General features: G+C 39.5%; 6 protein-coding genes across 15 annotated transcripts in view; 4 read left to right on the top strand and 2 right to left on the bottom strand.

Annotated features, from left to right (window-relative positions):
• LOC116252504 (uncharacterized) overlaps positions 1–680 on the top strand; it is a 6,628-nt gene extending 5,948 nt beyond the window's left edge. For 7 of the 8 annotated variants that reach the window (XR_004172222.2, XR_004172223.2, XR_004172224.2 and 4 more), the window contains 2 exons: positions 215–284; positions 351–680. Coding sequence is in view for 2 of the 8 variants with exons in the window: in XM_031626814.2 (XP_031482674.1) it covers positions 215–284; positions 351–427 (147 nt within the window). In the remaining 6 variants the exon portion in view is untranslated. Of the gene's footprint in view, positions 1–179; positions 285–350 lie in introns of all 8 variants that reach the window. The other variant, XR_004172225.2, reaches the window with a different exon arrangement.
• A 2,689-nt stretch (positions 681–3,369) lies between these two features.
• On the bottom strand, positions 3,370–11,905 carry LOC116252880 (protein TIC110, chloroplastic). Its single transcript, XM_031627488.2, has 15 exons — positions 11,268–11,905; positions 11,079–11,138; positions 10,437–10,560; positions 10,280–10,348; positions 10,073–10,171; positions 8,852–8,918; positions 8,437–8,501; positions 8,243–8,337; positions 7,482–7,603; positions 7,284–7,384; positions 5,992–6,208; positions 5,510–5,664; positions 5,105–5,230; positions 4,054–5,025; positions 3,370–3,750 (listed from the first exon to the last, which is right to left on the bottom strand). Exons 1-15 carry the CDS (start codon positions 11,786–11,788, stop codon positions 3,517–3,519), a joined length of 3,027 nt encoding a protein of 1,008 aa, XP_031483348.1. The 5' UTR covers positions 11,789–11,905; the 3' UTR covers positions 3,370–3,516.
• Positions 11,906–13,041: 1,136 nt separating this feature from the next.
• LOC116252071 (uncharacterized) lies at positions 13,042–17,251 on the bottom strand. Its single transcript, XM_031626116.2, has 4 exons — positions 16,830–17,251; positions 14,924–15,079; positions 13,654–13,762; positions 13,042–13,544 (listed from the first exon to the last, which is right to left on the bottom strand). Exons 1-4 carry the CDS (start codon positions 17,169–17,171, stop codon positions 13,357–13,359), a joined length of 795 nt encoding a protein of 264 aa, XP_031481976.1. The 5' UTR covers positions 17,172–17,251; the 3' UTR covers positions 13,042–13,356.
• Positions 17,252–21,335: 4,084 nt separating this feature from the next.
• On the top strand, positions 21,336–34,435 carry LOC116252729 (peroxisomal acyl-coenzyme A oxidase 1-like). Its single transcript, XM_031627206.2, has 14 exons — positions 21,336–21,916; positions 22,990–23,098; positions 23,678–23,739; positions 25,314–25,523; positions 25,719–25,806; positions 25,900–26,062; positions 26,818–27,016; positions 27,679–27,876; positions 29,302–29,433; positions 29,907–30,027; positions 30,894–31,004; positions 31,711–31,780; positions 33,698–33,881; positions 34,077–34,435. The coding sequence occupies exons 1-14, from the start codon at positions 21,779–21,781 to the stop codon at positions 34,284–34,286; spliced, it is 1,995 nt and encodes a 664-aa protein (XP_031483066.1). The 5' UTR covers positions 21,336–21,778; the 3' UTR covers positions 34,287–34,435.
• Positions 34,436–36,562: 2,127 nt separating this feature from the next.
• On the top strand, positions 36,563–39,401 carry LOC116253339 (expansin-B15-like). The gene is made up of 4 exons (XM_031628115.2): positions 36,563–36,839; positions 37,191–37,303; positions 37,771–37,958; positions 39,056–39,401. The coding sequence occupies exons 1-4, from the start codon at positions 36,563–36,565 to the stop codon at positions 39,399–39,401; spliced, it is 924 nt and encodes a 307-aa protein (XP_031483975.2).
• Positions 39,402–41,011: 1,610 nt separating this feature from the next.
• On the top strand, positions 41,012–44,193 carry LOC116253622 (O-fucosyltransferase 30). Of its 3 annotated transcripts, XM_031628546.2 has the most exons (5): positions 41,024–41,106; positions 41,212–41,283; positions 41,418–41,502; positions 41,589–42,243; positions 42,554–44,193. In XM_031628546.2, the coding sequence occupies exons 4-5, from the start codon at positions 41,789–41,791 to the stop codon at positions 43,638–43,640; spliced, it is 1,542 nt and encodes a 513-aa protein (XP_031484406.1). In that variant the 5' UTR covers positions 41,024–41,106; positions 41,212–41,283; positions 41,418–41,502; positions 41,589–41,788; the 3' UTR covers positions 43,641–44,193. The 3 variants fall into 3 exon arrangements, with proteins under 3 accessions (XP_031484404.1, XP_031484405.1, XP_031484406.1); XM_031628544.2 differs by having other exon boundaries at positions 41,012–41,283; XM_031628545.2 differs by having other exon boundaries at positions 41,016–41,224.
• The last annotated feature ends 7,050 nt before the right edge of the window (positions 44,194–51,243 follow it).

The following is a 51,243-nucleotide window of genomic DNA, read 5'->3' as shown; positions in this document are numbered from 1 at the left end:
CTTACTTGCCCTAGACCACTGGATATGATGCTTTCTGCTAGTCTGTTTGTCGTAGATGGTTAGACATGGGCTCTTTATTTTATCCAGTGTGGCTTCATCAAAAATTACTTCCTCCTACTAAACTGGGCTTGGGCATATTTCTTTCATCTACATTGAATTATTGCTGTTTTGTGTGTTAGCAAGCAACTGAAGCCCATCGTTTTACAATGAACAGATACGCAGCGGCAGTTTTGGATCAGTATCATCAAATCCTGAAGCGATTTTGAATGGGCGCCTCCTTATCAGTAAGTTTCTGTGATGATTGTATGTTTGGTCTCATATCATTGGATGACCTGTTTTTCTTTCTCCAGGTGTTGTTCTGCAGTTATACACCATAATGACCACCTTGACACTAATTGGTAACATGTCAGTGAAAAGAGCTTCTTGATGAACTTTCTGATGGTTCAGATGGCAGTCACCTTGCTTCCATCCTCAAATGATCTGGGTGCCATCAATCTTTCAAGCAAGCACATGACACAAACTTTTAGCAGTTCATCATTCACATTTTGTATCTCATTTTGCGATTGGCGAAATATTTGGCTTTTAAAAGGAGGACTTATGTGGTAATTGTCACTTGACCGACCAAATTTGGGACAGTGGTTCATTGTCAAATCAATTAGTGTATGATGCCTTTGTTTCAACTCGTTTAGATGTCTGAGGATCTACACCTCCTTGATCCCACATCTCTCTCTCTCTCTTGTGGAAAGTTCGTGATTTCAGTAATGTGTTTGGTTTGTGTAATAAATAATACGCTATGTCACACGGGTACGTCACACGGGTACGAGAGTATGGTTATGCGGACACGGCAATGGCAATTTTCAAAATTTCAGGATATGACGACATGATGAATTTTATATTTTAAAAAATTAAAAAGGATAATAAAATAAAAAATATTAAATTAATAATTCACTCTTACAATCTCATAAAGAAAGTCTCAACTCTCAAACAAAACATTGTCTACATAGATAATACGAATATCAACTTTTTATTCAATTACTTATTATGTACCATCAATTATGTTGATCCTTCCTATTCACTGCCATTCTAGGATTCGACGAGCGTGAAGTAACGGCTTTACTGTCTCATGAACTAGCATGATCTGTTGGAGGGAGGTAGACGCTCAGATTCTGGTTGCATTCACGCTCTACCAGGATAGAGCGTAAGCAGCAGATTCAGATTTTGGACTCGGATTAGAGCCCTATTTTTAAAAACTGAATTTGGACCTAACCAGCATAAGCTCTGATGTTTATGTCTTCTTGGTTCGGACTTGTCTAACCAATAAAATTGTCTTTATGAACTTATTATTTTAACATCTAAAAGATTGAGAAATTACCTATGCATTTGAAGGGAAAAAAAATTAAGGGTCTAAAATTTTAGCCACGATGCCTTAGTCTGTCAGCCAAAAATGTCTGGCTCCGGCATCCACATCCAATGAAAAGGTTCCTAAATGGTTTACCACGATAGCATCCATATTCATAAATGGTTTACCAAGATAGCATCCATATTCATAAATGGTTTACCAAGATAGCATCCATATTCGATGAAGAAGTTTCCAAATGGTTTAGTATATCCTTAGTGTGGCTGGTGGTGGATTAGAGCCTTCTTTGGATTCTTATGCCGGTGGCGACTATCATATATTCTGTAATTATTGTTTGCTAGCTTAGTTTGTATCATCAGTGCTCGTTATCATGCATTTTGATCTATATCACATATAAACTTGAACCAACGTCATGTGAACTTCAATTTTCCTTGGATAAGAAAGCCATGGTTCGACGCCCACCCATCATATTATGGCAGCTCGGTGTTGAACTCTTGACCTTTTTCAATTCGAAAATCTTAAATCTAAACTCATAGCTAGGTGAATGAAGGAGCTCTTGTTGGCCATCAGGGAACAAGTACACACAGGAAGGTGCTTCCCGCTACTTCTTTGGGTAGCGTGGATATGACCGACGTTTTGATACTTCATTATAGCTTACAAGAATCTTTTTGCTAAACCTTGGCCAATCATGCTTAGTGAAAGTGGCGAGCAGCATCTGTTGCCAAGGCGCTGCTGACAAAGGATTCTGCTATGACAAGACCTGATGAAGTTCATTATTTTATACAGGCCTCTCTTATGTTCCTGTTAAGATGGCATCAGCCAGGTACGCTACTCTCATTGGGGCCTCGTCGGCAAGATTGCTACCCATTTTTTAGCAAGCGTATTGAAGAAACCACCTCCCTGCAGATGCATTTCGAAGAACTAGGAATCATTCGGTGCTACATCGAAGACATAAATAAAGAGAATACCAACTAATAGGTGATAAGGACAGGCCATCGGCAGTCTACAGAGTGGGCAGGGCCTACCATCTCATTGATGTCAGCAAACTGATCAGACCAACCCAAGGTTGGTCGTCACTTGCCACCAAGTTGAATGTGCTCCTTAATGCATCGACGATATGACAGGAAAGAGACGAAATCAACCCAATGTTCTGGGTACAGGTGTCCAAATTTACAAACATCTTTGTAGCACTTGTATTTTGGGAAACCAGCTTAAGCATAAAACCCTCAAAGTTTATGCTTCTAAGATTAAAAGCGCCTTCAACATACCCTTTTGCTTTAAGATTGCTTGGGTGGACCTACAGTCAATTCAATTGTTGCGCTTTTGCCACCATTTACAATTTGGAAAATAATACATCGAACCATGACAGCCCTCCCTCAAGATTCCAACCTGGAACCCCTTCAATATGAATCGCCTTTACACCCGATACACCCCTTGAGACACAAGTGTTAAATGCATTCCTTTAAAATCTGCACTCTCTTTCCCAACTTTCGATGTCATGAATTGGATTTTACCTTTCTGCTGCAGCGCCAATACCCTGCTTATACTTCAATTAGGTGAATCATCGTCTCCATGTACTTTTCAAAAAAAGGTCCTTCATCCAACAAAATTGCCATTCTAATCCAGCAGAGATCCAGGTTGAGAGAGCGAACAAACCTGTGCTGGTCAGACGTGCTAGATCAAGCCTTTAAACGACAACCTCGTGCGGACAAATAGAATGGAAATATATTACTCAAACTGTGCTTTTATATATATATATATATATATATATATATATTAAAAAAGACCACCATAGTGCTCACTTTTCAGTCATGATGGCGGACCTGTACGTCAATTATAAGTACCGCGACTTAAAATTGAATATGCCACCCCTTTCGTGACCTCTAAATTCTCAAAAATAATTTTTCAACTTCATAAGAAGCGAAACGTGCGTGGGAGAAATCAGCACCTTCACTTCTCCACTAGCCTTGAAGAATCACCACCTTTGCACCCCCATTTTCTGAGATGCGAGGGAATGCATTACTTATTTTTTGAAATTCAATTGACCACATATTCAAATCCCCACAAAGACAGAAATCTGGAAAATCTGTTCTATGGAGTTTTATACAAAAAATTACAACCCACAAAAGAGAGCATAACAAAGCCTTCAAAATTTTGTTTTAGAACACAAACTCTTCTTCTGCTCCCATTGATGGTAGTCCCCTTTCCCGCAAAGCTGCAGCAGTCGTATCACTGATCCCCAGGAGATACTGCAAACGTGAGACTTTATCCTCAGGTGCCTCACTATGCAGGTAGATACAGAAAAGATCAGCGAGCTCCTCAGGCACAGACCATGGCAGTGGTTCAGAAGGAACAGCCTTATCACATGCTAGCATGTCATTAAGTGACGAGACCTGAGAGGTAAGAAGACATGGTTAAGGCCAGCGATACATCTGAACAGCAAACATTTACCTTCATCATGAAGAATAGAGCATTTTTCACATGATATCCATGACCTTGACATGATTATAAGCTCTCATATAAGTAAGCAAATCTAGCACAGCTAGAGAAAGTAGCTAAGATACTGCCCTTACATAAGCATGTCAGAAGAGAGAAAAAGGGGGAAGAGCTAGTGCACTTGCAAGCTTCTCTAAAAAATAAGTGTGTTCTTGAAAATCCAAACCAAAAAAGTGACTTGAGAGTGTCGGTAATCTTACCACTCCTGCCTGGTTTTTCTGGCGCAGCAAGGCCACAGCTTGAAGCAGTGAATTAGATAGCCGGTTCTTTGCTAATTCATGAACCACTCCTCTCGACTTGTCAACATCAATACCAAGATCGGCTGGAATTTTTTCATACACCTCCTCATCGTCAAACTCTCCTGTTCCTGAAGAGAATATCTCGTCCACTGTTTTCTTGAAGAGATTCTCACGCAAGTGTAATGAGATCATGCTGTCCAAATCCACATTTGCTTCTTTCAGTTCTCTGACCTGCTTAATTGTGATTCTTCCTCGGCTAACAGCTGTTTCTATTGCAGCCGCCATTTTTGTTGTGGTAATACCCTTGATGACTTTTTGAGCCAACTCAGAGGGCAACCCAACCTGCTTCTGCACCTCATTCAGTTGCTCAATTCGTTCCTTGGTCAGCTGCCCATCAGCAAGGATTACACGAGCCTTTTCACTGAAAGCCTGCTCTGCTAAGTTTCTATGAACATCAACCACTTCTTTCCCGCTCATCCCTAGAATTTGCCCAAGCTGATTCAACAGAAAATACTCTGAATCATCCTTCTTTGTGATGATCTGACCCCCAAAAGGTACAACAGTGACCTCTCCCGAGATGCAGTACAACAAGTATGTTCGGTACAAATCAGCTCTCTCCCTTTCTGATAGATCATCCTTCAATGTAATTTCTGTCTGTCCTGGTTTTCCAAGTTTTGCTTGAAGCTCCTTGTCAGGTCTTGTCTTTCTCAGTGTCTCTATAGATTCCCATTCAGGCTCTTCTTCCTCAATCGGTTTGTGTTCTACCTCAATCGGCTCTGATTCAGAAGCAGGAGATTCTCCCTTGATGTCAGCTATCATTTCTGTTACAACCACCGTGTTAAAGGCAACCATCTTCTTCAGCTCTTTTGCTGCCTCAATTCCATTGCCAACAGCCTTAGATCTCTTCACAAAGTTCACAAATGCCTTTCGAACCTGCAGAATAAGAAAGGAAAAAAGATGAATCATACTCCCTGACTATGAAGCTTCAGTAGCTAAGGGAAAGAGAACCAACCGCCTTGCTGACTATAGCCATGGAAGCATCCCTTGTCAACCTTAAACCCTGAGAAGCCTTCCTTACTCTTGCCTTGAGATCATCATCATATCCATCAACACCGGCATTGATGACATCTCTCACAACCTGCATAAAGACAATAAATAAGCATCAATATGAAAATTGGATCAGGATTAATAGTCTAGTTAGATCAAATATTTGAACACCAATGTACCCTAGCCAAGCAATCAAATCACTCAAAGTGACTAATGAAAAGCAATAATAAAAATGTCTCAGTAAACATGCATACATGCAGGAAACTGTAAGTTCCAAAAACATCCATTGGTCTTCGCCTTTTCTCTCTGGAAGTTGATGGTAATAATAAAGAAACACATCTAATAAAATTCGATGAGAAGTTGGCTTCACCTTCTCAAACAAGCTACCACAGATATCTGCATGTGCTGCATCAATGGTTTGCTGTGGAATGCATAGAAGAACTCGAAGCCGAAGCAAAGAAGCAACGTCATCATCACTGAGTGCACCATCACTTACAGCAAGCTGTAGCTTCTGTCGATATATATCTAACCAAAAAAATTGCATCAGTCAAACTTACAACTTAAACCAACAAAAATATGTTGAAAAGCTTGCCAGTACTCTCAAAGGTTCAAACTAGAAGCTGCATACATTCTTAAACTAAAAGTTTTTGATGATTCCAGAAACCATTTAAACAAACAGTGTCATTTGAAAATCACAAAAATAAAATTTTGCAAACGATAGGCCTAGGGGTGTTAGCCAGTATGTCCCAAGCAACCAAACACAAACAGGATAAAGCCCGAAGGAAGAAATTCAATAAATAAATAAAGATTGTAAACTCCCACGTTGAGAAAGATTGCAAATAATCATTCTACCTTCATGGATTTCACTAGCCTTTTGTGGATCAAAACGTAATTCATCACACAAATTCTGAAGGAATGCTGCTTTGCTAGTTGCAATCTCTAAATCGCCCCGAGTGACTGCCTGTGAAAGCCGTTTACGGTAGGCCTTTGATGTAACTTCAAGCATAATGGCCTCTGTCTCACGTTTTCCTAAGCCAAATATATTTCTCAGATGGTTCAATGCAGAAAGCTGCAGATGCAAAATGAGAAACAAGATCAAGGTTGGAAGATTAAAGAAAGAAAGCACATATAAAAGCATCTGGCCAGTCAAATAACTAAAACATCAAACTCTAAAATGATTAACAGGCTCCAATGGGACCAAGTTCCATGGTATTCAATAGAAACAAATTATTGCAGTTCGGCACATGAAGAATCTAGTAGCTAATACCATAACCAAGATCGAGCTACACAGAACCACCAGCTAGAAAATGGACAAGCTGGCAGGAGAAGCTCATGATAAAAAATTCAGATTCCAACAAACTGTTACACAGAGGGAAAAGCAAAAAGGAGCACTAGGAACTAAGTACACTTTATTCAATCCAAAAGAAAACAATAAAAAGGAGAAAAACACTCTACCAAAAACAACTAATCCAGGCTTACGCAGTTTTATCAGATAGCAAAACACCTCAAATTTACCCAAAAAAATCATATATAATACATAAAAGGGAGAAGTAGTAACAAGTTTTCACATAAAGAATATTCAGTTGAGTGAAGCTACATCAGCTTTCTTTCATAGACACGATGAGAACCAAAAGCAGGTAATTACAGCATACATAATTTTTCAGCATTCGCATCCCAACAGCCAGCAGTCTTTTTTTTTCTACAAACATCACCATTTTATGACAACCATATGAGTGAATGAAGACAGATTAAACAGACCAGAACTCTCAACTTTTTGCTCCTCTTTCTTCCTCAAGTCTTATCCTTGGTTGTGTCAAACAAGTCTACAGTTTCCACATTCTGTTGGTGCTCCACTCAGCTGAATGCAAATGCTCCATGTAGCAAAGTTTCATATCTTAAATTGGTGATGAAATACGGATTAATTATAATGATGGCATTTCATCCATCCAAAGGCTGATGAAGAACATAGCCATTGGAATTACGAGCTCAATTATTCATATCCACAAAGCTTCTTTTTGTGACTACTCATATGGTACTGAACATTTTCTAATACAAAAATAACCACAAACGAAAATTGCTGTCAAGAAGCTTAAGGGGGGCAAATATTCCAGAAATTTAGAGTGTTGTGGAATGTAGTTGCATACCTCTTTCTCTTCAATGTGCCCATCAGATAAAGCTTCTGTTAGAAATGCCCGGTACAACAGCTTTAGGTCATCTATCTTTCTGTCACCATCATATTCACCACCTAAGACACAAAGAAGATATACACTAGCATGTGAAAAACTTCCACTCTGCAATCTCAAGTGCAGTTGGAAAAATCCATATTGAATAGAAAAAGTTACCCAATAAAGAAACAGGCCCAATTCCAGGAGGGAAAAGATTGAACTGAGGATGGTTCTTCAATGAGATAAGCAGATTATTGAATGATAAAATCTTCTCAAGTTCACTGACAACAGCCGACTCTCTGGGGGATTAAAAAATTCATTTATAAGAATGCAATCTAATGAGAAAATAACTCCTATATGGTACAAGCATCATGGTTTTAGTATCTTATGCAATGCATAGGATATCATTAAGAAATTTTCTAGACAGAACCTCACTATGAAAAGATGAATGCCATTGACCAGCCACAAACATTTTAATACAACCATGAATTTGTCAAGGGAGAACATACAAATTAAGAATCTTAGAGCTCCAACAACAGTGAGGCCCTTCATGCAACATCTATACTACCCATAACTCATGAGAAGAAAAAGTAAAAAAGACCACACAAAAGCATTTTTTCATTACCAATCTGCTTTTCTGTTCTGTATCACACAGGAAAAATAACATGGATACTATTCATTTGAGTTTTAGAGGCTGCATTTGAAATTTGGCAGGTGAAAAGTACACAGACATACATGCATATGGCCACACATAGACACGAATGCACAGACACACACACACACTATATATATATATATATATATATATATATATATATATATATATATATATATATATATATATATATTGATTCAATAAAAGATGGGCTTGACCCTAATTTAAATTAGTTGAAAACTTAAAATCATGTATCCTACAAAGCAAAGGAACAGGGACATACTTGATTCTTGATCTAGACTTCACCATATCAAGTGCAGCTGATATATTTTCTTCAACAAGCTTCCTATTGTGCTCCATAAGCAAGTCAGCAGCAATCTGCATGAAATTAGTTAGAAGGTGAAGAATATAAAGAAAAAAATAAAGCAAGAAAATTACTCATTGAGTATGACTATGAGATTGAAAGCAAAAATTCACCTCATTGGAAAGTTTATATCGAAGCTGTGCTGCTCTTAGATCAATCAGCTGTTGCTCGTTGACATCTGGAGTAGAAGTTTCAAAATGCTATTAAATGGAAAAAAAGAGAAAGCTAATGGCTTTACGCAAGAAAGTTGACCATTGCAGTGACCTTGAATGTTGTTCCTTCAGATTGAGGTTCATAAGCCTCACATACAAGCTTCAATAATAGATACTTCAGGTAACATTAACAGCTATATTGCATCATATGGGATCAAGATGGGAAAAATCTCTTGTCACTATTTACTAGATTAGATTGAAAAGAAAAAGGAATCTGCAAGTAGAACCAAGGTTTTGCTGAAGCTTGGAAGGACACAATTCACAAACCCAAATATATGACACATGAAGACAAACATGAACAGATTCAAAAACTGACCTCGCCCAATCGAGCGTAGGTTCACCGAATACAACCTCTGAGCATTATCCCGAATGGCAACTTCAACCTGGCAAAAGAACACTTAATAAGAGAACCACTGTTACAAAAGCCACTAACTATGTACACGCACAAGCACTGTTTTGTCCAAGTACAACCCCCTCCTCTTTTGAGCACCACTTTTGGAGATCGGTTTTCAATCACTCTTCACATGACAGTGTACCAATTCATTCCCCTGTTTGGCACTATCCCCAAAAACTATATTGTCATTCTCTAGAGACATTACCAATTTCAGTTTCGGCATCATTCTCCTAGTTACTCCTAACACTATTTTGACATTTGCATTAATACACTCTTTTTCTATTTTCTTTACAGTAGGGACCAAATTAATGACATAACTGATCCATTTATCAAAATTATGCACCATTCCACATTTTGACCATTTTCTTTTAGCTGTAGTATCAAGACTAATTCAAGATAAGGAAGGTAGAAAATAGAAATAGTTTCATACCAAGATCTGATAAAAATAGACAAATCAAGTAAGTTTACAATATGGCACTCACTGCCACAATGTTTTTTCTATGCAATGAAATTATGAAAGTAATTGACAGAACCTTGTATGAAGAAAGTTATGCACTAAAAAAACCTGGCAAGCCATACCATCCCATGTTCCATAAGAATTCAGTTGTAGTCTCAGACACAGGCATGAAGTTTGCATTCATTTGCACGGATGCACACAATCAGAGACAGAAAAAAATCTAATAGATGCTTGAATCTTTGAATTGCAAACAAACAATATGTCACATTACCAGTTAATGCATAATTTTCGTTGCCTAAACAATTAGCCATGGACCTTACTTGAATTCCCAGTAAAGAGCCAAAACTAGACTTGACTCAACCATAAAAATCTAATTCAACTTGTGCATTTCAAAAAAAACAATTAACCAAGCCAGACTTAACTCAAACACAAAAAGCTAATTTAACTTGTGGGTCAACCACCAAAAACTAATTCAATTTAACTTCTGCATTCCAAACAAAGGAATTAGTCAGCCATAAAAATCTAATTTAGCTTGTGCATTTCAAGAAAAAGAATTAGAGGAAAGAGATAGACAGAGAGATAGTTAATAACAATTCTTCAGAAAAAAAAAAAGCTTCGGCATCGGACCTCTTTAGTTAGCTAATGATAAAGCATTGCCAAATAAGTGGAAGGAAAATTCCATTTACCTGAGCATCAGTGACCTTGAAAACACGCTTCCAAGGCAACAGGAATGTTGAAGCTTCTCCAAATACTAGATTTGAAACATAAACCAATTTCTGGAATGCCTGCACTGGAAAATGGATGATGGTTAAAACCCTAATATGGACTTTTCTGCAAAATTAAAGTCACCTCAACTATCACCACAGCAACACCGTAGGGAGCAAAAAACCTACCCGCCGTTGTTCAACATCTGCATCACGGTCCCCGGTTTCCAGTCTCTGTCGATAGATGCGCCTTCCTATCTATAAGCATCAAAAGCAATACATACAGAACATCAAATCTAAGGCAATTCCAAAGTCATTAAGGGGAATGACACTAAACAAAACCTACTTCCATATGCACATTAGCTGCGTCTGGGTCATCGATGCCTAAAGCATTTTTGAATTTGACAATCTTGTCAGCTTCATCACCCTGGAGGCTTTCACTGCCAGGTGGAATGACAGACGACACAAACCTGAACAAAGTATTCAACAAGAGAGTAATAGAAGACAATCAGCTAAATGGATAAACAAGCAGAAGATTGTTAGACAAAATCACCCGAACATTGTTATGGAAAATCTAGCGAGCAGAACGAGACAGATATAGCAAAAAACTACATTATCTGCATTCACATTCACCAGCACAACTTAAACCAGGTTTCCTCTTAACGATTAGAGGAGCATATCACTACAAATTTTTGTATGCACGGGAAGTGAGTGACCAAGACGCAAAGCTCGAAGTTCATGCACAGAAAAAGACCAATAATTTCAAAGCACAGTTACCAAAAAAAATGGAAAAAAAATAAGCACGAAAAGATTTGCAACAACGACTCAAGACATATTGAGAGAATTGGTTCCATAGACAAATCGCCAGCTTCTTCCTACAACCCCCTTGGGGACTGGGACTGAATAAAAATCAACCCACTTTCTGTAACGAAGGTTTTGATATATTACCAATATATGAAGAAGAAAAATAAGCAAGCATTAGATTAACCTGTTGTATAAATCGCAAAGCTCGGCATTGAACTCCTCATTCTGTTTGCTCACTCCATATCTGAAATTTTAGAAAACAACATTAGCAACCGTAAGCAGCAGCTGTGACCACGAACCACAGCAAAATATCAGGGGAATAGATAGAATTAAAATGAAAACAAGCATTTCCACACACAAAAAAGAAACGAACCTCCTCGCTAGTTCCTCGATTTCCTCCTTGTTCAGCAACTCCGGATCATCGCAAGCCGCCACCTTATTATGCAAATTCACTGCCGCCACCCCCGGTGCCGCCGAGTTCACCACGAAGGCTGCCGCTCCACCAACAGCCCCGAGAGCAACAGCACCACCCACAGCGGCAACCTGTGTCCCCTTAATGCGAAACCCTAACGCATAGCCAGCCGCAAGGGCTCCAGCCACCACGACAGCCGACCCCGCGTATCGCGCTGTGAGGGGGACAGCATCGACAAGTTTCTGAAATCCAGAGAGCTGCAGCTCGGGGCCGAAGATTTCGGAACTCGACCTCGTTTTCGTGTCTGGCGGAGATTCCGACGTCGCGGATGACGAATTGCGGGCGACGGATAGTTTGAAACGCCGGGTTCTGGAGAAAACCGGGAGGGAGTTAGGGTTTTTCTTGAGAATAGAGTTCTTAGTGAACGGAGAGAAGAGAAGAGGAGTCGAAGAAGAAGGAATCGAAAAGCGAGACACGTCCATTTTTTGCTCTTCTCCTTCTACTACTCTTTCTTCTTCCTTTTTCCTCACTCAAAGAGAGAACAGAGAGTGAAGAGGCAGAAGTGTGAGAAACGTCATCCGAATGGAGAGTTGCTGTCTCGACCTTTATATATCCCGCCTCTTTTCTCCGGCGTCGGAAAAATTCGTTCCGACCAACTATCAATGCGACTGGCTGTTACGTTTACATCAAGCCAAGAGTCTCGTGGCACCTTCTCTACTTTTTTAAATGAGAGTTTCGTGTAAGCGGGTGCAGGTGATTGGCGGTCTTTATTTACGAATTCGTCATTCGACCATTGGAGCCACCAGCTAATGCCGTTCCAATAAGACCAAAAATGTCTCTTGAGGGTCGGATATACACTTCCGATTCGGAAGGAGCACCGATCCGGTTTAAGCGTTTCGGTTAGTATCGGGATAATCCGTGCCCTACTTGTATAACGGATTCATTCGTGCGAGGGAGTTCGCTCTCTTTTTTTAATGCTTTGGTATAAAATTTTTAAAGGTTCTGGTTGTGGTACATTTGTATTTTCTACCATTTGTAGCTCAAAAAATAATATAGCAGAACATGACATGATTCACCATTGATGGGATTCGATGTACTGCTCAGTTGCACTATGCCCCTTAAAATACCTGGAAAGTCCAGAAACCTGTTCACTTCATTTTAAAGTGAAATGGCTTTACAAAAGGCACCATTTTGATGGCCTTTTTTATTGAGGCCCCTCTAGCGATTATTTGTTCAAGTAAAGACTTCTGCGTGCTTTGGGACATTGTACTTGCGATTTGGCGAAAGGAGAATCAAGTCTGGATGGCTCGAAGTCTCGACTGAAGTGTCCTCTCTTTTCCACGTTAGCTTTCCTCTGTTTCTGCCAATGACTTTGGATATGTTATTGAAGCTTCTTGATTTGAATTTTGCTTAAAACTTTTAATTGGTAAGCAAGCACCGACTGAATTATCAACGGCTCTTGGCCTTGTTTGAGTGTCGCTCCCATCGCATTGCCGCCAGGTGATCGGAGTTCTCATTGGCAATCTAGGCTGCTGTACTTTATCAGAATAGGTGGTTTCATTGCAAGTTTGGCACTTCGACAATTAACAACTTTCGTAATTCTTGAAATTTGTTTCACGTAATTTTCAAGGACTTCGCATTTTCTTGTCCAAGAAACTATGCAGAATTTTAGATTAATTGAGACGTTCGATCAACCACACAGGTCTCCACGCGCGCTGATTAGAACATGACCTACTTAGAGGAGAAAAAGGAAACTGTAAATCACTTTAAACAAAAGAAAATGTGCAACCATTACATCGGATGAACACTTTCTAGACAAATTCCAGGAATGTGACGCAATTCTCAAGCTCATTCGAACAACGACTCCCATGCACTATCATGTTTCCCCAAGAAACCCGGCAAAGATGCGGATCAACCTGTTGCTGATGAAGCATAAACAACCCGTAATAATCTGTTATGGCGCTGCAGTTACAGATCATACAAATTAGCGAGGTTATAACTCCTGAAAAGAGGGAATCGCAATAGGCGACAGTGTTCAGAAGGGAACGAGTCACTCCTGGCTCATAAATTGGACGCCCGTCCGACCGTTCTTGGTAACAACTTGGAACTCCTCAACAGTAGCCTGCTGCCCAGGAACACGTGTAATGCTCCTCTGCAGATGCGAGTAGGCACAGTATTCTACTTCATATACAAGTGTGCCTCTCTTGAATGAAGAAACAGAAACCCCAACTCCTTCACCTGAGCGTATATGGGCCACAAATATGTCTGAGAAGAGAGAGAAAAAGAAGGAGGCATGCAGGCAGGAAAGACCAAGGCCAAACACAAGCAAAAAACCGAGATCGCTCACCATGTGAGACAAGCAATAGATTTTCTCCAGGGTACTTATTCGCCAGAGCAATAACCACATCCTTGTAACGTTGCCTTGCAGCGTTCACATCTTCCTCCCACTTCGGTGGCTGCAAAAATTGCATAACAAAGGGTGGAGTCAAGCCCCTCAACAGCATCAAAGCGTTTACGTGTTAAATAGCAAAGTCAGCCTAAAATTCATATTTGCAGAAAGAAGAGGTTGGTTTCTCAAGCACCTATAGCTAGGGCCAGCAAATTAGCTAAAAGAAGTAACAATGGAATTGGTATCATTTTATAATCAGCCAATTTGAGCTTCAGTCATCAAGAACCCGGAGCAACATAGACTAAGCTCCATCACGGCCTGTTTACAAAAGAATGCATTGTCTCAAGGTAAATGCTAAAAGTAATTAAATTTGCACTCTCAACCTACTATCCCAAGCTGGAGCTAGCTTGTTTTACAAAATAATGCAAACGCATAGTGTCAAAGCTGTAGGCTAGGAAAGCGACGATGAATATACACCCATGAAACTACTCCCAAGAGTGTATCTAGCCATCTGATTCATCATATAATACACAGTGGATACGACGTTACACAATCACTGAACTGCGTAGTATAAGATGCTACCACATGTACTTCCAGGAAATAAAACAATTCTTATAAATATCATACTGGAATGGTGGCAATACAAGCCATTATATGTATTTTTATCAAAACCGATTTCAGAACACACTGGCCCAAGAGATGCACATCTACCACGTCCTCCATAGGTACAAAACTGGTACATCCTACCTTGTTCACCAGCAGTCTGGTGACTCTGGTCAACATCAAACCTGAGGCCCCCTTTAAGTGGAAGGCCTTCAACAATATGAACCTAATTCAGTTATGTGGAAAGGCCAATTAATTTAGTTAGTAATTGTCTTAAAAGACTACTGCTCATTAACTATGAGGCTGATCCGAATCACGTAAGCTCTACAGTTTAGACTAATCAAGCCTAGTATTATGAAAATATTCAACAGTTAAATGAACAGGTAAAGCTACAAGTAGAAGCCTCAAGGGGGTTTGGAGTAGTGGAGTAGGGCCTCGGTTGTTAGAGAGGCAGTCTCTTTATGCAAACCGAAGCATGTATATGCCAGGCGGTGGGGGTACTAGCCATGGGGTTTTCTACCACCCTACCTGAGGGACTAAACGTCTCGATCCAGGTGCATTTCTAATCTAATAAATAAATTAAAAAAAATTACTAGTAGAAAATAAACATGAGGAAAAAGCAAACCTCATGATAAATGGGCTCTACTGAGCGATCCATTGTCCCAGCCGGTATGATGGCTTCAATCTCAGAAATGTCAATAAACCACTTTCCATCTTTTGGTGGAGCTTCAATTCTCGCTTCCCTGCTCATTATCTCACAGAGTCCATACTCTATTGAGACCTGTAAACAAGGAAAGAAGACCACACAAAATTCATATCCAAACTATAGGCAATAATATGTTCTGAAAAGATGCAGTTTTCAATCTGTCCGTAAGTAGAAAACGTTTTAGCCCAAGCATATTTCATTACACGAAATACTGATCTCAAAGCATTTAAAAAGACTTGCTTTGGCTTTAAGGAATATCACGATTCTGTCAGCTTCAGTCTGAAAACAATAATCTAATCCTTAACAATGTGGAAATAATTGATTCGTCAAAGCTTTAGACCTTCGGTAGCATCACCATAGTCTACATAATCCCCATGGCAGTGGAAAATGAAACAAGATACAAGCCTAACGGATCTAGATTTAAGGAATTGAGCAGAAGGATAAAGAGCACGTTCCAAATTCCAATAAATTCTTCAAATGTCATTGTCGCACTTCGCTTGGAATAAAGTTGCATGCAGGGTTTCTATTTCTGAATGAAAGAGTAAATGGAATAAATAGTTAAATATTTATTTGATCAGTAAACTCCTCTGAAAAAGACACAAGCATCAGTAACCACCATGGGGACTGATATCCAATCACAAGCAGCTACTATGGTAGATCTAGGTATAGCTATAAGACATTGTCGAATACCAAAACTACATCAAACAATCGGAAATGGAAACACCACCATGTAATAGTACTTGCAGAGCCTACTCAGAGTAGTATCACAATCTCAAAAAGAAAAATTAAATACTTCTAGATTGAAAATTCATATTTTTAGTGGTTGAATGAATAAAACTGATCCAGGTCGACAAATGGTCCTCAAAAGGTTCAGTTCAGCAGGCTGCTGGCCATGAATTCCATGGCTGGGTGTGCCACATGTCTGTTCGCATCCCTCTCTAAGGGATTCGAGAAAAATTGTCCATTGTGAGCCGCAAGGAGGAGAAACATGCTGACTCTTGAATGAGGCTGTAAAACACCTCTTTTGGGTAGACAAGATAAATTGTTTTTGTCCCGCGGATGTGCAATGATATGGGTAGCTAACCGCTAATGTCACAGATATAAGGATCAATAATCAATAGAAAAATCTCCGAATTTGAATAAGTTATTATCTACCTTTTGATCCATAACGGTAGCTCAGACTGATCCCTTCTTATTGGAAAAGAAAAAGAGAAGAAGAGGTCCGGGTTCCGGTTGATCGGCAGTGAACAAGAATGATCGTAGTTTACATCACTTTCCACCTAATCTTCATCAGCCTGTCAGTTGGATACGAATGCCCTGAACGTCAAAGAAATATACTTATGGCCTGAACTTGTCCAAAACTGTATTTTTTTTGCCCAGTGCAAGGGAGAGTATGGTTTATTCAATCTCCGATAAAATTAATAACACTTGTCCCCAAAACATAGAGAAATGTTCGCCGTGATATTATACATTCGATTCATTAGACTATGAAAGCATTGTCTTGTATTCCTATCTTTTTTCGCTCTTAGGATCATAGCCTTTAATTTTGGGGGGACCAGCAACATCAACGTACTTCCCTGATCCTGAAATCCAGTTCCACTCTGATCAAGTAAGGGCTCCGCCGGCTTTCACAGCTATTAGTCAGGCACCACAACAGCAAAAGAACTATCACTTAACACCAAGATTTACGGGAACAAATACCTCAAACGGCAAACCGATATGTTGGATTCAATTAAAAGAAAAACTAACAGAGTGCGCTTAAAAGGAGAAAACTGCAACGAATTTCATCAAAGACCGAACTTAACCACCTTTCCGCGTCGCTTACCTTGACTCTGGACGGATCGATGACGGCCTTCTCGCTGGTGATCTCTGCAGGGTCGTCGTTAATGGCGCAGAACGCCGCTACAGCCTCGGCCGCCGTTTGCACGCATCGGAGAAAAGGGGACACGAAGACACGGTGGATGGGGAACCCTTCCCTCCTGATCCGCTTTCCGGTACACCACGCCCTGATCTTGCCGGCGTCGGTGAGTGGAGGATCCCACGGCCGGGCAGCATTCGGCAGCCACAGCGGCTCGAAGTTGTCGATCCGATCGCCGTGCCTCATGAACACAACGTTCTGAACGAACCTGGATCCCGCCCCACCTTCTAGGGTTTCAGACAGAGCCATAGTTTCTCCGGCTTCTTCTTCGCTGTCTGGCGTCTGCTAGAGAAGACGGAATCCTACGGCACTCTCCTTACCGGGAAGAGCGAAGCCCTGTATATAGGGCGGGGCTCCAGATGCCTCCCGTTGTTGTGGGACCCATCGGAAGGCGCAATATGAACCAATAAGAAGGCGAGCCGCTGGCTAGGGAGTTATTTCAGAAGGCGAGGACTCACATACTTCGGGTAGGAAGCTGTCTCCACCCACGATTTGTGAAGATGGACGATCAAGATGATGACTACGAGTCCCACTGTAGTCGGTGGGTCACGCGATAAGCTAATGCGTTTGACCGTGCTGGGGCCCACAGACGCGGACCCACAGCGTCGTTGGGTTACATCGGGTGCAATACCCGGCCCACATCCAGCCCGACTGAAATGCAGTACGGATCTGATTCGTTTAGGCCCCAGGATCTGGATCTTATGTGTACCTCTTCCCTTTTTTGGATTTTACCTTGCATAAAAGTTCACGTTTAGATCATATGCGGATGCTTTAGCTGATAAAGTAAAGCTCAACGAAGTTGGTTAATTGTCAAATTAGACATGTTATGGTTAGATTAAAGAAATATACTTAATGGTCATTTAATCACGTAAAGTTTGATCCAATTTGAGATTGGCAACTGTGTGGTGTGTTCGACTAATTTGCAAATTTATATGGTATTGATTCTAAACGATGATGGTTGAAAAGTGCAAAGATTACGTTAGAAATCAATAAACCTTGTACATCTAAATCTATGGAATTCAACAGAAACACGTTCCAAACCTTTTTTTCTTTTTTTGGGTAAGTGAGAGGCTAATCCTACCATTTAAGTGAAAGCCGAAGCTCTTTCTTCTTCCTTAAGATCCAGGGTTGCTTTACGGTGTCTCAAAATAAGTGTCTGTACACTATTTGCATATTGAAGGGTTGACGCCACAAAAGTTTGAAATGATGACTCACTGTATATCAGCCCTTCCATCAACCCCTTTGGGCATCATTCCAAAACCTTATTGCCATTCAAAACTCCTTACCTTGACAACCTCTTGACTAGCGGATTTGGATTTGAATACCACCAAACAATCATTGAGACAAATTTGGACCTATTAAATTGTCAAATTAACACCAACACAAAATTGGGCACTCGATTTTTAGATTATTTAGACAATTTGGAAGTGGAAACGATCTTGACAGAACAATTTCGAAAACAAAAAAGGTGAAAAATAAAATAAAACAATATCCTTCTTCATACTTGTGCATTAACCATGGATTATTCCTACATTTTTCAGTCTCTAAGTCTACGTAAGCAATGATATAATAAACATAATCATTTCACATATGTCTTTGAATTTCATATAAAGGCGGCTAAGCGTGTTATTTTTTGCAATAAAAAAAAATCATGTACGAACTAAAATAATTGTTAGAGCGGCCTTGTGGACGATGAAATCAGAGCCATGTCCTAATTGCTTTGTTGCATACTCATCTAAAGCCAACTTGATGCATTATTGGCAGTTTTACTCACTAGTGGAGTGGACCTTTTTATCCAAAATGTGGGGCCATAACGACTCGGCTTTTCTAAATAGTGGTTAATATAATAATCAAATTTAGATGATGTATAATGTAGAAGATTATCGATGTTATTGGTGCAACAAATGAGGTGAAAGCTGGCAGGCTGTTAGTTTCAGTTTCGAGCTCATCTGACGTCAATTTTATGTACTATAAAAAAGATAGTGGCGGAAATTGAAATATAAGAAGTTTGTCAGGGTTGAGCCTTTAGCACGCAACTTAGCGAAATATTCATCTTTCTCATGCAAAAGTCTGATGTAAAACGAGACAGGTGAGCTCACTTAGTACGAAATCTGAAAGATGATGGGTGCCCCCCTTTGTATCAAAGAAAGCTTTTTCTTTATGATGTGACAATGTGAATAATATTTAACATATTTTTAAAAGGAATATGGTTTGTACTGAGGAATCTCAAAATCCGTGGGACTTCCAAACTGAAAGAATTGAAGAATTGGTTCTTGCCATAAAGTTTCCTGCATGTATAGTCAAGAAGAATGTTGTCAGCGAATGAAATCGGTGGCAATCCGATTGGGTTCAGTTGGCCATTTCAAGGGTGCGACTTGTCAAATTCTAATTACTTTGTAAAAAAAAAATGAGATTTTATTTTTAACTAATTTTTATAGTTGTGTTATTGTTTTTCAAAAATAAAATTTTAAATAGGTTTGGCCCATTTAGTTTTTCACATAATGAAAATAAATAGGAAACTGCAAAGCAAAACTAAATGAACCATCCTCGTTAAGGTTAAGGGATAAACCCTATCTCTTTTTTCTCTCTCTTCTTAACTGCATCAAGCTGTGTGTGTGAGAAACTGAAGAATTGGATGACCGATGAAACCCACTCTTGAGTGTTTATATATATACATATATATATATATATATATATAAACTACAAGGAGAAAATTTTGTTTTCCTTGACCGCGCTTCAGTTGTTCTTGGATTCTTAGACTTTTAATGAGTTTTTGAAATAGTGACAAATAACGTCTCAGAGTTTTAAACGGTGAGGTTTTTCTTGGGTATGACATCGTGAGTTTGAAAAAAAAGAAAAAAGGTAAATTTTTAAAAAATTTAAAAAACTAAAAATAAGAAAAAATAAAATAAGTAATAAACTAATAACACAAACATCACAAGATAAGTAGATTAACAACAAATAAAAAAAAAATAAAAAAATTTGTTTAAAATGAAAAAAATGAAAAAAAGCGTTAAAAACGTGTTATAAATGCGTTTTTTTCGTTTTTAACATTTTTTTTCAAAAATACGTGTTTTTTAAAGTTTTAAATGGTCATTTAATTTAGTATGTTTTTTCGTGTTCTTTTGAAAAAAATGTGTTTCCCATGGCAATGGTTCTTGGCACGTGGTCACAAGCAGCCGCATTTCATTCCTCGCATGGCCTTAATAAATTTGGCATAACAATGTGGTCATTCATTGACACCACAGTTATGAGACTCAGCTCCAATGATCGACTAGTTTTGAGTCAAGTAGATGGCAATATGACTCGATCTTTTGGGTGATTAAAGACTTCCAAGTATCAACTGTTAACTTTCTTTGATATCTACGACCAACCAAATTAACAATCCATTCAGCTGATCCCAAAATTGCGCCATTTAATTGAATCGGCAGCTTTGCTATTTTAGTTCAGAAACTAATTCTTACAACGTTGATTGATTCCGCTGGTTGAGTCGCATACATTACTGGAAGACTCGCTTTGGTGGTAGCCGATGGCCGAGCTAGGTGTGGGCAACTATTGGTATTTTTATATTCATGGTTCATGCATCCAATTTTTTTACTAATTTTTACATATTACTAATCGTAAATACAAGTATTTTTGCCCCTCTAAAATATGTATTGTAGTATATATATATATATATATATATATATATATTAGGTATATATGTTAGCCTAAATTTACTAGTTCTGCCACTGATCGTAACTTAATGGTAGTGTGGTCATAAATGAGAGTTACATGTACCACATGCAGCAAATGTGCACCAAAAAGAATTTCTAGCTTTTGATAAATTGCCTTTTTCACTTATTAGCTTTTGGGAGTTTGTACTTTGGGATGCTAAGATAGGCTTGAGCATGGGGCCAGGAACTTGACCCAACTCGAACCTAGAAATTGGATGTCGGGCCAACCCAAGTAGGTCCGACTCAACCTGACTCAACTCAATGATTTATATTATGATGAATTATTTATATATTATTTTATCTTTTAATGTTAGTCAAGTTTGGCAAAATAAAATTCCAGGAAATCAAATTCAGGAGTCTCGGGAATGCAGGTTTGAATGTGAAACGCTTCGCTTCTCCACCGGATGAATTGAGAAAACGTATCCAAATGGAAGAGAAACTCTTGAAAAAGAAGAAAACAGTTTCGTCAACAGTCCCTTGGTCCTCGATAATTTGGACCAAGCCACCTCGGGGAACCGCCAATATAGACATTGTCCTAACAAATCCACGCCACACGGGAGGCCGGAATGCTCGGAGATCCAATTCCTAGGAACAAACGTCACGCCATTTGTCACCTGAAAGGAGGTGGTAGGAAAGCAGCTTTTCCGAGATTATATTACCTTTATATGGTCGCGAGAAAGAGGGGAGGAAGAGAGTTTCCTAGGAAAAAGTAGCGAGCTGAGCTTGGTGCCACTCGTTCTTGCGTTTAAAGTGGTGTCATCTGATAAATGAGACGTTTCGTTGGAAAAATTCCATGACCTATGTCATCGTGATCCTTCCCCAAATTTTTTTCTACAAATTTGACTGTAGTACTTGTACTTTTTTTATCTAGCTGGTCGTGGTCGGTCGGTGCTCCAGTATGAGCACATGAATCATTCAATTCTTGTGGCAAACTCGCACGTCGGGAGACAGGGAGAGTGTGTGTGTGTGCGTGTGCGCGCGACGAGACAGAGATCACGTGCAAAAGTCCATATAGAATTGTTAAATACGAGCAGCACAAGGCAGGAAGTTAGAACAAGAAGGGGAGAGAGAGTGAGAGAGTCGAGAGCGTTTTCTTGATCCTGAGCGTTCGGGTGGAGTCTGGCCGATCTGGGGAGGAAGATGGAGGAGGTGGATCATCTTGCGCACGAAAGGAGCACTGCCCAATTCGATGTGGAGGCCATGAAGGTGGTCTGGGCGGGATCCAAACACGCCCTCAGTGTCTCCGATCGAATGGCCCGCCTCGTCGCATCTGACCCAGTAATGTCTTCTGCTCTCTCTCTCTCTCTCTCTCTCTCTCAATTGAACTTATTTTCCTTAATTCTGTAGCGTTGAGCTTATTGTGAATTTGCTTGGGGTTTCGTTATTTCAAGAACTTTTCTCCGCAAATCGTTTGATCCGTTTCTTGCCTCTTAGCATTCGTGGATGGTGTTTCCCGCATTACTATAAGTAGTAATCATTTCCTTTTTCTCTTTTTCTTCGTGCAATTCGTGGAAGATGTATCTGACGGTGGGATTCGAACATGAGAACTCTTGGTTCAAATGCCTTCTCTCTAAATCCCTTCCGGTGAACGGGGCGTTTTAGCCGAGAGAGCTATGCTAGCAAATCACACTAATTCGTTTGTCCTGCGTCAGTTCTGTGATCAATTAGCGTCGAAGTTTTAGGCGATATCGTGACTTGTATCCCCTTTCCTCGAATCTGATCATATAACATGGGGATAAATTCTATGTCCTTTCTGGTTTTCTTACGATTCCCTTTTTTTTTTTACGATTATCGTATAAAATATTTTTATTCGATGCGTATCCGCATCTCCAGATTGTCGTATACCATTGAAATATAACCCAACTTAGTCGATTTTGTTGAATCTTCCAACTTCTGTCTCAAGGAACGACTGTCTCTTTAACAGTGTCGACATGACAAATGAAAGCATAGAGCTGCATCTGTTTTGAAGACATTCAGCTTTGGTTTGGTACATTCATATAAAATTCTATTAGAAAATCAGGTTACCATAATGTAGTTAGAAGATACAGCGATGTAATAATAATTTGATAAACGAGTGGAAGTCAGTTCTCTAGTTTAATAATATGAACTATTAGAACAGACGGTCAAACTCACGGTATTTTTCCATTTCATTTCATTATTTTGTATAGGAATAAGACATTAATAAGGGTCAACTACATGATCTTACGTTTTTGTTTTAATGCAAATGCTGACTGTCTTTTTTTGTTCTTTTCCATCTAGCTATTTCGTTGAAAAAAGTCATTGTTCTCAATGATCAACTCTTTCAGTTGTTTCGGCCTCTCCTTAACGCTGCACTGTTTTCCTTCACCCAGGAATTCCGCAAGGATAACAGGGTTACTATGGGCAGAAAGGAGTTATTCAAGAACACCTTAAGAAAAGCAGGTCATGCATGGAAGCGGATTAATGAGCTCCGTTTGACTGGTATATGCCATACTCAGTTTATGACTGATCCTTTTGTGTAGTGAATTTATGATGTATCACAGTAAACAGATGGTCCACTCACTTAAGAGTCACACCCTGCCCTCTGGAGCTATATCTGACTCTACAAACCTGAGGAAGGGCAGCACTGCTGTAGTTGGGGTGCTAATGTTGGAGCTTTTGAGTAGTTGTACCAGGAATGCAAACAATCCCTTAGCTAGGAAAGGATGTCACTGGGAGGCCCTACAATGAGTTTGACTGTTTGCCTGAACGAGCTAAGTTAGAGAATGTTGTTGGTTGTTAGGAGCAGAGCAACAAGACCGAGTGAACCCGATCTTAACTAGGGATAGCAGACCCTGTTTTTAGATTAGTACGAGTTTCCTTCCAATAAATTACAACATGTTAAGTCAGCTCTTCATACTACCAGGTCATTAGTGGTTATGTTGGTATCCCTGTGGACTTAGTACAATTGGTGCTAGCCAAATATGCTGTCTTAGTGCCATAGCCTGATTTAGGTAATTTACTTGTGTTCTATGTTTTTTTGCTTGTGCTGTCTCTAATAATAGCTGTTTTATCTTATAGAAGAAGAAGCTTCAAAGTTGAGATTTTTTATTGATCAACCAGCATATACTGACCTGCATTGGGTAAGCCCATTCTGATTCGTCTTTATAGAACCTTACATCAAAATCAACCTTAAATTACTCTTGCTATGTACGCAAATCGTAACATTTTGTGAATAATAGCATTGTATGACATGGAAATGCATCAAGAGTTTAATGGCTGGGTTTATTGCCTACAGTTTTACATTCTAGCTCCTTAGCAAATGAATTTTGTAACTTTTTCGGCCTAAAAAATCGGAAACTAAGTGTTGCAAAATTTGCACATAAAGGAACGAGTTCCTAGCGTGCAAACTTCCTCATCAGAAAATACCTGCACTAGCTAGTATCTTGATGGTTATTTTTATTTTCTTGCAAGGACAATGTACTGGTTTCGCTTAGAAGAAATACTTTTTTTGTGTGGTAATAATCTGTAAATTATTTTTTCTGGAGCTCTAAAAATCAAAGGCCGATGGGTTGTGCATCTCTTCAATAGAACAACATTCATGCTTCTATGTTGAAGCTTTTTTTACTAAGTCACTGAAGTGCTTGTTTCTTTTAAAAATGAAACAGTTGTACATATAAGGTCTCAGAATGATCAGATTGAGCGAATAAAGCTCGGAGCTATTATTTCCTGCAGATAATTTATGCAACACATGCACTTACATGCATAACCTATCAATTTTACTCTTGCTATTTTCGTGGTGGTGATACTGAACTTGAAACCTGCTGCTAGGACTGCACACACCAGCAATGCCAAACTTTATGTATGTTATACAGATGTGTTTTTCCTACAACAGTCACATATATCTACAATGTTTTGTAAATACTGCATCTTAAAGCTATGATTATTCAAAATGATATTAACTGGGAAATATCAACACATTTTCAAAGCTACTTTACATCCAATTTACTCATTGCTTCTGTTCTTATATTTTAAATGTTCTTTTAGTTATTTCTTTTCTTGTCTCATAGTTCCTTTTGACAATGTTAATAGTTTCTTCTCTCTGTTATTTTTTTTTTCTTGACGTTCCTTTTTGACCTGAAACTTTCATGTGATATGCAGAAACCTGTATTATCACAAGCTTTTACATCACTTGACATGGCCATAAATGATATTTATGGCTATATATGGCTATATTTGCTACCATCTTGGACCTGATTTGTCCAACAAAGTTCATTGGTTTCACTGGCAAAATAGTATTGTCTGATTCACAAGAAAGTGATATGGTTGCATTATTGCATCGGCGTTTGATGCCAGGTGGCTCAGAACATTTTTCTGTTTCATGAGCTTTATACTGAAGCATACAGAATAAAGATCCAGAATGTACATTTTTTTGTGTGTTTGTGCATCTGTGCATGCCCAAGTGTGCTAAAGTATATGCACTTGTTGCAGTTCTAAGATATAGTCAATGATCAAGTTATAAATACTTTTATGATGTACCTTAGGATTTTGTGTGTGGTGGGTTGGAGGAGTATTGTGTGCTGGCAGAATTATATTTTAGGAAATACACTCCAAACTTTATTATATACGTTACGCGTTTGTCCTTCAATAGTGCCCTGTAGATTGTTCTGAGAGTAAATAATTAGGTTCTAGCTGATCTTATGTTTCTCTTTTCCAGGGTATGTTTGTGCCTGCTATAAGAGGGCAGGGTACTGATGAACAACATGAAAAGTGGTTACCGTTGGCATATAAGATGCAGATTATTGGCTGTTATGCACAGACAGAACTTGGTCACGGTTCAAATGTTCAAGGCCTTGAGACTACAGCAACGTATGATAGGAATTCAGATGAATTTATCATCCACAGTCCCACATTGACTTCAAGCAAAGTGAGTAAAGAGGCTTTAATTAGTCATTCAGTTGTAGAAGGAACTTTTATCTGACTTCTTCTTAAGTATAGACTTCTACCTTGCAGTTGATTTTTCATTTGTTTTGTTATATCACATATTGTTCTTTTCTTGTTATGATTTCCTTGTCAACAAATGTGCGCCATATTATTGACTTCTCACTTTTCTGTAATCCAGTGGTGGCCTGGTGGCCTAGGTAAAGTATCAACACATGCAATTGTATATGCACGTTTGATTGTTGATAATGAAGAACATGGCATACATGGTAACTGGGTTTGCTCTACTTTGTCTCTTATTTTTTACATTTACTTTAAAAACCTAAAAAAGCAATGACTTTTATGTTTTTCAAATTTCACAGGATTTATTGTTCAATTGCGAAGTTTGGAAGATCATTCACCTCTTCCTGGTATCACTATTGGGGATATTGGCATGAAATTTGGAAATGCAGCCTACAACACAATGGACAATGGAGTTCTACAGTTTGATCATGTGCGCATCCCCAGAGATCAGATGTTAATGCGGTTTGTCCAAACTTTTGCTTTTCGTGCTCCTTTTCATGGTACTTATGAGGTTGCACTAGCTTTTCATGCGTAAGTGCGTGCATGTGGCTAACACACTCTATTCGTGAGTTAGCATTCATTGAGATGAGTTTTGCATTCCATTACACTGCAGTATTTTATGAAGCATGACGACCTTTCAATTTTTCAGCATACTAGTTGATTCTCAGCTCATCCTAAATTCTCCCTCCTTCCCTCCCTCTTTCTCTCCAACACACACACATACACACAACTTATTTTATGTTTATCTCATTTATGTTTTAGCTTTCATTGAAATCAATTTTAGATTCTAATTGGCTATAGACCATAGTATTTATGAAGTACAGGGAATGTACTTGTAGGTCTGACTACCTTATATGCTGGTGAATCGAGCTGGTTCTACGTCTAATTCTTATGTAATGTATTGTCGATGGTAGAGCTTCTATAAAGATGCAGGTCAACTGTATAGTCTGACAATTCTTTTCATTTTTATTTGTCTACATGTTCTTTAAAGAGCTTCTGAGGACATTTGATGATTGGTCTACTGAATCATGTAATTGTTCTTTTTGCTGATGTCACTACCTCACTTCTTGGCTTAAATTAGATTCTTTTCCTAGTTAAATATCTATAAGCTTTAGTGATGCCTTGATGGCAGCAGAAGCTAGTGTTCTCACCTTTTCTTTTCTTTCTATGCCCCTGAAAATTTGAAGGGGACTGATTTTCTTCCATGAATGTTCCAGGGTTTTGCAGGTCACAAGAGAAGGAAAAGTTGTGCAATCTGATGTGCCTAGACAGCTTATTTATGGGACAATGGTTTTTGTGCGTCAGACCATTGTAATAGATGCCTCAAATGCACTGTCACGAGCTGTTACTATTGCTGTTCGATATAGTGCGGTTAGAAGGCAGTTTGGTTCTAAAAATGGGGGTCCTGAAAGCCAAGTAATGTTTCTCTAAATGTTCCTTTTGATTCCTATTTTCTTATTTCTATAGCTTATGTTTAACCATGGGATCATATGTACAAAGCATGTTTGATAATATAAGACATTTGCTTCTTATTATAATGGTAGGTTAAAATTTTCCATGTCATCTTGATTCATGAATTTGTTCTTACTGTGAAGATCATAATCGTTTCCTTTTTGTACTTCTTTATATGGCCTGAGACATGCATATTTTGTATCTTGATTGTCAGTTTAGGGCCCTTAGAATGTAATTGTGATGCCTTTGGAGATGTATTTAGAGAATTTCAATGGTAAGTGGTGTTTATTGGGCCAAATAGGGTAGCAGGGTAAGTTGTTGGATTATGATAATCAGTGTCCTTGGGTTGGAACTTGGATGCTGCTCCTTTGGTTGTCTGAATGTCTAAAGCCTACTCAGTCTTTATTGTTCTGTTTTCTGCAGATCTATGGCAATCATTTGTTGCTGATTCATATAATCCTACTGCACCTTGAATTTGTGTTGGCCATTATAATAGTTTTGTTTTTTCAAATATGCATTGCTTTTCTTGTAGGATTAGTTGAAAATTGTACAATTAATTTTTGTCTTTGATACCATCAGTTCTTGGTGGAGTTCTACGTATATTCATGCAACCTTTCACATGGCAGGTGATTGACTATAAAACACAACAAAGTAGGCTGTTCCCTTTGCTGGCATCTGCATATGCGTTCAGATTTGTTGGTGAGTGGTTGAAATGGCTGTATCAGGACGTGACACAGAGGTTACAAGCTAATGATTTTTCAACATTAGCTGAAGCTCATGCATGTACTGCTGGTTTGAAGTCAGTGACAACCTCTGTGGCTGCTGTATGTAAAATTCTGACCTCTATAGTTGACAGGGCACTGTTGTTATATTAATATTGATTGAGGAATTTGTGGCTGCTTTTCTTGAACTTCTTATTCGTATGATAAGGTGGTATAACCACATAAATTGTTTTTAGAAATCTACATTGAACACATGATAATTTGCACTTTAAGTTTCTTGTCTTTTTCATAACATGGAATCATTTTCTTCAGTGTTCTTCATATGTGAATCTATGTTGTTAAGGCCTCGCCTAGGCGTTGACTAAGCGGAAATCCACACCCGTCGCATAAGTCCACCACTTAGGCAACAGGATATGTGTTGGAATCTAGGCTGGTGCCTAAGCTCGCCTAGACTCCAACACACCTAGTGCATGGGAAAGTGAAAAGCCACATTCCCTTTCAATTAATGTTTCTTAATTTATTATATATTGTTATGTATTTTATGTCATATTGATTACTTATTTACTTATTTTTATGTATTGTTATGTTGATTATGCTGTTATCTGTATACTGTTATATGTATATACTGTTGGTCACTTAGTCTGTTATATAGTATTGAGATACCTCGTATCCATTATATGTATACATTAGTATGGTTATGTTACGAAGTTATATCATATAGTTATATGTATTGTTAATTTGTTATACCTATTATAAACTTATATGTATATATTATTATGTTAAATTGTATAATTTGTATTATAATACAATTTGTTATTCCTGTTATATGTATTGTAATACATGTTATATGTTTATACTGTTATGTACAGTCTGTTATACCTGTCATATAGTATTGCATCGACCTATTATATGTATATACTGTTAGCCTGCTATATAATATGTAGCATGGTCATACCTGTTATATGTATACATTACTATGGTTATGTACTTATATGTATTGTTACTGTTGTGTACTTATATGCATATTATTATGTATTGTTAGTCTTTTTTCTTATATTTTGTCTTTCTTTAAGAACAAATGGACTAAAGCCATCTTTTGGATTTACATTCCTTCTTCTAGAGATTAGATCTTTTTTTCTTTTCGTATTAGATTATATTTAATGAGTAATGTTAAACTTCTTCTACTGATTTTGCATATTCAATGAAGTAAACAATTAAATTTTGATTGTTTAAGTTGATTATGCTTGTTATATTACTACTCTCCATCTTTCAAATATTACTAATAGTTAATCAAAATAACTTGACATATTAACATAACTAAAAAAAAAAATTGGTTGCCTTTTTTGCCTAGGCCTCGCCTAGGTGCTAGGCGCTGCCTGGCTCCTAGACAGCGCCTGGGCACCTTGACAACATAGATGTGAATCACTCTTCATGTTTGATTAATGAGTGTATACCTTGGCCTGTTATTATATTCTTTTATGTGCTGCTTTCATTTAAGTAAATGGGACTTTGTGGTTCATTCTGCAGGATGGAATTGAGGAATGTCGGAAGCTATGTGGTGGCCATGGATATTTATGTAACAGTGGTCTTCCCGAGTTGTTTGCTTCTTATGTTCCTGCATGTACATATGAAGGAGATAATGTAGTATTGCTTCTTCAGGTTTGCCAATCTTGTACCAGAGGGGTTCTTATTGACGATTTGAACACATTCACATTATCAAACAATCGTGTCATTTTAGGATGCTTGTAAGACATAAGTTGTGCAGAATGACTTTTTTCCCAGATCTGTTTGTGTAAAACCCATTTCATAAAGGTCACAATTTGTCAATATGTCCTAAGCCAGGTTGCAGCATGACAATTCTCAGGTGACTTATCTCAAAGTTTTGATTTTGGAAACCTTGTTTCTTTTTATGTGACCCTCTTAATTCTTGTCAAATGGAGTCTATTGAAATCTCTGCCATAAAATCAGTTATGCAAAAGCTTTTGAAGGATTTTTTTGGGTTTGGCATTGTGATATTCACCAATACCTCAATGATTTCTTGCATGTTGTGTAATTCAACTGTACATATTTCCATAAGTATTATAACATGTCGACATTCATTGTCCTCTTGTGCTGATGGACTGTGGTTATAGGTTGCACGGTTTCTTGTGAAGACTGTATCTCAGCTGGGTTCGGGAAAGAAGCCTGTTGGTGTGACTGCATATATGGGGCATGTGGAGCACTTGATGCAGTGTAAATGTGGTGTCCAAAAAGGTATCTTGCTGGCTTCATTTTTTTTTTCCATGAGGAAATGGTTGGATATGGCTCATACTAGGTGATGAGGCTGCAAATATGCACATTCTCACAAACTCAGGTGCAGTGACATGGTTACAGCTTACAGTCATACACCTCCTCTCCCTTCTCAATCACACAGACATGGACATATTAATGATCAATGGTTCTGGACATGGGTCCATCAGACTTCTCCCTTTCTATCTCTCTCCTCATTGATGCATTTGTCTCTCATCTAGATGCATGTGCCAGGGTGGTGATATGTCTCCTTCCTGTTCCCCCTTTTGGAGTCAGATGAAGGAGATAGATTGCAAAACAAATGCTGGTGTGGCTATAGGTGCAACATGAGTGCATTGGCTTTTTGTGAGTGCCTGTGTAGGGCCTCATGAGGTTCTTCCTCCTGAAAGCAAAACGAACTACTAGTGGGGAAACACACTGATGGTGTTAGTTAATTGATTCTATGGAGTTGGCACTCTTGATTTTAAGTTGGTGTTATTATGGTGGAACACCTTGCTTTGAAAAAAGCAAAATGATGAAAGCAAAGATTGGGTAGGCAGTGGGAGCTTAACTTTGCATATAGTGTAGTAAAGAAATGATCCATGAATAAGAGGTATCATGCTTGTCTTTCTAAAGTGCTCGTATTCCTGGAGGCGCTTTTAGAAATTTTGAAAACTTGGCTGGAAACGTTACTATATTGCTGCTATCATTTTCTTGTTGTGGATCTCACATCTTGCTTGTTGATACCATGTATTGCATGTCAATCTACAAAAAGATGACTTCATGGTGCTCATGTTATCAATACTACATTTTGTGGCTCCTTAACTACATCTTCTGATGCTGTTCTACAGCTGAAGACTGGCTGAAGCCTGAGGTCATCTTGGAGGTATTTGAAGCAAGGGCAACAAGATTAGCTGTTGTTTGTGCCCGGCAGATTGGAAGTGCAGCAAACCCAGAAGATGGTGATTTCTGTTTCTTTTCTTCCATATTATTTAACTAGTTCAAGCTTAATATGTAGTTTATGGAATTATCATCTTGAGGGTTCTTGTTTGCGTGCCATGTTTCTTTGAGTATGCAGACTGCTTTCCAAAGCAGGTTTTTGACAGTTTATCTTCTTGATCTATGAGTCACAGAGTCATTGATATACTTAGTATAATTTTTTCTAGAAAACTAATTTCTGGTGAAAAGTTATCAGATTCTGTATTTGGGTGAAATCAAGAATTATCCATATGTATGACATAGAATGCTAGAGATTTGGAATATAAAAGATGTTTGGGCATCTGAGCTAGGTTCGACAAGATGTGAGAGTCAAAGTAAGGAGGAAGCTTTGGTTTTGATCAGTCAAGGTGATAGGCTTGATTAACACTAGAATCCAAGAGAGGATTGACGTTAATGGTTAGCTTGGACTTGAGGATTAGGTTAGACTGCAAACAATGGCACTATTGCATCGAAAATAAAAAGTGACATGTATCATGCGTGCTCATGTTCATTGGAAGATATATATAAATATATATATATATATAGGAGGGCTGGATTCCTCCAGCATGTGTGATAATAGCCGCTCTCTTCAGAGGAGATCTCCACTGTACATAGGGTCCACCTGTATATATATATATATATATATATATAGATATATTACATAAAAATTGAAATTTTCCTTTTTTGCAGGCTTTGCTGAGCTCTCTGCTGACCTACTGGAGATGGCAATTGCACACTGTCAATTGATTGTCGTTTCCAAGTATGTTCTCATCTTTAACTTTGAATTTTTTTTTTTCATTGGCAATTTAAGTAGTTAATGTTTTTCTGAAGTTTATTTCTTCAGAAATACCATAGGTTTGGAAGAACCTCAAAATTTTAAAGATGGTTGAGGCAGTTTTTTGTTTTGAAGTATTCATGTGTTCTTAGTACTACATTTTGTGATTGCATGGTCAACCTGATACCATCTACCATACATCATTGATTGATCCTTCATTTTTCCTTTTTCTTGAATTACAAAATTGAATTAGGCAGACCACAACTAGATCATGCCAGGAGATTCTCTGGTTATTGAATTAAATTGTGTTTGGGTTGAAATTCTTAACCTACCTCTCTGGCTAGGACTGGACCTTTGTTGCCATATCCCGATGTCTGATTCTCAGGAAAACAATTTAACCTATCAAGTTCCCTTTGTTTTTATTTCTACACGTGGAAGAGGCAGGATTCTTGCCTTCGTAGAAAATCTTCAACACATTTACTGGGTGTGTGACCGCTTGGCTACTGTTCCCGCATGTGATGGGAATCCTCCATGAGTTTCAGGAAGAGGATAGTACTTTTTTGTTGGATTGAAGCAATATGGATCCACATATAAGTGGGGGACATAAGCCCCCTAATTTTTCAAGAACCTCACTATCAGTTCACATATTTACATATTAGTGCCCGCTTAAATTGAAAATTATATATTTAGTGCCCTTGTCACTAAATTTCTGGCTCTGGCACTGGATTGAAGGAAATTTATTGATCATGATCCAGATATTGGTCATTTGATCTGTTTATGACAATCTCTTAAAAGCAATCAAGGAGCAGTTGCAGAGCCTGGAATCTATAATAGGGCCAGCATAATCATATGGTTAAAAAAAAGGAAACATGAAGTGAAAGTTAAAATTATTTTGTTATCATACTTGCCTAGAAAAATGACAACTGCAAAGTTCTCCAAAAGAAATAGTTGCTTGCATAATTTATCAATTTAGATCCAGGTCTAAGATGCCACAAGATTGCCATAGAAGACTTATTTTTTTTAAACACCACGAAAATCCTTTTCTGCAATAAACAAGAAAGGCAATCAGTGTATATTAACACAAGCAGTAGTCCAATACAATAATTAATGGATAAGCTCCAAAAAAGTAGATGTCCAACTAAGGGAAATTAAATTTCAATTGGAAGTGACCAAAACCCAAAAGACAGATCAAAATCCTTGAATGGGAAAGCATTGAACTGCCAAAATGAGAGAGAGAGAGAGAGAGAGAGAGAGTGTAGGTTGGTAGGCACAGTCTACTCGGTGAGGGCGTTGTCCACTCTCACTGCATTATCTTTGTCGAAAGCACTCTATTCAGAATGGGCATGTGTCCACCCTAGGATTCGGGAGCGACATCTCTGACAGAATTGGTTTGATCCCAAGTAAAGCTGTATATGTTTCGGTGGCTATGTTGTCAAGTTTGGGATCAGGCCCCCTGGTGTTTCATTAGCGTTGCAATAGAGACCAACGTATCCATTTGGCAGCTTTGTCGGTATACTGATGATGGTGTGCTTACAAGAAAAAATGTTGGTTTGATGGAATTTTACATTGGTACGTAAAAGTTCGGGTCTGCTAATCTTGCTCTCTTTCTTGTCCTAGTCAACATGGGAAAAAACTAATGTTCACTTACCCCATCCTACTTGAACTTGGGCCGATAGATTGTTGTTTGTTAAAGATATATTTTTCCATTGCTAGTGGTCTTGTCTTTATTTCCTTATAGTCTATTGTTAGCAACTTTGTCAACTTTAGCTTTTGCTTTTCTTGAGCATTCAGATCCTTAATGGTCTTTGGCTTGAGCGTTAGGTTTATACTGCACGTGTTACAGTGGGGTTATGATGGTGAGAAATATTCAACTTACCTCTTTCTTTTCCTCTTGAAATTCAGGTTTATTGAAAAGTTGCAGCAAGATATACCTGGGGAGGGAGTTAAACGGCAGCTCCAGGTGCTTTGCAACATCTATTGTCTCCATCTTCTTCATCAACATTTGGGTGATTTCCTTTCAACCAGCTGCATCACTCCTGAACAAGGTCTTCTTGCCAATGAGCAGCTGAGGTCTCTCTATTCTCAGGTATGGAATGCTCAAACTAAGGGTTACAATCTTAGAATTGTTCTAAGAGCGTATACAATCAGTTGACAGGTCTACTACATTGAGCTATACTCTTTGGGCCTGTGCACTGTCCTCTTGACTTTCTCCAATACTTGCTTCATCTGTGACTAAGCATAGGGGTTTTTTGTACTCTTGTTCGATTTGTGTTTTTTGCAGGTACGTCCCAATGCTGTGGCCTTAGTTGATGCATTTAACTATACCGACCATTATCTGGGTTCAACCTTAGGCCGGTATGATGGCAATGTCTATCCAGCTCTGTATCAAGAGGCGTGGAAGGAGCCCCTGAATGATTCAGTTGTGCCAGATGGTTACTATGAATATGTGAGGCCTCTTATTAAACAGCAGTTTAGGTTCTCTAGATTATAGGCCTGGTCCTGATTGCTAGCTGCTGCTTATGTTAGAACCAAATTGACCTTTTTGAGTAGTATAATGATAATTTGCCAAAGGAATATTGGACAATTCGATATTATTCTATAAATGAAATGGCAGAGCTTCAGTTTGAAAGTTTGTGCATCTATCTGGAAATACGACAAATCAGCATCTATTGGTGTCATCGTCGCTGCGTTTGTCGAAACTATTTTCTATCAAGAGGAGGCTGATGGGTATATGTTATCCGACTTGTTATCCTCTTATTGTACCTGTCCCGCTACAACAGCTTGGTAACTAGTGGCAAATCTGTTCGTAGGAGAATCTTGGCAACCATTTTATCGTCTGCTGAATGCTATTGAAAGGTCGTGGTCACAACCCTAAGATAAATAGGTAAACCTTAAGCTCGCTCATGACCTGCAATTCTGGCTGTAATGGGCTTCAAAGTGCGCGTACATTTGCAACAGACATTGATTTTCAGAGAGTTAGTAAAATTCGGGGTTTTTGAATTCTGAACAGAAATGTTCTACTTTTTACACTAATGGTAGCTAAAGTATGTCTTATTAGACTTAACTGTCTGGAGTTGGTAGGAGGAAGATGCCCAAAAAACCCGTGTTAAATTACTGCATTTAAAAATGAACTGTTTGGACGATGGTAGTAAAAGTATGTTGCGGACACGGCCTTACCATTATAACTAATTGAGAAAATGACTTGTTTCGATGCTAAAATCAAGATCTAGTAATGGCCTTAGCGTCAACTGAACGTCCCGAAAGGGGTTTCTCAGGGGCACTGGAGGCCTGCAAAAGTTCAAAAGGTGGGTCGACCCCCCACCATTTTCAAACGTAAACCAGACACAAGAGGAAGCAAGGTTAGAAAAGGACAAATTGCCATACATATATATATATATATATATATATATATATATATATATATATATATATATATATATATATATATAGCTATCATATTTTCAGACATCAACTTTGTTGGGAGAGCTTCGTTCATGAAAACCCGTTTATTTTTGTTCTCTTTTTTCCTTTGATGAGCATTTTGAATTATTGAAAAAACTAGACTTCATTTTCACCACTTGGTAGCAATGAAATCGATGGCTTAGATGATTCTTACCAAAGTCTAATATATAAAGGTATGATAACAATGTGTTTGTAAAAATTAATGTATCTAAAGTCACCTAACTTATTTATAGTCGTGATGGCTAAATGAGAGAAAAAAAAATGATGAATATTTTCATCATTCATATCAATTCACACATTTTTTTCCACTATATATTGATCCAACGGTTTTCACTTGGATGGCTGTGAATGGTTGAAAACATGCTTTATATATATATATATATATATATATATATATATATATATATATATATATAAATTTTCGAAGCCAATGGCAGGATAATGGCCGCCCCTTCCTGTACCTAACGAAGTTACTTTATTGGCGGTTGGATTAGCACACGGACATTATTTTATTGGCGGTTGGATTAGCGTGCGGACAAAGAGTCAATTGTAATCCCCCGGATATCCAGGGGTGGAATTACAACGGCTAAAAACCGCCATCAACGGCTCCGATGGCGGAGATGAAAGCTCGGCGTGGTCATTCATTTGGTCAAGTATGGAAAAGCCCCACCATCCACCATAGAGCAATGTGACGCACGCTTCCATAGAAACGACACACTGGTATTCTGACTCTTCTTGCGGCCGAGGACTTCCATATCCACCTGGGTTAGGATTCTGTCCACGACAAACCTGAGCCCATCGAGCCAATGGTGTAATTAGGCTGCTATATCGGAGCTGCTTCCTTGGATGATGGAAAATTCTTCTTGTGTTTAAGCCATGGAATTGTTCGCAAGGGATTGCTTATCCAAGTCTACTGATCAGCTTCAAGTTCAATTCCTGCTGCTTGTCGGCAGCCCGCAGTTTTCGGTCCCATTACAAACCAGAAACTCCACCGACATACACCAACACAAAAGATGAAAGACTTTATTGCGCCATGGCATTATATACTTTCCTCAATCTAACAAACTCGAATATTATATGATTGTTTACAGCCAGCACGTGGTGGGACTTTTTCCATTTTCAGTTTGAGGTCCAATTCCACTCTGACCGATTAAACATGTGAGTAGGACAAACAAAATCTCTCTTTCTCTCCCTAAATTGCTATACTGGCTGACTATAGCCATGTGAGTGGGGGCAACAGCCAAAAACCAGTTAGCTCGTTAGTCTACGTTGTTGTGTGAGAATGGCACCATTGCCACTCTATAAATGGCGGCCCGAACACCTTCATCTCGCATTGAGCTTCTTAGAACTTCCCAAACTTGCTACGGTTTTCTAGGCCGCAGTAAGGGCATGGCTTGCTCCGCCGTCCGAATGACGTCCTTCAGTATGCTTCTCTTCTTCATGTTCACGTCCCAACTTCTTTTTTCTCCCGTCTGCTTTGGCTTCTATCCGAGGCATTTCGCGTTATCCGATAACAGAAGACACTGGTGGTTCCCTGCCGGAGCAACGTGGTATGGAGAAGCCAGGGGAGACGGCAGTGAAGGTAATAAATATATTTCGTGATGACAAACGTTCACCACGGATGGCCGGAGAATAGCTACACGTATACCTGAGATCGACAGTTCTAGGCATCGGAGGAAAATTAAATACGGCCAAGTTGATGCTAATATAGTTGTAGCCAGCAGAAACTTGTACTTATAACGAACCTAAAGTTAGCCACTTCATGCATGGCGACGTTTCTTGCATCTGTATTCTTGCATCTGTAATGTTCTATTGGTCACGAAGAGAGAGAGAGAGAGAGAGGATTCCTCTCTCTAGCTCACTGGGCTGTGTCTAATTATAGATGGCTTTATTGTGCATTGAGGAGGATGGGGTTTATTTGTATGCTGTGCAGGTGGAGCTTGTGGGTATGGAAGTGCAGTGGGGCTGGCTCCTTTCTCTTCCATGATAGCGGCAGGTGGCCCTTCTCTTTTCAAGGCCGGCAAAGGATGCGGTGCCTGCTACCAGGTGATACTTGCCAGCAATTTATTGTAATTGTGAGAATATGGCTTACCATAGAATTGCATTCTCTGAAACTTAACTAAAATATGCGTATGGTCTAATTCAATCTCAGCTATCTGAATGATGGTAGCTCGAAACAAGGGTGAACTAATTAAATAACCTGCACCCTGATCTTTTGGAGGACTATATATTATATATATGCACAGTTAGTCACCGCAGAAACACAATCTTAAACTTAGTTACCTTTAAAAGTAATTGTAATGAAGATTTCGTCTGAAAATAAAAATCTCTTTCTATCCTGAAGTACTACAGTAAGCCATTGGCTCCTGCTATTTGATTGCTTCCATGACTTACGAAGGAAAAAAAAAAAGAAGAAGCTTCCCTCAAGGGAAGAGAGAACAGAAAGGGATGAGGTGAGATGGATGGTATTTGTCATTAATTAAGACTGCCATTTGAATGATGATGTTTTGTAGGTGAGGTGCACGGATCGCTCCTTGTGCTCGGGGAGACCAGTGAGGGTGGTGATAGCAGATGAGTGTCCTGGCTGCCTCTCTGAGACCGTCCATTTTGATCTCAGTGGCACCGCTTTTGGCGCCATGGCCCTGCCCGGCAAAGCAGACGAGTTAAGAAATGCAGGCATCTTGCCTATACAATTCTCAAGGTATATTATCATGCTTTCTTATTACTTTCTCATGTTGCATGTTAAGAGAGAGAGGGAGATGGCTAACTGTAAACTCAGAGGAGTATACACCGTGGACTGTCCACAACGGGATTTTTATACTTCAGTTTCTGTTTCTTCTAAATTCTGATAAAACAGATGTATACGCTTGTCTGGTCATTAGTCATCCGATTATGATCAAATTCATTAACAGATATGCGATGATTAAGCGTCATCCTGTCGGCGGAAAGAACAAGCCATGAAGCGATATATATGTTTAATATGGCTCCATCTGTAAAACTGAATTCACACCAATATAGGTTGGTAGTTCATGAGCAGTTCATATTCGAGGTGTCTGCTTTCTCCTCAAGGGAAGTTGTTCCCAAACAGTTCTACCAAGTTGGAGCCAATTTACTCAATCAAAAGCAATAACTCCATAATCTCCGGTCTACAATAGGAAAGGTTGTTCAAGTAAAGAAGCGAGAACAAAAACAAATTTTCTACAATCTTTTTCACCAGATAGTATGATGCACCACTACATAAACTATTACAGAAAGGACAATTTCATATTCCACCATTAATATTTTCCCTCTTTCCGGGCGTTAACAAGGCAATGAAATGACAAACCGACGTCATTAGTCTCCGAAAATCTCTCATGCACATGAAAAAGATCGTGTTTAATTAATTGTAGCGAATAGCTCGAGAAATTAATACATAATAAGAACTTCAAGCTACGCTACAAGAAATAAAAAAAAAACATACAAATTCTTGATCCTGATCATCATAAACAACATGACAAATTAGATTGGTCTACAAAAAGACAATAGAGTCGGAAATTAAGGGTTTGCAGCATATAACTTTAGTTGACTTTTGATTAGGGTAGCTCCTCAAAGAGAATGTTTGGTTCACCTTTGATCACGGCGCCAGTTTCTTATTGTTCGGAAAATTCCTGGTCACTGTAAAATTCTCTTTCCCCCATCCCTTTCAGTTGAAAGTGCTCGACCAAGTTCTTGAACAGTTCCAGTTTGGGTTTGAAACGTGACCAAGTTCACGATCTGGAGACCAGGCACAACATTGATCACGATAATTTACATATGCAGGGTGCCCTGTGAGTACAGCGGCAGGAAGGTGGCCTTCCATGTGGACGTGGGCTCGAACCCTTACTACTTCTCAGTAGTGATCGAGTTCGAAGACGGCGATGGCGACCTCGCCGGCGTCAGCTTGCAGGAGTCGCAGAGAGACTCTCTTCTGTCCAATGAGTGGATGCCAATGCAACAGTCATGGGGCGCCAATTGGATGCTCAACGCTGGCTATTCTCTGCAAGCGCCATTCTCGATCCGCCTGACCTCTCTCAACTCCCGGGAGACCTTGGTGGCCCGGCATGTCATTCCGGCAGGGTGGACGCCTGGTGCAACCTACTATTCCCCTGTCAACTATGGCTATTAAGCTTACACATATAAACAGTTCCAACTTCCAATGTACGCAGGTTCAGACATATAGCATTCTCCCCACCAACCTCTCGTGCTGATGAGTGGAGTTTTTAGATGTTCTGCTGCTTTTCTAGTTCTGCTATCTTCCCTAAATAATAGAACTACTTCTTGGAAATCTTTCTCTCTCTCACTTATGTAGTCTTGCTGAATGCAACATGCTAAACCTGCAAATGAATCTTGCAAACCCAACTTGGATAAATTTCTTCAATTTGGCCATTGTCGAATCATTTTCTGGTAGTTGTTCTTTTTGGGTCTGCATATTTTCTGCTAATAAAACGTCTTAGAGATTGTTTTTCTTTTCTAACCATAATCAAATGTGCTCTGGCTTGGGCGACATAGTTCATACGTATCAGGTTCTATGCAATTAATGAGAAAGAAACTAATTAAAAGGTAGCGATCGTTTTACATTAGTTGTTTCGGTGACTGTATCTTGGTTTCTTATTAATTAAAGCGAACAAGGATTTGGCCCGGATGAAATAAACTCCCCAATCACTTTATTATGTGCATAATCAGGAGAGAAAGAAGATAATTATTTAGAAAAGCTTGGTGATCTGCAAACTTTTTTGGCATTTGCAGCTTGTTCACGAGTAAACCACAAGCAAGGAAAAAGAGATGGATTATTCATCGACTTGTATTCGTATAAAAGAAAATTATAGAAAATAGTGCATTATTTCAACAAAGGCAACATAATTACAGAATTGCAAATTTATGGGCTTGAATCTTTGTCTACAAATTAAATAAAAGAACTGGAAAGGAGAAAATTCTTGTGGAAAACTGCCATAAGGTGTAAGTTTACCATGCCTGGTTCAACTTGAATAGTTGAATTGTTCATCACTCTTGAGTTATGGATTCAAAATTTAAGATGATTGGTTCAATGCGAGGAATTTTTTTGGCTTCCATCTGGCCAACTCGAGCCCGCTCCTGGCTGATCTACTTGATCCGTTGGAGCTCATTTCATGGGCAAGCACGCTTATGCCTCATCAGCCTTAGATTAGCTTTAATTTTCACTTGAGCTAATATTAAGGTATAATGAAATGAGAACATAGTTTAAAATACTAATAAGAATATATTAAGAAAAAACTAAAGTAACATACAATTTTAAAAAATGATTTTAGCGCGCTAATATTTCAATAAAAATGCTGAAGAAATATTTGATTACACACCTAACAAATTGGCAATAGTAGAAAACACACTTAACCTTTAATGTTGAAAGCGGACTCGTTTTTTATTATTAATATAATTATTTTTTGGAAAAATTTCTAAAATTAATAAAAAAGATAATGTAATTATTGAAATATAAACCAAAGACTATGCTATTAGGATATAAGTAATCATGTAGTTAAACTATTAAATATAATAAAAAGTGCAGGATTAATATTAAATATAATAAAAAACATTGGTATAGATAAATGAACTCACAATTTGTCACTGCCAAATTGCTTTGGGTTTCTCTATCATTTCAAGTTATTAATTCGAGCCCCGTTAAGCGCAACTTAGTGCGCGTTTGATTGTATGGGATTCCGCTGTCGGACTAGAACCCAAATGCTTTTTCTTAAAAATTTGCGGCATCGGTGCGACCAAGAACTTCTTTTTGTGTTCTTTCGGCCGGTTAAGCGCGCGCTCTCTCCCGCTCCCCCGTTTCTTCCGTTGGAGCATGAAAGGTGGGCGATCTGCATCCCTTTCTGTTTCTCCTTCTTCTCGCCCATTCCGAAGGCGACGCCGTTTATGCTCCAAGAAGGAGCTTGACCGATCCCAACATCTTGCAGATATCCGACTTTGGTAAATCCTTGTACCTTGTTCCAAATCACCTGCAATCAGGATAACTGCGTCACTAGGGTGTACGCTCTCCTTCCACTTGATCCCCCTACTTTTATGCTTTTGCCCTTCTTTCTTTAATTAATAACGCTTCATTTGGAGAAGGAAGATGCCGTGGATTGATTTTTTCTTTTTCATTTTGATGGTGGGGTTTCAGAAATTTTGGATCGTTTAATCGGGAGGTGTAAAATATCATCCCTCGTTTTCTCTTTTGGAACAAGCAACAGTGAGACCTAATGGAGGTACTGTCGGATTTCATTTTTTTTTTTGTAGTCTTCGTATTTGTCAGATGGAGATCATTGATCTTCCTGTGTTTGGTTCTCATCAGGGAATGCACCTCTGCAGATTGATTTGAGCTGGTAGGGTCTGATGGGTTTTCCTCACTGTTTGCCACGTTCTTGTGGGAATATGGTTCATACATGGGGTCTGTAATTCGGGATTTGGTTAGTAGGTAGCAATAGCTCCATATTACTTATTCGCCGAGAAGGAAAAATCCGGTCCCTAAGAAAATCTTCAAAGCGGAAACAAATGCCACCTTCCAATTTCACCAGAAACCCGATCAAGAAGAAAAGCCTATCCGTGACACTAATTTCTCTCCTTAAATCCAGACTCTGCAAATTCCTTCTTCCGCTCTTTCTCTTCGTGGTCATCATTGCCTTCCACTCTTCGAACCCCTCATTTATTGCTCGAAAACTTCAAAACCCTGACTGGCAATGCAGTGCCATCGGAGAAAACTTAGGGTTCCTCCCTCCTGGGGAGAAATACTTATGGTTCGCCCCACACAGTGGGTTCAGCAACCAGGTCTCAGAGCTCAAGAATGCGCTGCTCATGGCAGGGATACTCAACAGGACACTTATCGTGCCGCCTGTGCTGAATCACCATGCCGTTGCCCTTGGTAGTTGCCCTAAATTCAGAGTGGAGAACCCGGTGGACCTTCGATTCGCTGTCTGGGAGAGCATTGTTCAAATGATTCACAGCCGGAGGTGACGACTTTCTCCGTAACAATTTGGGCGCATTTGGTTCTCTCTTTTTTGGGTTTGACTTATTTTTATTTTTAGCTTAACTTTAATTGTGTTTACTCTTCTTCTGGTTTAATTTATATTTTTTTCCTGTCTTGATCTTGTTCTTGTTTAGTTGAAGGTTTCCATTTCCAAGCAACAAATTAAGTTGAGATTTTGATGAATGGAGTCATAGTTGATATATCTATCTGTCTTTCTTTCTTCTCCGTCACTACTTTGTTTACATTTTTCGGTCAATATTTTGAATGATGATTTTCTTCAATATCAAATGTAGGTATATTTCAATAGCTGATATTGTTGACCTCTCATCATTGAAATCATCTTCTTCAGTTAGAATGATTGATTTCCGAGTTTTTGCCCAGTTATGGTGTGGCATTGATGTGAAATTAGCTTGCACTGGTAGCCTCTGCTGTGGCATTTCTACGGGGCGATCATCATGGAGTAGCTTTGAGCAATGTGGTTCTTTATTATCTGGATTGGGGAAGGATGTCGTTGACTGTGTATATGGTGTAGACGAAGATTGCAGAACTACTGTTTGGACCTACCAAAACAATGTGGAGGAGACTTTGGATTCCTTCCAGCCCAGCAAAGAGCTACAAGCGAAGAAGAAGTTTTCTTATGTTAGAAAGAAAAAGGACGTGTACAAGGCCTTGGGGCCTGGTTCCAAAGCAGCCAGTGCCACTGTTCTCTCTTTTGGTAGCCTTTTTAGTGCTCCGTATAAAGGTTCTGAGCTGTACATTGATATCCATGCTGCTCCAAGAGATGGAAGGATACAGTCATTGCTTGGTCAGATCCAGTTTCTTCCATTTACTCAGGAAATTGTGAGAGCTGGAAAGAGTTATGCTGCAAACACAATAAAGTCTCCTTTTCTATGTACACAGCTTCGGCTGCTAGATGGGCAGTTTAAGAACCATTGGAAGGTGACATTTGCTGCATTGCAGGAAAAGATTCAGATGTTGAAGAATGACAGTAATAGCAGAAGAGATGGTATTCACATATTTGTGATGACTGATCTGCCTCCAGCTAATTGGACTGGCACATACTTGGGAGATTTAACCAATGATGTTAAATCATATAAGCTCTACAGCTTGCATGAAGAAGATGAATTGGTGGTACAAACTGGTAAGAAGGTCCTTACCGCAGAGCATGGCATTAGGTCTGGTTTTCTTCCAAAGATGCATGATACACCAAGAAGAGACAATGATTGCTCTTCTGAAACTAGACCTGACATTCTTTTGTACATTGAGGAGGCGATCTGCAGTTGTGCTTCACTGGGTTTTGTTGGGACTGCAGGTTCTACAATTGCTGAGAATATAGAGCTTATGATAAAGAACAATGTTTGCTTCAACAGCAATGAATAAAGGGGACATGGGTTTGGTTGTGGAGAAGATATTAGTGGATTAAGTGATTGCTAGGTGCTTCAGCTCTATCTACACTGATTATGTCCTATCTCTAAATGAGAATGATTGATATCGTTCAGCAACCTCAGGAGAAAGCTGTAGTCACTGCTTATGGCTCCCTGCTGCTGGTGTTTCAGGTGCATTTCCTACTGTTGCTCACACAAAATATTGGTAATGATTACAGATGGCACCATCCAGCAAATATTGAAATATTCAGCATTTCATGGTGCAATCAAACAAGCCATCCACTTTTAGGATACTTCTTTGGAAGTCATTTTAGAACTTCTTGGCTCTCAACAATAGAATGAATTTTATGGTGGCGTGCTATCGTTGTCCTCAGGCATGCCTTGTGCTTATACCAACCCACAACAATGCAACCGTGAGATTGGAGTAATGCTTCATCTTGCTTCCTCATTGGTTCTTTCTGCAATCATTGTTGTAGATTGCATGGCAGATTGTGCTATAGCAATATCAAATTATCAATTATCAAGGGCATGTTCATTCCAGAAGCTAATCCGTTTTGTAGTTGTAGATCAAGCTCTAATTTATGCACAGCATTGATCCTTTCCGGGCACCAGCATGGCAGATCTCATCTTTGTTGCCTCTAGCAGGGGGGGGGGGGGGGGGGGGGGGCGCCTAGGCCATGGCCCCACCCCAGCCAATGATTTTTTTTTTTTACATTGAAAAAAATAATATTTTTTAATTATGTAATGTATTTTTTGTATTAGAATTCAGTTTGGCCTTACCCGGATCCAGAGGTCAGACTACCGGCCCGCCCCTGAAGAAAATCCTGGCTCGCCCCTGGCCACGAAGAAGAGAAGATCAAGGTGACATGCTGTTTGCATACCATCCGATTGAAATTGAAACCTGTACCGAGCAATTCTTAACAAGCTGAATTATTTGCATTCTTACCATAACACATTTTCTTATTGTGGTTCATTTCAACCAATGCGGTTGTACAACGAGCTAAGTCACCAGGACTCTTTTATTTTACTGCTGCACAAGAGTCGCATCGAGTCGGGTGCGCACCGCACATGGGTGCTGGGTGCGGTTTTGACTCACACTCGAGCTCAGTTAAAATGTTATATTACTAAATTACTTATATAATATATGTTGTTTTGAAATTTTTTCATGCAATACAATTATTCTATGTTATATACATTAATAACTAAATTTTAATAATAATATATATATATTTATTTTGTTATACATATAATAAATTAATAATAATAATAATAATAAAATACTTTAGCCGTACCGCCGCACCTAAATTTTTAGGATGTGCCGTTTCGGCACCCGTACAAAGGTGACATAGCCAACGAGTGAAGCTTAGTGGATTCTGAGTTTACATTATTTTTGTCTTTCGAAATAACCAATATGAACTTACTTTTGAAGCGTATATAGGAGTTGGACATGTTACATTTGCGTGGCCCTATTCATACTTTTACATGGTTCTTCCATCAGGTAGTCCCTGTTGTTTGGTTCTTTAGATGTATTTTACGTTGTATTGTACTTTAGTGTGGCAGATGTTGCAACTACCAATCATCCTATGGTCACGTTTATTTACAAATATTAATGAATTTTTGGAATGATTTTAAAATGATAAGAATGCCATGGACATTTTTCTGGCAGATGAACATGGATTCTTGACTCAATTGCCGCTGACAAGCAATGTAAAGTTCGTGAGTGCATATTTTTTGCCCTCTGCTTATTTTGTACAGCTCGTTTTTAATTAATGAAGGCTAGGGTGACACCTCTTCCCACAGGTTCGCATCGGAATACATGATCATAATTTAGATGTGGAGCCAACAAGTCATCTTGTGATTGCACAAATTCTAGGTGCATCATAGGCAGCAACGTCCTCCTTCTTCAATTGGAGAAAAAGCCCAAAATACTGTCTTAACAGGAAGTTCCTGAACTTACATTTCTATGGGAGATTAGATATGATGTGACAAAGAAAAAACTCTAGACCCCGAATTTTTTGTTGCTTCTCAAACCTAAATTCCTTGCTGCCTTCCTTCTGGCAGTCATCACCTACCATCCCTCAAGCTGCAATCTCAGTTAGAGAACTCAAAACCGTAGCTCGATATGTGGCTTGCCATTCTAGTATATCACTGTTTTGGGAACTACCCTTGACACACTAACTGAAATGTGCAATTTACGTCCCAACTGTAGAGTTTGTTATTATTTTTTTATTTTGTTCAAAAGTAGCTTAAAGAACTATTGATGTTGGTGTTGATTTACTATATATTTGTCAACTCACAGATAAGTCAAATATTTGTTTTGATTGTAATATGTTTTTGCTGTGAAGAAGGATTGTATCTGATATGGGCAGTGGTTTAGGTTGGGATGATCCTGAAATTTTGTCCATTGTGAATTATGAACAATGAAGGCACTTAGCAGCGTTAAATGGCAGTCTAGCGTTCCTTCTTAAAGGAAACAAGATGAATCTCAATTACGTACTTGTAACAATTTGAATTACGTATTTGTGACAATTTGAATTGCGTATTTGTGACAATTTTACTTCCCTTCTTTTCATTAGTTAAGACTGTGACAGCGTTGATTTCTCATAGATATCTCAAGGTCTCTCTCCGAGATGCCTCTGGATACTTGGTAGGCCTGTTTCTTTCCTTTTATCACTCTTTTTCCCTCTACACTAAGGCTAGTATTTTGCCCTAATGCTATTAGGCCGTTGCATTGCGCGGACGCATATCGGTTCACACATGATAGATATGGAGCAAAAACAGACTTTGCATTCAAAGGTCTGTTGCTTTTTCACTTGAAGTTGTCTTGTATCTGTATTTGCTTCATTTTTCATGTGGTGTCCAGTTGCCAAAGTTTGGAAAGACACGGAACGTTAGAAAGGGCAACCGGTAGCATTTTGCCATGAAGTGGGCATGGAAAATAGCCATCCCAAGAATAATGCCCGTAATTTTGGTTCAGAGAGAGAGAGAGAGAGAGAGAGAGAGCCTGTGATTCTGTTGCCTAAGATCATGATACAATAGGGAAACAGGTGAGATTGGGGTATCAATTTATTCTAAGGTGGGCTCTAAGGGGGTGACATAACCGCCGAAGGTGGGGGCTAGTAGGCACACTGTCTTCATTTTAAGTGTTTGGAGCGCGTAGAGATCTTGGCCAACCCTATCTTCTCTCTCTTCAATAGTAACGAGAGAAAGGGCTTGGGTTTCTCTGGTGGCCGACCGGTGCCCTCTCGTGGCCGGCCGGCTGGCCGGCGATCTGACAGTGATTGGCGATGGAAGGAGCTCCGCTTGGTCCTACTGCTGGCGAAGAGATGGATTGCATGGTGGAGGAAGGAGGGAATGATCGTGCTCAGGCTGCTGCTCTTCCCATAGAGACGGCAGATGCAAAGGGACAAAGGGTCCTTCGTGGGCATCCATTGTGGAAGGATGCAAGAGTGATGAATAAGAAAATCTGAATGAGGTGGAAATTCTAGAGGTGGATGGCAGTAAGGAGCTGTTCGTTCCTAAATCAGCGCATGAGAAGCTTAAAACCCCTTTCCGGTTTTCAGCCATTACTACGCGGTCGCACCCGAAACAGGTTAGGCTATGGTTTTATTTTCTCCTCCTTTCGTTCTCTGTGGGCAGGATTATGTCTGATTAAGTTCTCCTCAGTAGGTAAGGGATTGTTCCTCATTAGGGCCTCAAAAGAGGCTGATCTGCAAGTGATTCTGGCTCCTGAATGCTGGAAAGTTGGGGGGCGAGTTCTTGTTTCAAATCGGTGGCAACCTGGTTTGCCCCTAAAACTAGAATCATCGAGTAGGGTCCGCATCTGGGTGTGGCTTCCAGATCTTCCACCAGAGTTGTGGAAAAGGGGATTTTCCAGAGGCTTGCTGAATTGATGGGGGCGACGTTTGTGGAAGCTGACACATTCACAAAGGAGGTCGCTAGTTTGGGGTATGCGCGTGTGCTCCTTGAGGTTCCGCTGGGCTTTCTTCTAGTGAATGAAGTTAGAATATCGTTTGAAGAAGGAGCTGCCCTGGCGCAATGTGTTGAGTATGAGTCGAAGGTGAAATACTGCCTTAGGTGTGGGGCGACGACCCACTTTACTTTCGCTTGTGAGGAATTGAAGCAAGCTCCCTTAGAAGATCCTGCAACAGCAGATGATGGGAAGGCTTGGATGACAGTTAAAAGTCCCAAACGTCGGTCTTTTTCCCAGAGCAAAATGGCTGGTCAAGCTGAACAGGCCAACAAATTTTCAGCTCTTCACAGTCTGCTCGAGAAAGAGGAGGGTGTCAATGCAGAAGAGGAAGGGATTAGTTACGAGCGCAGCTCTGAGCACACGAGAAGGAAACCGATGGAACAGGCTAACGAGTTACCTGCGAAGGGCAAAGAGTCTTATGTTGAAGTGGTGGAACATGATAGATCACGTAATATAGCGAATGCTCCATCTGAATCTATGATGATGGCTAGCGCAAGCAGCCTTCAAGCCCACCAGAGTGTGGATTCTATGGCTATTGATGAGACCCATAATCAACCTTTGAGTGTTATGTTGTTCCACCGCAAAGGCCAATGGAGAAGAAGCGCCAGTTGAAAAGCAAAGTGACTAGTTCTTTTAAGAAAAGGTCCAGCAACCTTCCTCAGCCAGAGAAGGTCCTCTCTGGTTTAATGGTTTCTCGCGCAGACGCAGAGCTGCTAAGTCCTCAGTCCATGGATCACTCTAGCTTCAGTGTAGCTGAAGCCAAAGCCTCCTCAGCTGCTGAAGATCCAGGAGATCAGGAAATGGGTGCACCGTTACTCAAAGGAGAGAATAAAATTCGTATGGATGAAAAGGAAAATAGCCCTAACAGAGTTGACCTGGTAGGGTGTAGTAGTGTATGTCACCACCCTATGGGGATACAATGAGGTTCTTCTCTTGGAACGCTCGTGGGCTGGCCGGCGTCACTGGCCAGCGTGATCTACAACTTATTTTTCAGCATGCTAACCCATATATTGCTGTCCTCATAGATACAAAATTGAATGAGGCCGCCCTCGAAAAGCTCAGTTTCAAGTTTCCTAGATATCAATCTATTTCTAATATCCAACTTAATGGCCAATGGGCTAGGATTTGGCTTTTGTGGGATGCAGACAAAATGCAGGTGCAGGCATCAAAAGTGCAAGTTCATTGGATCTCTATCGTAGTTAACCACCTAAGTTCTGGTAGAATTTTTTCAGTTTTTGGGGTGTACCTTCATCCGGATTTTTGTATTCGGGGGCTCCAGTATGATGAGCTTAGTGCTGAACTTTCGAGCATAAGTAAGCCGCATGTTTGCTTGGTTGATTTTAACTCGGTAAGGGATATGTCTCAGAAATCAGGAAGACCCCCAGCCCTGTGGCCGTGCATTCTTTTCAATAATTTCATTACGACCAATTAGTTCATGGAAATTCTAGACTCCCAAGCTAAATTTTTCTGGTCTAACAATAGAATGGGGCTTGATAATGTACAGAGTCTGAGTGACCATTGCTTTGTTTCCCATGATTGGTGGGATTGCCATGATTGGCTTTTCCGTCTATGCATATTGCCTCACACTTCTTTTGACCATAGTCCTATTATGATGGAGGCTGTGAGGAATCACATCTTTACCAGTGGCAAATCAGTCTTTTGGTATTTGCAACTATTGGGAACAATTACCCCAGTGAGAAGCCTAATTGCAGACTGTTGGGCTCAGCAGGTTGTTGGTTGCCCCATGGTTAGATTGGTATCTAAACTTCAACTTGTTAGAAATAAGCTTTGGGTTTGGGCCAAGCAAGGTCCGAATGACCGAGACAGAATTATTGGCAGACTTAGACTACATGTGGAAGATACTCAGAAGCAGATGGAAGAGGGTGATCTGGCAGCAAGCTCCCGTGAGTTGAAGCTTCACCTCACTCTCTTAAAGCTTATTAAGATGGATGAGGATCGATTAAGACAAAAGGCTTGTGTGAGGTGGATGGTAGAAGGCGATACAAATTCGAAATTTTTCCATGCCATTGCTAAAGGTAGGCAAAGGAGAAACCGTATCCGCATGATCAGGGATGGCGATAGAGTGGTTTCGGAGATGGATGATATTTTTGCTACTTGCACAGAAGAAAATGAGTTTTTGGTTAGTCCTATTCGTGATGAGGAAATTCAGTGGGCAGTCTTCAGTGCGAATAAGGATTCAGTCGCTGGGCCAGACGGATTCAACAATCAATTTTATCATTCGTTCTGGTCTATTATTGAACCCGATGTGAGCCTTACTATAAAGGATTTTTTTCGGTCTAGTCGCATAGTTAAGGGGATCAATAAAACTCACATTGTTCTTCTTTCCAAAGAAGAGGGAGCTGATACTATGGACAAGTTCCGTCCTATTTCTCTATGCAATAGTATCCTCAAATTCCTTACTCGTATCATGGTCTTACAGATGAGACCTATCCTGAGCCGTATTCTTGATCGTAATCAGTTAGCTTTTTTGATGGGCCGTAGCATTCAAGACAGCTTTCTTTTGAGCCAGGAGGTGGTCCACTCCCTCGCCCGAAGTAAGACTAAGGCGGCATGTGTTAAAATCGATCTTAGCAAGGCTTATGACAGAGTGAATTGGAAATTTTTGGAGAATGGACTCAAGTTGCTTGGCTTCTGTTCCAACTGGATCAGGCGGATTATGACTGTTGTCTCCTCTGTGTCGTCTGCGCTTCTCATTAACGGCAAGGAAGGTTCTTGGTTTTATACCGGAAGGGGGCTGAGGCAGGGAGATCCCTTGTCCCCCTACTTGTTCATCGTTACCATGGAAGTTCTCAGCCGAAGTATTCTATCCTATTTGCAAGTGGGAAGGATCCGGGCCCCCAAGGTTAGATGCTTAAGTTCTATCCACTATTCCTTTTACGCTGATGATGTTCTCCTTTTCATTGAAGGAAAAGATAAGTGTTTCCGAGGCCTTAGAGATTGCCTTGTTGAGTTTGAGGCAACTTCGGGTCTCAAAGTTAATCCCAACAAGACTTCTGTTTTCTTTTTCAACTGTTCGGAGTTGGAATGTAGCACATTTTGTTCTATGACGGGTTGGAGATGGGACGTTTTTCCAGTCATACATTTGGGCTTACCTCTTCAAATCCAGGTCATCTCTGCAAACCAATGTAAGCATCTTGTGATTAAAGTTAATCAGAAGCTTGCTGATTGGAAGCAGAAGTTACTCTCTTATGCCGATAGACTTTGCTTGGTCAAACATATCTTGTCATCTATCTCTAACTATTGGATGATGGTCATTTGGATTCCATTGTCTATCTGTCATAAACTTGACAGGGTGTGTTCGAGTTTCATATGGGGTGACGATAGGGAGGCAAAAGGGTTGCACCTTATCAGTTGGGAGACTCTTTGTAAGTCAAAGGTGGAGGGTGGTGTTGGACTTCGGCATATGGCAGATGTTAATAGGGCCAACTTCTGTTTTTTTGGTGTCAAAGCAATTCTCTTTGGACTGATTTTGTGAAGGTCAAATATTTAGCTAAGAAAAGTTTGTGGCATTATAAACTCAGCGGGAGTGAATCCTTTCTATGGAAGAGGGTGATCAAATGCTGGCAGCTTATTGAATCTCAAGTTCATTGGAGAGTCCATAATG

The sequence above is a fragment of the Nymphaea colorata genome, chromosome 4 (genome assembly GCF_008831285.2).
Source record: "Nymphaea colorata isolate Beijing-Zhang1983 chromosome 4, ASM883128v2, whole genome shotgun sequence".
Taxonomy (NCBI): domain Eukaryota; kingdom Viridiplantae; phylum Streptophyta; class Magnoliopsida; order Nymphaeales; family Nymphaeaceae; genus Nymphaea; species Nymphaea colorata.
This window is presented reverse-complemented; position numbering and strand designations above follow the sequence as displayed.

What these genes read in the sequence shown, in the direction of transcription:
- LOC116252071 (XM_031626116.2), bottom strand. Translation starts at nt 17,171, where the DNA reads ATGGCTCTGTCTGAAACCCTAGAAGGTGGGGCGGGATCCAGGTTCGTT. An exon ending in TAGAGCCCATTTATCATGAG is followed by an intron (nt 13,763 to 14,923) that starts GTTTGCTTTTTC and finishes CAATTTTTGCAG; the next exon opens with CCACCGAAGTGGGAGGAAGA. An exon ending in TCTATTGCTTGTCTCACATG is followed by an intron (nt 13,545 to 13,653) that starts GTGAGCGATCTC and finishes ATATACGCTCAG; the next exon opens with GTGAAGGAGTTGGGGTTTCT.
- LOC116252880 (XM_031627488.2), bottom strand. Translation starts at nt 11,788, where the DNA reads ATGGACGTGTCTCGCTTTTCGATTCCTTCTTCTTCGACTCCTCTTCTC. An exon ending in CCTACGCTCGATTGGGCGAG is followed by an intron (nt 8,502 to 8,851) that starts GTCAGTTTTTGA and finishes CTTCTACTCCAG; the next exon opens with ATGTCAACGAGCAACAGCTG. An exon ending in AGAAAAACCAGGCAGGAGTG is followed by an intron (nt 3,751 to 4,053) that starts GTAAGATTACCG and finishes CTTACCTCTCAG; the next exon opens with GTCTCGTCACTTAATGACAT.
- LOC116253622 (XM_031628544.2), top strand. Translation starts at nt 41,789, where the DNA reads ATGCCACCTTCCAATTTCACCAGAAACCCGATCAAGAAGAAAAGCCTA. An exon ending in CAAATGATTCACAGCCGGAG is followed by an intron (nt 42,244 to 42,553) that starts GTGACGACTTTC and finishes TATCAAATGTAG; the next exon opens with GTATATTTCAATAGCTGATA.
- LOC116252729 (XM_031627206.2), top strand. Translation starts at nt 21,779, where the DNA reads ATGGAGGAGGTGGATCATCTTGCGCACGAAAGGAGCACTGCCCAATTC. An exon ending in ATGGGGGTCCTGAAAGCCAA is followed by an intron (nt 27,017 to 27,678) that starts GTAATGTTTCTC and finishes TTCACATGGCAG; the next exon opens with GTGATTGACTATAAAACACA. An exon ending in ATGTAGTATTGCTTCTTCAG is followed by an intron (nt 29,434 to 29,906) that starts GTTTGCCAATCT and finishes CTGTGGTTATAG; the next exon opens with GTTGCACGGTTTCTTGTGAA.
- LOC116253339 (XM_031628115.2), top strand. Translation starts at nt 36,563, where the DNA reads ATGGCGGCCCGAACACCTTCATCTCGCATTGAGCTTCTTAGAACTTCC. An exon ending in CAGGGGAGACGGCAGTGAAG is followed by an intron (nt 36,840 to 37,190) that starts GTAATAAATATA and finishes TATGCTGTGCAG; the next exon opens with GTGGAGCTTGTGGGTATGGA. An exon ending in GATGCGGTGCCTGCTACCAG is followed by an intron (nt 37,304 to 37,770) that starts GTGATACTTGCC and finishes GATGTTTTGTAG; the next exon opens with GTGAGGTGCACGGATCGCTC.